This window comes from Panicum virgatum, chromosome 4K, assembly GCF_016808335.1.
Source record: "Panicum virgatum strain AP13 chromosome 4K, P.virgatum_v5, whole genome shotgun sequence".
In the NCBI taxonomy this organism is placed as follows: domain Eukaryota; kingdom Viridiplantae; phylum Streptophyta; class Magnoliopsida; order Poales; family Poaceae; genus Panicum; species Panicum virgatum.
The window spans coordinates 35,033,734-35,103,808 of NC_053139.1; the positions used below are offsets into that span (position 1 = coordinate 35,033,734).

Sequence of the window (70,075 nt, forward strand, 5' to 3'; positions counted from 1 at the left end):
AATATCTTTGAAGGCGTGCAGTTTGGCCAAGTGCAGCGCAGCGTCGAGCTTTGCCGTTTACATATATTTTCAACTTCTTCGAGTGTTGAGATTTACTTCCATAAATAGTGTGCTTCCGACATCGTATCCTTCCACTCTGGTACCTGCTGCTCGCTTCCTTTCGTGGAACGCCTATCGATCCTTGTCTGAATGTATTTCGTATGTATTTTTGTCTGAATGTGTTCCTCTTCTGCTTGTTCGCGATGCAGAGTATTGGAAACGGAGGAGGAAGCGCTCGTGCGTCCCCACGTGCCAGGCCGTTGGAGCAGTTTCCCACCCACCAGGGCCGCAACTATACCCCGCTTCCTCCACCTGCACACGCCTCGCTCCTCCCCGCCTCTCCCTCCGGCTCCGCGGGCGACTCGATCATCGCACTCGCATGGTGCCAAGTTTCCTTTTTTTTGAAAAGATGGAGGCAAGTTTTGTTTTCTTCTTCTTCTTCTTTTTTTGAAAATACGTTTTCTTCTTCTTTTTTTTTGTTTTTGAAAAGGAATGGAGCCAAGCCTTGCCGTCCTCCCCAGCAGCAACCCACGACTTGGGCAACAGCACGTAGGCGACGCGCGACTCGACGAGCGCGTATGATTGTTTCTCTATTTCGCTTAGAGTTCAAAAAAGATATCCAAACCACTCCTAATTAATTACTCGTACCGTGCTAATACAAGTGGCAAGAATACCAGTAATGATAATAAAAAAAACTAAAATAAGAAATATTTTGGCGAAAATTGATTAAGCGGAAGGAAGGGGGAGCTAAACTTGCAGGCGTGGAGGACCCCGACGGTAAATACGGTTAAACAAAGGGCGGATTTAAAAAAACACCGTATTAATTAATCGGCTAATCTCTCTCTGTCTCCCTTCCCCACCTCTTTCTCTCTCACCACCCTCCCCCCTCGCGGCGCGGCCTCGCTAGTCGCTCCGCACCTCGTTCCCTCCTCCCTCCCTCCCTCCGCCTCCCCCACCCTTCTCGCTCCGCCCCCCACGCGTCGACGGCCGCCGCGGGAGAATCCCGAGGCCGGGATCGGACCCCCGCCCGCTCGCCGGACTCGCCGCCTCGGCCCTCGCCTCCCTCGCTCTCCGCCTCCGCGCCCAGGTTGGTGGGCCGCGCCGCCCCCCCACCCACTCCTCGTCATTCTCTCGAGATGGGCGCGAACGCCTCGGTTCCTGGTCCCGCGCGTTTCCCTCTCGCCCGTCCTCCTTTTTTTCTTTCTCGTTTGCATCCGTTGCGGAGTTTCTCGGCCCGTGTAGCTTTTGTTGGTAATCTCTTCGTTTGATCTCTCCGTGCTGTTCCCTTTTTCATGGATGGATTTGAGGGTGAATGTGTCGGTGCTGCGTATGGGTGTAAATTGCGCGCTGTTCTAGCGATTCCAGGTTTTCGTGGAGTGGGATTGTGTCGCTGTTTGATTTCGTTGTCTTTCCTTTTTTCTATCTCTCGCTTTTATTTTTTCCTGGATTCGCTGACGAGATCACGAGCTGATTCCCCAATTCGCAGGTCTAATTCGCCCGGCGGCGTAGGAATCCCGTCCTAGATTCGATCGAGGGGCGGCAATGCCGGGCTCCGCATAGCCGGAAATCGGGCGCTGACAGGCACCGCGGCGCCGAGATGGGCCGTTCCGGCGGGCGGCGGCGGGACCGTATGCGATGGAGCAAGCTCTACACCTTTAACTGCTTCAAGGGCCACCACGGGGAAGCCGGCGCCGAGGGGCCATCCTCCGACGGCGCGGGCGCCCTCGGCGGGCCGGGGTTCTCGCGCGTCGTGCACTGCAACAACCCCACCCTGCAGAAGCCGCTCAAGTACCCCACCAACTACATCACCACCACCAAGTACAACATCATCACCTTCTTCCCCAAGGCCATCTTCGAGCAGTTCCGGCGCGTCGCCAACCTCTACTTCCTCCTCACCGCCATCCTCTCTCTCACCCCAGTGTGCCCCTTCTCAGCCGTCAGCATGATCGCGCCCCTAGCCTTTGTTGTCGGGCTCAGCATGCTCAAGGAGGGGTTGGAGGACTGGCGCCGATTCATCCAGGACATGAAGGTGAACAACCGCAAGGTCTCCGTGCACAAGGGCGATGGTGAATTCGTGTATCGGCACTGGGAGGAACTTTGCGTTGGCGATGTGGTCAAGGTCGAGAAGGACCAGTTCTTCCCTGCTGATTTGCTGATGCTGTCCTCGAGCTATGAAGATGGCATTTGCTATGTTGAGACGATGAACCTGGATGGCGAGACGAATCTCAAGGTGAAAAGGTCACTTGAGGCCACGCTGCCGTTGGAAGAAGATGAGTCATTTAAGGATTTCCAGGCAGTGATACGCTGCGAGGATCCCAACCCGAGCTTGTACACATTCACTGGCAACTTTGAGTATGAGAGGCAGGTGTATGCCCTTGATCCATTTCAGATACTTCTCAGGGACTCAAAGCTAAGGAACACATCCTTTATCTATGGAGTGGTCATCTTTACTGGCCATGACAGTAAAGTCATGCAGAATTCAACTGAGTCGCCATCCAAGAGGAGCAGGATTGAGAGGAAGATGGATTTAATCATATACATTCTGTTCACTGTGCTCGTCTTGATATCGCTCATCAGTTCAATCGGTTTTGCTGTGAGGATCAAGTTAGATTTGCCCCACTGGTGGTACTTGCAGCCACAGAACAGCAATAAATTGGATGATCCATCACGCCCTGCTCTTTCTGGGATATTCCATCTAATCACAGCACTCATTCTTTATGGGTATCTGATTCCAATCTCACTGTATGTCTCGATTGAACTCGTAAAGGTATTGCAAGCGCATTTCATTAACCAAGATATTCATATGTTCGATGAAGACACTGGTAATACTGCTCAGGCCCGCACATCAAACTTGAATGAGGAGCTTGGCCAGGTTCATACAGTCTTATCGGATAAAACTGGCACTTTGACCTGCAATCAGATGGACTTCTTGAAGTGTTCGATTGCTGGAGTTTCATATGGTGTGGGTTCAAGTGAAGTTGAAATTGCTGCTGCAAAGCAGATGGCATCAGGTGCTGATGAAAATGACATGCCTTTACAAGATATATGGGAGGAGAACAATGAGGATGAAATCGAGCTGGTAGAAGGAGTCAACTTTAGTGTTGGGAACAACCGAAAACCATCCATAAAAGGCTTCAGTTTTGAGGATGACCGTCTCATGCAAGGGAACTGGACCAAGGAGCCAAATTCTTCCACACTTCTACTCTTCTTCAGGATACTTGCTCTGTGTCACACAGCGATACCAGAGATAAATGAGGCAACTGGTTCTATTGCCTATGAAGCAGAATCACCTGATGAGGGTGCTTTTCTTGTGGCGGCCAGGGAATTTGGGTTTGAATTTTTCAAGCGAACACAATCAAGCGTCTTTGTCAGGGAGAAACACACTTCTTCACAGGGCACAATCGAGAGGTTACACACCAGTATTTGCTATTCTGTATGTGCTTATTGTTCCTGTTCCTTATTATTTATTTGTCATAATGTGTAAGTATAATTTTAGGGAGTTCAAGATTCTTAATCTATTGGAATTCAATAGCAAAAGAAAACGGATGACAGTAATTCTGAAGGATGAAGATGATCAAATTCTTCTTTTTTGCAAAGGAGCAGACAGGTAGGACTTCTGTACCTTTTTTTTTTCCTTTGGTGATGCTTATATACGAATTAATTTTAGCTAAGCCTCAGGCCATCTGCATTGATATTTTGATGTTTTATTTGTTAAAGTGATAGCTTAAAAGTCCATCTTAAGTAGTAAATAAAAAAACCCGACCTGCGGGGGGAAGACTGTCCCACGGCATTGCACTAAGAAAGAAATCTCAGCCAAAGCCAGCCGTGAAAAAACCCCGGACCCCAGCTTCACCCTATAGGGCCGCACCGTAACCTGTGCCGACCACGACCCACTGGGTTAGCGACCACTGCAACTACCCCCTGGTAGGAAGGCCCAAACCAACCACATGTGCCACAGGCCAGCGACCTGCCACTATTTTTCAGGTTGCCAGCATTTTTTTTTTTGGTGCTGCCACCAGGATTTGAGCCCTGGTTGGTGTCTTCCTCAACTGGGAAGCTTACCGCTACACTGCAGGAGTGTTGGCTCTTAAGTAGTAAACTGTACATTTGATTATTTACAAGGTTCTGTCAACATGTTTGGCTGTCTATATTTGCTACTTTTCACCTCAGCTTGACTATCATTTTCTTGTTCTTTGTTCCCAATTAAACAGCATCATATTTGATAGACTGGCCAAAAACGGAAGGATGTATGAAGTTGATACGACCAGGCATCTGAATGATTATGGTGAGGCAGGCCTGCGAACGTTAGCTTTATCATATAGGGTGCTTGAGGAATCAGAGTATTCTTTTTGGAATGCTGAGTTTGTTAAAGCAAAGACCTCTATTGGGCCTGATAGAGAGTTGCAACTTGAACGAGTCTCTGATTTGATTGAAAGAGAGTTGATCCTTGTCGGTGCAACTGCAGTAGAGGACAAATTACAAAAAGGGGTAAAAAAAATATCGATCGACATTTCACATGCTATTACTTGCATTGAGTTTTTCTAATTTCCGTGTTATGCCGTGTGCTGTATTCAGGTTCCTCAGTGCATAGATCGTTTGGCACAAGCAGGTCTCAAGATCTGGGTTCTGACAGGTGATAAGATGGAAACTGCAATTAACATCGGGTATGCTGCTGCCAAGTGGAAAATTTTCCAGCACAAACATATTAGTTGTGAATAATAGTTTATGATGTTTCCTTTTCTTTTTCAGATATGCATGCAGTTTGTTAAGGCAAGGCATGAAACAGATATGTTTGTCCATACCCACTGGTGATCAGGTGGCCCAAGATGCAAAGAAGGTATGTTTGCACAACTTTTTTTTTACTGCAGTTTTCTTTTTCACTGTACGCGGCTTTAATCTACATGGTTATTCTGTTTATGATGGGCTTTGATTTCATCTTTGACAACTGAGCAGGCTGCAAAGGAGAGTCTCCTGTCACAAATAGCCAATGGGTCACAAATGGTCAAACTCGAGAAAGATCCAGATGCAGCATTTGCTCTAGTTATTGATGGAAAAGCTCTGGCATTTGCTTTGGAGGACGACATGAAGCACATGTTCTTGAACCTGGCAATAGAGTGTGCTTCTGTCATATGTTGCCGTGTGTCTCCAAAGCAGAAAGCACTGGTAGCTTAATCTGTTGCCAACAGAATATCTGTGTTTGCTATATAAAACAATGTTGAGTTTGCTCTCCTTCACTTTGTAGGTGACTCGACTTGTCAAAGAAGGTGTAGGACAAACCACTTTAGCAATAGGTGATGGTGCAAATGATGTGGGCATGATTCAAGAAGCTGATATTGGAGTTGGTATAAGTGGGGTAGAGGGCATGCAGGTCAGTTGATCAGGTTATCTAGTGCAAGTGTTACTTTTAGATAACACCAAGGATTGGTGACTACGTATGACTAATGTTGGTTCTTTTGCTTTACCAGGCAGTGATGGCTAGTGATTTTTCAATTTCTCAATTTCGGTTTCTTGAGCGACTTCTTGTCGTCCATGGACATTGGTGCTACAAGAGAATTGCCCAAATGGTGCTTCCTGAAGCACTTTTATTTCTTACATTTCATTGCATTTTATTCCAAAATATTCCTGTATATTTTAAGTGTCTTTACCAAGTCTTCTTTTCATTGAATTGCAGATCTGCTACTTCTTTTACAAGAATATTGCCTTTGGGCTTACAATATTTTACTTTGAGGCGTTTGCTGGGTTTTCTGGGCAATCTGTATACGATGATTGGTTTATGTTGCTTTTCAATGTTGTTCTTACCTCGCTTCCTGTTATATCACTTGGAGTGTTTGAGCAAGATGTTTCTTCTGAAATCTGCTTACAGGTATATGATAGAACAGCTGACTTATTTTAACCATTGCTTTGGCATGTTTAGAATTGAAAAGAAAGCTTTGTCCTGGAATGTGGGGGTGCCGTTAAGACTAAAGAAACTAGTGAATTAGTGGAAACCCAAAAAATCACTTGCTAAACCTTGTTTCTTGAGAGCCACAGTCTAATAGAACCACAATCACTTGTGACTGGGTGATCAGAAGATTATTTTGCACTCAGATGTTTATCATGTGTTCCTTCTTGGGCTAGCTCGCATGGCGCACCGAGTATAAAAACACAATGATTTGATCTGGCTAAGAATATATAAGGAAACTAAAAAAAATCATGAATCTTCCTTCAATCAACAATAACTCGATTGTTCATGTTACTATGATTTGTATTGTTTTGGTTAGGCATATATCGACCTTTGGCTCTCCTTTCATGCCAACTATTTTTTGTATGAATCAAATGCTATTACTGTTAAGGGTATAAGTGTCATTGTACTAGTCTAGGGTTTGGGGTCTCCTCTTGTATATATAGCCCTTTGGGCATATCTCAATACAATTGACCAGTTCACTTCTCCTTCCCCTCTTCCATTCGTGACATGGAATCAGAGCAGGCCTCGATCTAAGTCCACCACCCTCGTCATCCCGCTGCGCTGCCCCTGGGAGCATCGATCTTGCTCCTGGGGGCGGCATCTCTGTCAAGCCCCAAACCCATTTTCCTTTCCAGTTTGAGTCACAGCAGCAGCAAGAGAGCAGTGTACCCATTTTTTTCCCCCGTCGGGCGCCGTCGTCCGCCCAGTTCAGCTCCGCCCCACCGTCGTCCCGTCGCCGCTTTGCCTCCTCCGCCGGCGCATCGTCTCCGCCCCGTCACGGCCCGTCCTGTTGCAGAGCCCGCCGTCCGCCCGTCGCGGCGGCCTCCGCCGTCGCGGATCCACCCGTTGCGGAGCCGCCGGCCGCCTGGCCAGCTGCCATCGTCGTGGATCCGGCCGTCCCCGCCCGTCGCGGCCCGTTGCGGCGTCCGTCCCCGCCGGCTCGTCCTCGCGTCTGCGCGCCTCCACCCGCTCCGCCCGCGCGTCCGCGGCCGTCCGTGCGCGCCGCGCGTCCGCGGCCCGCCTTCCTCTGTTCGCGTGCGCCGCTCATCGCTCGCGGCCGTCCGCGCCTCTTCACTTTGCCGCCTGTCGCGGCCATCCTCATCCCTGTCCGGCCGCCCTCCCGATGCCCCTGCGGCTTCCTGCCCATAGTCACAGGATTCGGAGTCGATGCCTCGTCCCTCGACCCGGGAACGTCGTTCCGATTCGAGGGTCGGGGTCGAAGAGGGTCAGTGTCCCATTCAAGGTTGGATCGTGTCCCGGTTTGAAAGGGGTCGCAGCCCCATTGCTATCAGATTTAATTGGGATAAGGAGGTTAAGGACAGTGGATTGGTGTGGTTTTTGTTAGACAATGAGCTGAGTACGTGTAGCACGGTCTAAATGTACTCTTTTATATGTTTCTTATATGCTTGTGCAGATTAATTTCTTCATTAGTAGCACATATAGTTTTTGTCTTTATCGACCCGAAGATATCGACCCCGATGAATTAGGGTCGCGTTCCACATAATAATTTATCGTTCCATAGATGTATACCCCTTCGTACCACAATTTTATAAAATGACGACCCTCGACCCTCGACCCCGTTCCTCGACCCGGTCGACCCAGGAACTTTGTGACTATGTTCCTGCCGCCATCCGTGCGCCTGTCTCTGCTGCTCTGCCCAGAGGCAGAGCTCTGTTCTACCGCTGCTCAGGTTTGGATAGAGGGCACTGGAAGACATTTTTTTTTTGGTGTTGGGCCACATGTTCATGGGTGCAGCTGCACTTGGGCCTACACTATAACCTCTGGCTGGGCTGTGAGGGCTGAGATGCTAATTTCAGTAGCCACACTGGTTCAAATTGGTGACTTATCTGCAGTTTTATCCATCTCATGCTGCTGAAATTTATCTTTTGATTGTGTTTACTGCTATCTGTCTGCTGCTAGGCTGCTTCCATCCATAGTTCGCTTTTGCTTGTTGCTTGCTGCTGCCTCTATCCATAGTATAATGTCATATTCATCCAAGTCAGTCTCAATCCAAGTCCAGATACATTTCTCGAGTTCATCAATGCCGTGCGTGTCCACATATTCAAGTTGTCAGTCAGCCATCTTCTTTGCTTTATGGTTAGTTGAGTCCTGTCGATTTGGCTAATCTTATCATCGTCATTGTGGTGCGACAATGCCCTCTTGATCCCTTTCGGAGCCGTCTTGCTCCACATCATTGATCAATGGCTGTCCATTTATCGTCATCACCTTCCTGTCTCGCCACTTGCCGTCTTGCAGTGGTGATTTCTATCTTTGGCTGGTTTGACACATTTCACTATTCTTGTCGAGTTTAAAGTCTCCAACGCAAAGTTCAAGTTTGAAGAGTTGACGTACTGGTTTGTGAAGACTCGGGCTATTTGCTGAAGTACGGTTGTGAAGGCAATACCCTCTTGTGGAGGAGCATTTTCTACATCGACAAGTTCAAGAGTTGCACGCTTTGATGCCGTCTTTGATTTTGGACTTCGGATGTATCAATTTCATATTTCTGTTTAAGTCTAGTAATTAGTATCAACTCTTCAAATGCAACGTCATTGCATTCACGTTGCATTTGAGAGGGGGTGTTAAGGGTATAAGTGTCATTGTACTAGTCTAGGGTTTGGGGTCTCCTCTTGTATATATAGCCCTTTGGGCATATCTCAATACAACTGACCAGTTCACTTCTCCTTCCCCTCTTCCATTCGTGACAATTACCATCAAAAGATAGTTTCAGAATTAGAAATGGTTTGGCGTAGTTTCAGAATTAGAAATGGTTTGGCGTGCATTGAATACTTCTCATTCTATATTCAGTAGAATTCTGTCCCAGTAGTTAGATTATCTGCTTCAGGTATTCATGCACTCAAATAAAGTGCACAACTAACTATATGGTGCCTTTGTGGATACTATTGTAAAAATAGCTTTGAAATACACAACAAATTGTAGCGAGTTAAATTATCTCAATTGTTGATGTTATGTCGGGGAACTTGACTGATGTTTTCAACATGTCTGAAACATCCCACATATTTAGTTTTTTATACAATTTAATGCAAATTTATGTGGTTTGATGTCTTCCTTCAAGTAGTTTATCTACCATAGCATCTACTCCTTTGATTGTTGTCAACATTGCTGCTTTCTAACTTCTTCATATATCTATACTGACATGGCATGACGTGCATTTTGCAGTTCCCAGCACTATATCAGCAAGGGCCAAAGAATCTTTTCTTTGATTGGTACCGGATCCTAGGATGGATGGCGAATGGCCTCTACTCATCTTTGGCCATATTCTTCCTCAACCTCTGCATATTCTATGATCAGGCAATTCGTGCTGGAGGGCAGACTGCGGACATGGCTGCAGTGGGAACTACCATGTTCACCTGCATCATCTGGGCTGTCAACATGCAGATTGCTCTAACAATGAGCCATTTCACATGGATTCAACATCTCTTTGTATGGGGCAGCATAACAACTTGGTATCTCTTCATCCTTGCCTACGGGATGACACTGAGGTCCCGTGACAACTATCAGATCTTGTTGGAAGTCCTTGGGCCAGCTCCTATATACTGGGCAGCAACGCTTCTGGTAACTGCTGCTTGCAACATCCCCTACCTGATTCACATATCCTACCAGAGATCATGCAATCCACTTGATCACCATGTGATTCAAGAGATCAAGTACCTAAAGAAAGATGTCGAAGACCAGACAATGTGGAAGAGGGAGCGGTCTAAGGCCAGGCAGAAGACGAAGATTGGTTTCACCGCTAGGGTCGATGCGAAGATCAAGCAGATCAAGGGGAAATTGCATAAGAAAGGTCAATCCGGCCCATCCCTAACGATTCATACAGTATCATAGGAAATCTTGGTCACCTGACAGTCTCGTCGACAGTAGTTGCCACTTCGTTTGCTCCTGCAAAGCAGTGGTTTTAGCTTCATTGAGCAATATAGCGAAATTCTTTTCTTTTTTCTATTTCTTTATTTCTTCCCTGGGATATTTTTTCTCTCTCTCCATTTGTGTAAGAAATGTTGGGGGTGTAATTGGTGGTGTTCACCCTAGTAGAAGCTCCAAAGCCAGCCGTGTAAAAAGTATAGCTCCGTTCAGTTGGGAAAACAACCTATTGAGATAGCTAACAACATATGTATATCTGCAATTTTGATTGTTGCCTATTCATGTATTGTAGTTGTTTGACATCCATGTTTACTGTGGACTGTGGCGCTGATAATAGTATTCTGTTCTTATAGTCTGCAGTCTATATAGAAGGTTATGCACTCTACTCGTGCTAGGCATGATGTTGCCTCACCTAGCCAAACTGTTGGTAGCAAGTATACAATACTATCTGAAAGTTGCCGAGTTTGGGTTTTCATAAGTGACTCGACACTTCCCATTTTGAAGTTCAAAGACAAAGAAGTTAATTGAAGTTATAGTGTGTGTTCAATTAATTGCCAAACTTTAATAAGTCTAAACTTCTCGCTATAGTCACTAATTGATTGTTCTTCACCACAGTTCAAGTCTACTTCTAGTAAATTGTATCATGATGTTATGTACAACTACTCAATGCATTAGGCCAATTTAAGTACAGGTTTTAGGAGCATCTCCATCAATAGTGCTCACTTACCCCGTACTTTTAATATAATGGGGTGTCCTTCCTTGTTCTTCTCATTTTATTCATCTGTCACCTGACCTACACCTCCCCCCCCCCCCTCTGGCCATTTGGTTATAGAAATACCGATAGGGGTAAAATGGTCCTTTCATGTGGTTGTTAATACCATTAACACTCAAAACTGACGGAAGGGTCGGGTAAGGGAAGAAACGAAGTTAAGTTGTTATATAGGGAACTTATGAAAAAAAGGGCCAAGTTAGGTTTAGGTAAATTTGGTAGGGTTGTATATGTAATTTTCTCAAAGAAAATTATGGAATTCCTAAGCACCTTCTGACACTGGCGGAGCTTGAACTCGAATTTCAAACAAATAAGGGGGGGCACTCTTTTGCTACAGTAATAAACCGTATCCATTTTGCTATTCACATAGTGGGAATTTTCATTGGCCAGGCCCCCTGGCCCCAATGAAGCTCCGCCCTTGCCTTCTGAGTAATTTCTCCTTCATCTGTCAATCATTTTTTGTTTAGTCGGCCTGTTTCCTCTAAAAGTTGATGTTTTGTTTTGTCGGCCCAGTTCGTCACTAGGCCGTCCGCGGAGGATGAAGCAGCTCGGCCCAACGCGTGCATAGGAGATGAAATGTGCAAGGTTTCCGCGGTTTTTTTTATTTCTATATTTTTTATTTCTATATTTTTTATTTCCGTTTTTTACAAAAATATATTTTCGATATGAAAATTTACAAAAATATACCCCGGCCGCCCAGCTGCCTTTGCTTTTGTTGAGAATGAGAACACAGAGAGCTGGTACTGGTTCCTTGAACGTGTGAAGATTCACGTTGTTGCTGGAAGGCCTGATGTTTGCCTCATCAGTGACAGACATGCTGGTCTTCTAGCAGCAATAAGGCAACTACATGAAGGAGTCGAGGACAGCCTCCTCTATGACTAGATGTTGTGAGTAGGTGGTGCATAAGGCATATGTGTGCAAACTTTTATGAGCGCTTCAAGAATAAGGAACTTATGAATTTGTTCAAGAGATTGTGTACTCAGAATCAGCAGCGGAAGTTTGATGCATTGTGGCAGGTGCTAGATAACTTGTGCGCCGAGCTGCTAAAGGAACAGGCCTCAACCTCCAGCCGGAGACGTTTCACACAGTGGATTAAGGATCCACCTAAGGAGAAGTGGTCAATTCTATACGACACTGGTGGTCGTCAATATGGGATCGAGACAACCAACCACGCAGAGTGTTACAATATGGTAATGCGTCATGTTCGTGGATTTCCTCTTGTTGGCATAGTTGAATTCATCATATACGGATGCACAAGGTACCTCAGAGAGCGGTACCAGGCAGCTGTTGTCTTACTTAATGATCCAGGTGTGATTTTTTTAATAGGGTCACTAACTACATGAAAGAAAAGATTGAAAAGGCTCAATATCACAGAGTGGTCTCCATGGGCACAAAGGATCAAAGGTTTGAGGTTTCATGCAAGGACAGGACATGGCAGGGTGTCCGCAGACAAAGGGTCGTTCAGGATTGCTTGATAACGCCGGAAGGCAAGGTTTTTTGCAGATGCAAGAAGCCACATCTTCTTCACTTACCATGCTCCCATGTCATTGCGGCATGTTCAGAATCTGGGTTGGATCCTGGGGTTTTTGTTTCACAATATTACAGAAAAGAAACCGATGTGCACACTTGGGGCCATGAGATATATGGCATAGGCAGTCTGGGATCATTCACTACACCAAATATCTCTCCAATGTACATTCCCAATCCAGATGCTATGAGAGGGGTAGGTCGACGGCGGACACTTCGTATCCGTAACGGAATGGATGAGTCTGAGACAGGAAAGAAGAAAAAAAGATGCAACCTGTGTGGAGCAGATGGTCACACTTACAAGAAGTGCCCTAAAATGCAAGAAGATAATGCTGGTGCTGAGGTTGGACCTTCTGGAAATCCCAACGATGGATTGCCTCCGGATTTTGGAGCCCGTCGCGTCTAGATTTTGTTATGTGTGCATATGTATTTGAACCAGATGTCTGGATATGTATTCCGATCTGTATGTGATAATTACATTTCGTTATGTATGAATATGTATTTGCACCAGATTGTAGCATGTAATATTACGAAGTTATTTGTGTAGTAACATTTCTTGGTTGTACTTTTAAATGTGTAGGTTGGTTAAATTATATTGCTCGCTTGGGTTTTGAAAGCTTTATTTGAATTGTTCTGTGTTTTGCTTGATGGTTTGTTACTGGTTGACCAGATGGGATTGCAGAGAAGAAAATCAAGATAAGAGCATCCGTAAAGGAGAAAGGCATCATCATCTGAAGGCAAGTTCCTTCGGTAGCAAAAGAAAAAGTTTCTGTAATTAATATTCCTTAGAGTTGTTCTGTACTTTTCAACTCTCCTTGAAGAATTATGAAAAGAAAAATCAAAGACTCCACTTGTACAAGATGAGAAGTGTTCATGCATTTAATAGAGTTTCCACTGTACGCTCCCTGATTATATATATGATGGCTGGAAGAACAATCCAAGAACACAGAAGAGAGTGGTAACTCAAAATTCATATCTCACTGGAAAAACTGGAAAGTGTACTGAAAATAGAAGGGTAGTTACGAATCATAAATTTTCGGTTTGCAATACAGTTTTGTAAACAATGCTACGATTACAAAGCAGAGGCCTAAGCCGTTCGTACTACTAGATACTTGAACAATGAAAAAGCATGGCATGTGCAACCCGATAACCTCGTGTTGTGAGTAAACCTAACATGCCTTAGGAAATGTAAAATGTCGGGATTACATGGTGATGCTTTACTGAGTGCACCGGGGATATTTTCCCTTCCTAATAGCTTCAGACCCTGCTTCCTTAGCACGGCGGGCCCTCTCTCGCTTCCTCTCCCTATCAGCTTCACGTTCTTCTGCCTTCTGACGTTCCACTTCTGCAATCCTCTCCTGAATCTCTTCCTGGTTTTTTTTGCGCTTCTCCTCCATCTGTTCTTCATGCAGCATTCGTTGCCACCTTTGTACAGCCCACCTTGCTTGATGCTCCACGTGGTCATTATCCTGCTGAGATTGCTCGGTGTCTAACCACTGCACGAAATCACATAGAGGCGGTGGAGTCTTTCCCCAAATCATGTTAGAAGTCATTACTAGATCTGAAAGTGACAAACTCTGATAGTGTTTTGTAGTATCTTTGCTCGGTCCTTGCCGTAATGCTTGGGCGGGTCGTACTCGTAATTCTCGCACATGAAGAATCTCTTGCCAAAGTCGTCCCCCAAAACCCTTAATTTCATTAGTTTGCACAAGGATCCGCAAAAACACATAGGCACCTGGACTACTTGGGGGACTGTTTCCGTCACCTTATTCCATGGAATGTACGTGGATCCTGAGGATGCCATGGTGTTGAGCCCTGGTAATCACAAGTAATCAATCAGATTGCTAATATACTATATCAACGCTAATCATTATCAATAACTAGACCTAAATGTACCACTAATCACTCCTAATAATAATTAAACTGATAGCTAAACTATTTTCTAATATTTTCTAAAATTTTTCTAACATTTTCTATAATTTTCTAACATTTTCTACAATTTTCTAATATTATCTTGCATTTTTTGATTTTCTAATACTTGTCTAATAATTTTCTAGTATTTTCTAATACTAAATCTAACACTAAATGTACTATATCAACGCTAATCACTATAAGTAACTGCACCTAAATGTACCACTAATCACTCCTAACAATAATTGAACTGATTGCTAATCTACTGTTAAAAAATAATTACAACATAATCTATTTATAAAATGTAGAAAATTTTAGTTACCTAAAGTCGCCGGCTTGAAAATCCGACAGGGCTTCACCGCTTTGCCTCTCCCTCACCTCTCCCTCTCTTTTCTTTTTTTCTGGATTTTTAGTAAGCCAAATGGGGGGTGAGGGGCAGCCAACACCTTATATAGGGGTGGGGGGCCGGTCGCCCAGCTGCCGGGCGGCCAGGGGGTCCGGCCGCCCGGCAGCCGGGCGACCGGCCCTAGGGACCTGTCTGCAATTATTTTTCATGTTTTTTTTCGGATAAGCCCCTGCCGCCCGGCTGCCGGGCGGCCCGGTCCCGGCCGCCCGGCAGCTGGGCGGCCGGGGTATATTTCTGTAAATTTTCATATCGAAAATATATTTTTATAAAAAACGGAAATAAAAAATATAAAAATAAAAAACCGCCAAGGTTTCCCATTATTTGTTACAACATCTGATATTTAAAATGGTATTCCGTGGGTGCTTTTTTTCAAATGGGTCCAAAATTGGTAACTTTTGTTTCTTGTTATTGTTATTCGGACGAGTACTTATTTTGTGATGTACATTTTTATGTACTACTATCATGCGATTCTCAGTCTTGCCTATCAGTTGTGATCGTGGATCTAAGCTCTCTCCAGTGTAGTACTGTGGTCGGAGATCGGAGCTTTCTCTCTTGTGTAGTAGTGTCTCGATCAGCCTAATCACTAGGCACGCATTACTAAATTTGGCCTAGGTATCAATCTAATCACCAAATATCGTGAAAATAGTAGGGTAAATTCAAATACTTTAGGGGTTAAAGTAATTATAATTTTAGGCATGTTTCATTTGGTGGAACTTTGCCTATTCAGATTTGAATCACTATCACTAACTCAGCATAGGTGCTCGTATATTTTTTGATTTATTTGAACAACTAATGGTGATATCCTATCGATGGTTGGGGACAATATGCTCATGTAAGACACGTCTAGTGGCTCTATCAGTCAATATTAAGATCTGCCAGTCAAGTCTATTTGATGTGCTCATATGAATACTTTGTGTGTTGTGCTCGTAGAGGTGAACATGGAATCGATTTCAAGAAAGTATGAGGGTTTTTATATAAAATCTCCACAGCAATGTTCACAGAGGTGCCTTGCGAGTTGAAAACCAAGGGGGTGCCTTGCGAGTTGAAAATCATGAGGGCTTTTTTGGAACACTGCTAGACGTCGTTGCTCCAGTCGACATGCGTCCAATTTTTTGCGCGCAGTGTAGAGGGAGCAGCAAATCAGGGTAGGTTTTAATATCAACCTGATTGTATAGATGTCTAAGCTTCTTTTTTGCATATTTAAACTATTTATATTTAACTTATAGAACTTCACACTTGTTTGTTAAATTTATGACTTGGTTTCTTAATTTTATTGTTGTGCACCGAATTTGTCGATTTTTTTTTTGAATTATCATATATATATAATACCAAATTATATATAAAAATTATTGCGGCATACCCAATAATAAAACGGAAATCCTACTCGAAGAGGGCTATCTATTTATTCTTATTGGGAGAGCCCTCCTAATCGCCGTCCATCATATGTTCTACATTCTACGGGCCATGCGCTTTTGACATTTTGCTTCTCTCTCTCCCATAACTTTTCCCCATCCAGCGATCCGAAGGAGACGAGGCCCGGATCCACGACAGAGGGAGGCGCGGCGTGGGCAGTGAAGGCGTGGCGCTGGCTGCGGATTCGGTGCGCCGCTGCCCGCCGGATGGATTCCACGCACGCTCCTCACCGGGGGAGTCCACGCGCCGCTCCTCGCTGGCAGGAGTCCACCCGCCCATCCCTGCCGACATTCTTCGACGCGCCGCACCACGTGCTTGGGGAAGCGAGGCACGATGAGTGGAGCCAATGAGCCATACCACGACGAGGCGAGCATACGCTCGGCGAGCGGATCCAGGGGAGGCGATACACCACGTGCGAGGGAGGTGATGTGCAGCGAGTGTAGTCGCCGCGCCGCCCCGTGCCGAGACAAGGTGATCCGCGGTGGTGTTGGATCTCGACTATTCCGCAGCAATCGAGGGGAGTCTCCTGTCTCCGGCAAGGCTGCACGCGAAGGCGCCGGACCTGGGCGATTTCAGTAACTTCATCTCACAGGTTGTAATCGATTAAGCCCATTTCATGCTTGTCTACATTTTTGACATGTTCATCTTCTTCTTTTTTTGCTTAGATGTTTATTTTATTCTGCATAGTTTCTCTAGGGTTTCCTGATTAACGTGGTCTCCGAATTTTTTGCTAACCCCCATCTAGCTTATACATGCTCAAATAGAATCTTATGTTACATTAGGATTTTTTGTAGCATCTGGCTGCATTATGTTGTAATCAGCACCTTGCACTCAACCCTTCAAGTGGTTTTAGGTTCAAAGTGGGTTTTCATGGTATTTGGCTTGTTATGTTTATTTTTTAGTTTTGTTCTGTATAAATTGTTTTTAAGTTACCAATGGTGTGCATATAGAGTTGCTTTTTGGCTAATCAAACTGGATTTGGGTTTGTTCTGCACACTGACCTCCGCTTTGTTAGGTGCAATTAGGCAGCAAACAAGTAATTTCGGTGCTTTTCTTATTCAGAACTATGTTTCTCTATTTTTTCCTCCAGTGTCAACAGTAACCATGCATAATACTTTTGATGTGTTTTATATCTGCATGATCTTTTTATATCATGTAAACAGAGAAACTTGTCAAGGTTAGGTGTATTTGTATTTTTGAAAAGTTAATCTGTCATTAATAGTAGTTGTGATCACAATGTTTCTGTGCCGAAAGTAACTTGTCAGAATTTATATCAACAACGAAGTATCTTATTAATATTCACATGCGAAAGAGAAGTAATCTGCAATGATTTAAACATTATAGGAAGTAACTTCTCGATTCAATAGAGAGGGTAGTTTTTTTTGTGGTTACTCAAATGACATGATAACTACAATATTTTTTTGAAAAAATAGGAAAACTTAAATTCCAGTTACCCACCATTCTTCTTAAAATGCAACCACATCTTTTTCAAATGATATGTAATGTAAAGTTTGCTTTTACTCATGACTGTTGTTTAGGTGCACCTAGCGCAGTTCCATGTTAGAAGCCCCCTTTTTCAACTCTTTGATTTTGGTCCGTACTGGAAAACAGTTTCTTCACAAATACTACTAATGCATCAGTTATTTTAGCTCATATAGATAGATATAGATTTTGCACTTGTAAAATAACAATTATATGCAGATAATCTTTTACCATGCTTACATTTTATTCATCATTTAATTATGTTAGCAATAGCCTTGTTCTGATTATTATCCGATGATTTTTTAGCAAAAATAGGATGTAGCTCATTCTTTTTTCTATGTTTTAAATAAATTAGCATGGAGCCTGTCACTATAAATCTAGTTTAGGAAGAAACTTATCATTTATTGATGAGTTAGAAAGTAACTTGTCTCCTGATTGCGCCAGATAGGAAGTAACTTTATCATTTATTGACATGAGTTAGAAAGTAACTTCCTCTGATTTGCGCCACATAGGAAGTAACTTTTATCATTTTTCAACATGAGATTGAAAGTAACTTGTCCATGATTTGCGAAGAAACTTATCATTGTCTTCACATGAGGCCAGCTGCGGCGAGGAGCCCGGAGCAGACACGCGGCCACTAACGCACAATGGAGGCTTCTCTCTGCACCACACCAGTAGGAAGGGACAGCGACAGGCTGAAGCGCGGAGTCAAAATGCAGTGGCGACGTTGAGCAGAGGTGCTGCACCACTCATCGGTAAGGGGCACACAGGGCCCTGTTTGGTTTTTTTAGCATAAGTAGCACACAAATTTTTGACCAATAATTAGGGTTACTAAATAAAGGCAATTTACAAAACTAACTCCATAACCCTGCGCTACTTCGCGAGACGAACCTAATGAGGCCTTTGACCGCACGATTAGAGGATGGTACTGTAGCATCACTGTAGCCAATCATCGATTAATTACTGTCATTAGATTCGTCGTGAAAAGTTACACCCATCCGTGAAAAGGTTTTGCAAATAAACTTCGTTTAGTACTCCATACATGTGAGATTCTTTTCTCGGAAATCGTGTGCTATGCTATGATAGGGAAATGGCCAGGGTAGCGGGAGGTGAAGCTCCGCTGACACATTGAGAAAGAGGCGATTCGAAGCAAGGACATGCTTTAATTCTGTGCAAGGGCTACTCGAGATCTCCAAAATGAGTCAGGTGATTTTCCGGTTTTTCTAATGAGGCGCAACGAATTAATTAATCCATCGCAACCATTCTTCTTCTACTCATGCCTATCATTTTATACTTAGTTTTTGGGCACATGATAGCAGTTTCATTTTGTCATCATACAAGTTATGATGTATCTAAACAATAGTACCCACACCCTGATCTGAAAAAAAATAGAAGAACAGACTTGGCACTATTTATATGAAATTAGGAAGTAGCTTATCCCTGATTTGCACATAATACAAAGTAACTTGGCACTATTTATGTGAATTAGAAAGTAATTTATCAATAATTCATATGTGAAATAAAGTAACTTGATCCTAATTTTGCATAACAAAGGAAGTAACTTTCTCAAAATATTGGTGTATAGAGGAAGTAAGTTAGCATTATTTATGTGAAACTAGGAAGTAACTTACCTCTGATTTGCACAAAATAGGAAGTAACTTTCTCACTATATATTGCATGTAGGAAGTAACTTGGAACTATCTACATGAATTAGAAAGTAATATTTCTATAGTTTACATGAGACACAAAGTAATGTCCCTATTTTCCACAATAAAGGAGGTAATTTGAAATAATCTGCATTACATAAGATGTTACTTGGTATGCGTGCTTAATTTTACACTAAGCTTGGTATGTCATGGATAATAATATGTTCTCATGTTCTTTTCTTAATACAGGTCTTTGCAATGTATGAGTGGGGCAACTTGAAAGGACCAAATGACCAGCAATTTTAGATCATGCTACAAATTGTAGTATATTGAAGAAGCTAACAACATGTGTACATAGCGTATGATGATGCTCTAGTTATTTCCCCCTAAATTTGCATCACATCAATTGAATTGTAAGCACCATTTTATGATAATTTTAAAAGGATCCGTACATGGATCTGCTTGCTCCTTCAAAGCTGATGCTTTCTTCTCTATGGGGTTGTGCATTCTATTGTTAGTTATTTTTGTTTTTGTTTTTATCTTGATTTATGCCTGCAAATGTTGCCGTCATGGGTACAATATTAGCACTGCAGCAGTAGCATCAGAATCAACAATTTTATGTTAGATTATTATATAATCAACATAGCAGCAGCAGTAGAGATGTGCGGGAGGAAGGCGCATCCTTTTCTGACACGAAACATGTGCGCAAGTCGTGCGACATGAGAGGTGGAATTATTTTCCATTTTTCAGCTAACGTGGCTGTATGAAAATGGAAAGTGAGGGAGCTCTCCACTTAACACTAAATGGAGAGGGCTCTCATTGTAGTTACCTCCATAATATAATAAAATTCTAGGTACACTACTAGTAGTGGGCTTTGCTGACATTATCATTGATTGGTCAAGGTCAGCAGGGTCAGTGGCCCACATGTCATCCTCTTGGTCCTCTCCTCTCTCACTGGTCGGTGGGACCCGCTTGTCAGTTAAGGTTAAAAAGGAAAGATGAAGGGCGCGCATCCAACGAGGCCAGCCAACCCAACGCGTCGTAAGTCAGTAACCCAGCCGAACCACCGAAGCTATCATTTCTGCCCTGTACCCCTCCGGCTCGGCTCCACCCTCGCCGCCATCTCCCACCTCTCTCCCCCCAAGCCCTCCCGCTCCCACCGAAGCGCCGCCGCTAGGGTTTGCTCCGCCAGCCGTGAACCCTAAACCCTACTGCTCTGCTCCGTTCCTACAGCGCAGGCCACTACTCAGCAATCTAGCTGCTACGCTTAGCTCCCCGCCTCGATCGAGAGCTAGGGTTTCACTCGCCCCCAATCTCGGGTGGTTTCGGGCCGGCGGCGACGCGGCATGGCGGGGTACGGGGAGGAGAACCAGGACGGCATGAACGGGTACGAGGAGGAGGAGGAAGAGGAAGAGGAAGAGGAAGAGGTGGAGGAGGTCTACGAGGAAGAGGAGGAGGAAGGGGACGGGGAGGCGGACGACGGGGCTGCGGTGGCGGCGGAGCCTGCTGAGATGAGAAGCGAGGGTGGAGGTCGAGGCCTAGCGGAGGTCGTTGGGGATGCTGACGCCGGTGGCGAGGAAGGGAGGGATGCGGATTCTGGGGGCGGCGACGCCTCGGGGTGAGTTCCTTGGGCTCTAGGTTTATTGTTTGGTTCGGTCAGTTGGATTGGACAAGGTGTGGCTGATAGTTTTGGTTTGGTGCATCCTTGTATGCGCTTTTGCAGGAAGATTTTCGTAGGGGGTGTAGCCTGGGAGACCACCGAAGGTAGCAAGCAATTCTTTTGGGGATCTGTCTGTTTTAGTTTGTATCAAGTGAAATGTTGCAGCCACGTATAATCTATTGTGGGAAGAAAATATAGTACAAAGTAAAGAATAGTTAGTAGATACTTTGTCAGTAAAAGGAAAATTACACTGTAACATATTGCCCTGAAAAGCTGTAGGCGTTTTGACGTTACTTATTAACTTTTCAATTGAGTTGCATGATTCATTGATATGGTATGATTTTGCTTGGGTAAGCTAATGTATATGGCAAAATCTCTATATGTTGGGAGCTATAACTGCCTTCTCATACTGCGGGAAGCATGCCTATACTTTGTTTCGTGTTGGTATTCTTACTGAAATAGTAATACATAAACAGTGGAATTTGATGATTTGAGAATACTCAGTTACGAACTTCAGAAACATAATACGGCTAATGTATGTTTAGGAGTTATAAAAAATTGCTGCACAATTTTTCTCTAATCATTAATCGGTTCTAAGATGCTGTTCAAGGCCTTGTCTGCTTAATATTTTTCATTCTGATCAGCTACATATTGTCATGCAGTATGCATTTTAATGCATGTAGCCATCATAAACAGCTATTACTTTCTGCTTTATTTTCTTGTAATTATTCGCTGACATCTAATTGCTAAGAATTTGTAGTCTGCCCAATGATTAATAGTTTGTGACTGATGAGTTTGCATTGATGTGCTGAAATGCATATGGTTTGAACTGTAGATCAGGAGATGTCTTTTATTTGAACAATTGAATGGCAATTAAGTGGAGGCATGCCTAGAGATTTACTATTTATTTTCGTTTTTTTTTGTTGATTCTAAGGTTGAGTTGGCTTGTCCGGTGCTGTATTAATAGTTATTTCTCAATTTTGTATTCTGATCATAGGATCGTCATGGTGTTAATGTTAAACTTTTAAGTGTGCAATATTGCATGGTCAATGATCTGTAGCCTTTAACTATATTTGGTTATCATCCGAACCTGTCCCATAGCTGTCTGTGAGCCTTTTATTAAGCATGTCACTCATTCAAACCTTCTTATGGTTTTCTGGGGCCTAATATCTACAGGAGCTAAACCATCATTATAATATAGATTGCTGATCTTGTGACATGGATTTGAGAAATTTATGTTCTCTTTATATTTTTTTTTTGCCTCAGAGTGGAACTCATTTTTTCTGCTTGTATTTCTTACGCTCTATTTATTTGTATGCAGAAACGTTCACTATGCATTTTCAGAAGTATGGTGCAATAACTGATTCCGTTATCATGAAGGACAAGCATACGAAGATGCCTCGTGGATTTGGATTTATCACATTTTCTGATCCATCTGTGATTGATAGGGTTCTAGAGGATGAACATGTCATAGATGGAAGAACGGTGAGGCATCTATGTTCAACATCCAAAAGTCGTGAACTTAACTTTGGACTATGTTCTCACTTGTGTTTTATATTTATCAAGGTTGAAGTCAAAAGGACTGTTCCAAAAGAGGAGATGTCAACAAAAGATGGTCCTAAGACAAAAAAGATCTTTGTGGGTGGTATCCCGCCATCTCTTACTGAAGGTTGTTAGAGACTGAAGCATTTTTTCTTTTGACAAAAAAAGCTATCTGACCAGTGTGTCACATAGTCATAATATTCACAAATATTAAGCCATAATAACTTAATTCCCAAGCATTTCAAATTGTTGGGTCTTGAAACTATTTGTTTTAAATGCAAAACATGACTGATATGATCTTTCCAGATAAATTGAAGGAGCACTTCTCCTCATATGGGAAGGTGGTTGAGCATCAGATTATGCTTGACCATAGCACTGGGCGATCACGAGGCTTTGGATTTGTCACGTTTGAAAGTGAAGATGCTGTTGAAAGGGTTATGTCACAGGGGAGAATGCACGATCTTGGAGGGAAACAGGTCAATTTCTTCACCTTGCAATGGGTTGTCCCTGATACTAAATATCATTGACTTGTTAGCAGCTTTTAGGTTTAATTGGCAAGTGCTAATTTGCGTGTTGTTTATAACTTTACTATTACTATTTACTATTTGTGTTTTTCATTTAATTCAGTTAGTAATCTTGGCATATGGTTTTCTGTCTGTACAATGTGTAACTGATGTGTTTGGATTTTGAACATCGTTCATTATTTTTTAAGTACATGGTTAACCATATGACAAAGTACAGAGTTTTAACTGCAACATGCAGTGTGAATGTTGTTGGTCTGATACTTCTTTTTGGGAGTATATTGTCTATGGGTTCTATCATTCTATGTACAAGGGCGTGTACTGTTATTCTGGCACCTTTTGGCATTATGAGATATTACTATTCATTTTAAGGAGGTTACTGAAAATGCATTATCCTGGATTCTATAGCAATCAGCACTAAACAGTTTAAGCACACGATTTTGGTTCAAATATTTGAACAAAAAAGTTCTGCTTCTGTTGTGCTCTTGCATAACCCCTTTTCCAATAGTATACTCCTTTCAATATAGCAGAAAGAGCAAACTTTGTGCCTTGAGACAGCAGTTTTCTCTTCCAGGGGTTTAGGGTTTAGGGCATTAGGATTCAGGGTATAGTATGTTGTTGTAGGACATACATATGTTATATGTCGTTGTAGGACATATATATGGTAAGTTATATGTTGTGGTAAATTTTTGTATGCCAACACTTTAAACAGTTGGTGAGCTTGCGCCATCTGAGATACAAGATTGGCCCAAAGCACATATTTGTTTGATGATAGTAATAAAAAATAATAATTAATAATTAATACAGCCGGAAATTAAATGAATCAGGCCTTGTATGGCAACAAGTTAGAAGTTTACCTGCATGATGTCATTGCCAGGATCACTTGACCTGTCTGCATCATATGCCAGGATCACTTGGTATCACTTAACATTGTTCACAATAAAAACTTAAAAATATTCCTGGTTCAGGTTGTCTGTGATACTTTCTGCATGCAACAACTCCTTAGTACTAGAGCTAAGCTAATTAAGTTGCATTGTTTTCTTTTGGTTAGAAGCTACATAAGTCTTATAGTATTTTCTGTTATATTTAAAGTATCATTGCAGCAGGAATTTGCTCGAAAACTGTTTCGTTTACTTCACCAACTGCTTTGTAATTTCGCAGGTCGAAATAAAGAAAGCTGAGCCAAAGAAACCTGGCGGGGGTGATTCAAGCTCAAATGGGAGATACAGTCGTGGGGGTGGTGGTCACCGTGATTCTTACCGTGGTAGTGGCGGCGGCGGCGGCGGCTCTGGGAGCAGTGGTGGTGGTGGCTATGGATATGGAGGTGGCTACCGATCAGCTGCAGCCTATTATGGCAGCACAGCTTATGGTGCATATGGCAGAGGATATGGATACGGCAATACTGCTGGCTATGGGTCTGGTTATGGCTCAGTTTATGGTGGTTCCATGTATGGTGGTCCATATGGTGCATACGGGGCATATGGTGGTGCCTATGGAGGTGGTGCATATGGTGCACCAGGAGGCTATGGAGGTGCAGGAGGATATGGTGGATACGGTGGGGCTGGAGGCATGGGTGGTGGTGGTGGTGGTAGCACTGGCGGTCGGGGCTCGAGGTACCACCCTTATGGAAAATGATCATCGATTCATAGTGGTTTTCTAGGATCAGATAATAAAGAGTCCTATATACCTTACCTCATTTGTGCTACCGAGACAATGGAACATTCCATTCACTTCGCCTGAGTCAGCGGCATCAGACCATTTTTTTTCCTGGAACTTAGCGTTGCACTGTGTCTGGCAAGAAAGATTGTAGGCTATAGTCGCTGAAACCAGAACTACCCCCTGAGCTTTCTGTAGAAGCTGCAGCTAAAACTCTTGTTGTATTCTTGTAGACTGCTTATGAACCTTAGAACCCTTGAACCAAACTTTGTGATAGTAGAAATATGTTGTGATGGAACATATGTATGTCGATGTAACATTCACTCGCTGATCGGCTGACTGTTGCTCTCCTTATATGTTGAGAGAAGCTTCGGAAAAAGGATTGGACTAATGCTTCAAAAGTTCTAATTGGATAATCTGTTATGTTATTGCATTTCTGATTATACATGTGATGTGGGTAGTGATGCAGGTTTGATTCTCTCCATACTGTTGTTGGTATGAACTCTTATGTCATTGCATTTCTGATATGAAAGTTACAAAATTTTGACTCAAGACAAACAATAGCAGAATTAGGAATTGCGTTAATTTTCTCCTGTGTTCCAAGTAGACCTTTCCTTTCTGAACAAACAGAGTCATGTAATTTGATTATGCTGAAGTACTAGAGATTTGATGACACTGTCACCGACCATGGGCCACCGTATTTCTAATACGATCTATTACGGTTTAACAAAGTAGTATGATGGTAAATGTTACTGCGCAGGTACTGTAGGGGTTGTAGGAGTATAAAGGTTTAGTTGGATTGTGAAGGAATTACCACCCCTGCCAGTCTGCGAGCGACGAGAGATGCCGGTCCCTGTTGCAGCTGTAGAGTTGTTTTTAGCGATTAGGGCGGCCATTGTCATGCTCATGCACATACACGCGCTGACTGGCATGATAGTGATGGTCAGTTTTAATCCCATCCCATCTACCTAACCGCGTGTAGAACTGGCACATCTGACGACATGTTTTGCCCTCCCTTCCCGAAGACATTTTCGATTCTCGCACGAAACTCACAGTGGGGCAGAATGATAGGGGAATCTATTCCCTGCATATGCGGGGCGAACGACGCGTCGCACAAGCGCACTCGCCCCCTGCCTCCTCCGGCTCCGGCGGCCTCCGCCGCCGCCCTCCGCCGCCACCGACACTAACCACTCCCACCGCCCCGCCGCCCTTCCATTGCCGGCGTCAACGCCTTCTCTTTGCCCCCGCCGCCGGCCACCGCCCACTGGATGTCTGGCTCCGGCCAGCCGGCGGCGCTCCCGTGCCGCCTCGCCCTCCGCCGACCAACCCGCCTCCACCGCCGGGCCGCCGCCGCCTCCGCCCCCCTCCTCTAGGTCCGGTGGACCTTGGAACCCCGGTAACACAAAACCTAAAAGCTGCCGCCACCCCAGCCGCCGGCGACCTCGCCGGCAGCCGCTCCCCCACCAACCGCCCTTCCCCGGCCGCCGCTCCTCCCCCTTGTACTCCCGTAGCTCGTCGGCAGCGGTGTCGAGAGGAGGAAGAAGAACAATCCCCGCCCTGTGCGACGCAATGCGTCGGTGCCGCATACACGGTAAATAGATTTCACGGAATGATCCTCGCGGATGCGCGACAAAAGTCGCCAAGTTTTAAAGTGTCGGCGACGCAAAAGCAACCAACCCACAAGTAGGCCTTGTTCGGCTGGCTGGCTGGCTGGATGGCTGGCTGATTTGGCATGAGAGAAAAACACTACTGGCTAGTTGGCTGGCTGGCTGATTTGGCGTGAAAGAAAAATACTGTTGTGGCTGGCTGAATCTCCCGGCCGAACAAGGCGGCTGCCTGAATCTCCCAGCCGAACAAGCCGGTAAATTCGTCTGATTGTTCCGGGGTGAGATTCGTGGGCACGCAGGCAGAGAGGGCGGCAGATCGCCGTCGCAAAGTCCAAACGCAAGACGTCGTCCCCGCCTGCTCGGTCCAGACGCCAGGCTCGCGCCATGGTGTCGACATCGTCGCTCCACGCTCGGAGGCCGGAAGCCCCCCCGGGTCCCGCGACACCGCCCCCGGGTCGCCGAATCCCACCGCGTACCCCCGAGACCGGACCCACTGCCCGAGCTGGCCCACCGCTCGCCGCGTGGGAGCGGATCGGACCGCGACCGCGCGGGGGTGACGACATCCTCCGATCCTCGCCGCGCGGCGGGGCCCGCCCCGCCGCCGTGCGCCCGACGTGGAGCGGTGGGGGGCGCCTGTCTTCCCGCCTGCCTACGGCGGCGGGGGCTCGCTCTCCCATCCTCCCCTCCCTCTCCGCCTCCGCTCGCGCGTATAAAATGTGGAGTGAGATCGCGCGAGCACGCGGACTGTTCGAGAAGGGGCTGCTTGTTTCCGCGTCAGCAGCAGAAGAAATTGCGCGGCGGCGATGCCGTTCTTCGAGGTGCGCGCCACCTGCTCCCCTCCCCCTCCACTCTCATCCTCTCGGAGCTCGTGGCGCCGCCCCGAGCTCGCCGCGTGTGCTCCGCCGGCGCCGCGGCCTCCTGGGCTCGGCATTTTGCGTTCCTCGCTTTTCTTCTTAATGCAAATCCGTTCCTCCCCCCACCCCTTTTTCCTCAGTTTCTCCCCCGCTGCTCACGTCGCTGGATTGCGAATCCGATTCCCGTGTTCTGGTTGAGAATTCATTCGGGCCTTGCGCCGCTGTGATTGCAGGGAATGATGGAATCCTCGTACGCGCCTTACCTCCGCACGCACCTCCAGCAGATAGCAGGTAAGCAGAGCAAGAATTCGTCTCTCTCTCGGTGTGATTTTGATTTTTGACGCGGCATGTATGGACGGCTTGGTGATGGCAGCGTCGTTGTCCACGGCGAGCTGCGCCCCGCCTGGCGCCGAGGAGGAGGAGTGCCGGGACGAGGCCGCGGCGCTGGGGCTCAAGATGGTGGCCATCGCGGCCATCCTCGTCTCCGGCGCGACGGGCGTCGCGATCCCGCTCGCTGGCCGCCGCTGGCGCGGGCGGGGCGTCGGTGGGGCGGCGCCGGCGTCGTCCTCCTCCACCGGCGGCCTGTTCGTGCTCGCCAAGGCATTCGCGGCGGGGGTGATCCTGGCCACGGGGTTCGTGCACATGCTGGACGACGCCAACGACGCGCTCGCGGACCCCTGCCTCCCGGCCGAGCCCTGGCGCCGGTTCCCGTTCCCGGGGTTCGTCGCCATGCTCGCCGCGCTCGGGACGCTCGTCGTCGACTTCGTCGGCACGCACATGTACGAGCGAAAGCACCGCAGCGAGGAGGAGCAGGCCGCCGCAGCCGCCAATGGCAGCTCGCGGGAGGAGATCGCGGCGGCGCTGCTCGAGGACGGCGCGCTCGCGGCGAGGGGCGACGTCGACGGGAGGGACGGGGGAGGCCGCAAGGAGGACGCCATGCACATCGTGGGCATGCGCGCGCACGCCGCCGCTCACAGGCACAGCCACGCGCACGGGCGTGGCTCTTGCCATGGAGGAGGGTCGTATGACAGCCACGGCCATGGCCATGGACACGATGAAGAGCCGTCTCAGGCTCGCCACGTTGTTGTCTCACAGGTACGATCCCGATTCCCGAGCCTGCATCCTACGAACAAAATTTATCCAAGTTATCGTTGCTCCTCGGGTGGCATGATGAAGTGGTGATTCTTGCTTCAAGCTTTACTAGAGTGGCATTTCCCCTAGCGATGTTGCAAAGAGTAGTTACATTACTGGAAGCTATATTTATGCATGTCTTCATGCTCAGATCGATTGTTTTTTCTTGGCGCACTATATGAATATTTTCGAGGGGTTCTTGTTACTGTTACAAATGAAGAGCAGAGATATGAAATGCGTGATATCTTGTAGTATGGTGAGGATGCTAGAAGGCAAGGCGTCAATCTTGTAGTATGGTGGGTACTGATATGCTCTATTACTGACCAGGTTCTCGAGCTTGGGATTGTGTCGCACTCGGTGATCATTGGCCTATCGTTGGGCGTTTCACAGAGCCCCTGTACCATCAGACCTCTGGTTGCTGCCCTCTCCTTCCACCAATTCTTCGAGGGCTTTGCATTGGGTGGCTGCATTTCTGAGGTTAATACCTACTTCCTTTTGTGATTTGTGCCAACAATTATTCCTTGAAGACAAGTGGACGTGCTCGTGATTTGTGACTTGCTTTTCATTGTCCGACAAAATTCAGGCTCAGTTCAAGAGTTCCTCTGCACTCCTGATGGCCATTTTCTTCGCCATCACAACACCTGCCGGGATCACTGCGGGGGCAGGTGTCGCGTCGTTCTACAACCCCAACAGTCCAAGGGCGCTGGTGGTGGAGGGCATCCTGGATTCCATGTCGGCCGGTATACTGATCTACATGGCCTTGGTGGACCTCATTGCTGCTGATTTCCTCAGCAAGAGGATGAGCTGCAACCCAAGGCTGCAATTTGGTTCCTACATTGCGCTGTTCCTTGGTGCCATGGCCATGGCATCTCTTGCCATCTGGGCTTAGTCAGCCGGATGGAAGTGAAGCAAATGCTTGAGAGGACCTGCTTAATTGAATTCCAAAACAGCAGGTGCTCTCTAGCTGCTTGTTAGTTGTAATTCTTAGTGAAAATAGGGGGCAATTCTCTTCATTTTCCTTTTTTTTTCTTTTTCTATATTCTTTTGTTTGTTCACTTCATGATGATGGGCCATACAAGTCAGTCCCTGTTTTGATCCTGCAAAACAAAGTCCCTCTTTGGGATAGATTGTGATGGATAGAGGAAGAATAATGAATACAGTTCAGGGAACAAATGGTTCTTGAGTTCCCATCAGGATCCGCAGATGTATACTAGACAGAAAATACTTATCAGGGCTATGTCTTGCAAGAATATTTCTTAAGTATGAAAGAGTGTGGATGTTGGAAATTGAAGTGTTGGAGCACTGTTTTTGTTTTTTTTTCTTTCTGGCAAATTGCCCATAGTTAGACGTATAGCTTCAGGATCAGGTTTGGTTCTGAAATGAGAATGACTGAATTTGTGTTTCTCTGTGTCACTGCTGCACATTTTCTCATTATTTTGAGAAAACAGAACATGTATTAATAATCTTTCTCGGCTTGCATGCAGGTCTGGTGAATATGGGTGTTGCATCCTCATCACTTTTTGGTTGTCAGTGACTGGCTAGAATCCACTTGCCATTTTCAGATATCAATTCATGTAAGTTGAAACTTCCTTAGAAATCATATTTATAAGTTTTTAAAATCTTGAAACGTTCATCATCAGTAGATGAGTTTGTATTACGATTTCATACGAAATTTCAATTCCAAACTCAATCCCATTTGGGAGATACACACATGACAATAAATGGACGCACATATCTGACTACTTGTCATGTTGTGCATATGTGCACGAGATTTGTCATTTTTGCATCTCCCAATGTGTGAGTGATTTGGGACTTGAAATTTTGTGTGGACCCATAACACAGCCTCACCTATGGATGGTGATTTGTTTTTAAGTTTTTTTACTTATAAATATATTTTCTAAGAAAGTTTTCAAGTTTGTAGCACTAGCCAGTTTTCACTGGATGCAGTGCAGATATGCACCTAGTCATGTATACATCAACAAAGACTAGCTAAAAATGACAACAAAAACAGATGTATTCTTGTTTCTTCCAGCTGCTTTTAGTGTGCTGCTCTTGGACTTGTGAAGTTCGTTCTAGAACAAGTCGAAGAGGCATGCAGTTCAAGCAGTGGTGATAATGTTATGGTGGCTGTTGGGCTGAGGATTGATGAGGAAGAGAGAGAGACAGCTAGGGCTGCTGGGGCGCTGGGAACGCCGGCCGCGGGGCTGTGCCCACGGCCCGCAAGAGAGAAGGGATTTCCTTCTAATCTCTTTCTTGATTAGATCGATACATCTCCTCTCATTATATAGAGAAGTATACTTAACCCCTAAGCAAGCGACTAAATAACCCTAATGGGCTAAGGCCCAATAAGCCCTTGACTCCTCTAACACTACACCCCACCTGGACATGCAGCTCGTCCTCGAGCTGCAACCTAACAATGACTCCACTAGACGCAAACAGAACACCTAAGAACCAGCCTTTTACATCTTGGTTTATTTTAAATAAACTGCGACTCTTTATTTTTTTAGTCCTGAAGATACGGCGAACACCCTCCGCGTGCTAGATCTGCACGTATGTCGCCGTCTGGATCCCACGGAGACCAACGGAACGAGAGGGGTGCACGGGTATGGCCACTTGGAATTAATCGGGACCGCGACCAACGGAGACGTCCTCGCGGCGACCGGTAGCAAAAAGCGGTGGCGCTAGGCAGTGCGTCCCCGCCTGTGACAAAGAGGAAACCGCCTCCTCTATCGCCGCTGCCGCAAAGTTGGAGTTCGCCAATCGCGGAAACAACACCTTGCTCACGCATGAAGACAGCAGCATATCAGCGCGATTGCTGGTGGCTGTCCGACGGGGCGAGGATGCGCTCCCCTTTGCCAAGGTTAACCGCCATCAAGGCTGCCTCGTGCATCTTCCGGCGCATCTCCTGCAGCCATCTCCGCGCCAGGAGGCGGCGTGCTGCAGCCTACAGCCGCACCGCCGCCTGGATGAATGAAGCCACTAGGTCCTGCTGCTCCTTGCGCATCACGCAGACGAGCCGTCGCGCCAAGAACTTGCGCGTTGCTACTTGTAGGCGCACGACAGCCTCTCTCTTTCACTCAAGTTGTATCATCTCCTGGAGAGCGGCTTGTATCTTTGGGAGTCGCACATCTGCAACGGAACCTGGCACGGGGCTGGGGGCGGTGGACGACGTGAAGGCGGCCGTGGCCATGGTGGCGGCGGCCATCAAGGAAGGGTTCCCCAGCGAAGTAGATCCATACTCTGGCATCCCATAGGGCATGGATGCGGTGGGGCTGGGCGTTGGCGGCGGCGACAGCCGCGACTCTATGGAGGACATGCGCGTCTCCATGCGGGTCTCTAGGCTGCCGACCAGCTTGGTCATCATGGCGGCAAGTTCTTCCATGGTCGTCGGCAGGGGTGGTGACGCTGTCTGGATCGTGTCATCGCCTGGCATGAATGTCCAGGAATCCTGTGAGGCCGGAAGGGAGACCCAGTACCATTACCTGCTGCACTCACGTTGCACGGGGAAGTCTGATGACTGTTTGATTAGTTGCGACCTGCAAACCTGCTGCAGAAACCTGTCTCTACATTCGGAGGGAACTCAAGCATAAATTGATTGCCAGGTAAAACGGCTCTTATTGTTTCTTTCCTCGCACCAGACAAAGTGCAGATGATGAGGATTACGCAGCTCTCCTGCGTGTTCGAAGAAAAAAAGTGTAGATGAGGATGAAATAGGCAGATTTTCTTCTGATTTGTGCTCTCCCAGGTAGATGACGATGACTTGTCGCGGCCTCTTGCTTCGGATCCGCTTGTTTTGGCATCGCTAGGCGTCTGGGGTCGGCCCTGCGGAGTCGGAGCTGCTGGCTGCTATGCAACCATGCTCGGCAACGATAACCCAGAGTTGTTGTGTACTCTGCTGCGTCGCGTGGGTAGGATAACCTTCGAGTGTCTTGTTTGGTTATCCGTTCTTGTACATTTAAATGCCTTCTTCTTAATTAAAAGGCAGAGCTCTTGCTATTGTTTCAAAAAATATATATATTGATATATACAGACATACTACTTAGCCATCACGTTTATTACCTGGTCACATATCCTGTACTTCATACTTTAGCTGCAGAATCAAACGGCATGCTTACTCTTACATATCCTGTACCTAATAGGCAATGGCTTCCGACGGATAGAGACAGAATAGGGAGAAGCTCCAATGGAATATGGACTCCAACGACTCTGAAGGCCCAGACGCCCAGTGACAGCATGATACGACTGCCACTCGATCAGTGGGTGCCCGGCAGACGAATCCGTTTCGCCGTCTGCTCTACCAATTGTGGCAACTTTGTCAGACAGCGAGAGGGTCTCTCTGGAGTGTTTCAGTGGTTGCCCGTGGTCCGTGGAGGAATCTGCGCTCCCGGTGTCCTGGCAAGCACGGGCGCACGGCCGCATTGCACGGTGGTGTGTCAGTATCACTCGGCAGGGAATACGGGAGCCAGCCATCATGGACATCAAGGACTTGGGTGTGCAGTGTGCTCGAGCAGCAGAGAGATGGATTCGATTCTGAAAGCTTTTGACGTGGCCATGGCATTTAACTGGAAGAGCTAGCAGATGAAGCATAGCTCCGCCTTCATGAGCAGCACTCAGAATTGGATGAGAAAACACATTGCCTTGCTTCATTCAAGTTTATCATCATAATTTGTATTCTTTGTTGTCAAAGGGGTGCTATCATGAAATGGTTGCTCCTGCAAGTTGCCAGAGGTGATGATGACCGTATATCTTCAAGTGGATGTGGCTTTGCAGAGTACTCTACAAACGGCACGTGAGGAAGGGTCATTGGCAATCTTTCCTGGTACAAGATCCCTCCTTGAAGACCAAATCCTGCAAGGCCCGGTAGAGGGGATCCAGGAAATAAAGATAGGGGCGCGAGTCGCGAAGATGAGGTCGTCTTCTACCTCTAGCCTCCTCCATTCTTCATCCATGGTGTCTAGGGAGGCTGAGGGGAATCGATGGACTCCCCAGTTAGTATGAGGCTCGAGCCCCCTAGCTACCTCTTGGATCCGCCAGTAAGGCCCGGAAAGTATGTTGTGTTCTTCAGATGAAAGTCATGTGCTGCATTTTCAGGTACCGGCTTTCACTCGTGCTCCATGGTGACGCTACGGAACTGTTTGATCAAATGGGGCTTGCGAGTGCGCTTGAGGGAGATTCCTCTCAGTGCATTGTCAGGTACCACATGTACGATGTGTTCTTCACTTTTCCTACGCATCAGCAACTAAAGTCTGACAGGATACACATGATTTGCCCTAAATGTTTTCTTATTTTTTTTCCAGAAGCCACTGGACCTTTTATCAGGTTTGCATTGCAGTCAAATAGGTAATGAATCTCCATGGAAGAAGACAGATGAGGGAGAGGCAGTAGCACTGAGCTCTCAACTCTCAAGGCATGACTCGGGAGGAGGCAGTGACAACAAAACGACATGACTTATTGACGTGGCTGCCACCCTGGACAGAAGGAAGAATCCGGCGCGCCGTGGTCTGCGGGTTGTTGGCAACTTGTTGGTGAGACTATCAGGGCAAACATTGGGCCTGCAGGCGTGTCAGATGCTACGCGTGAATCGGAAGAATATTCTCCGCCCTGTGCCCACAGCAACAGTGGCAGCGTCTGTTTGCTTTGCCTCCCGGGGAGTAGTAGGAAACGTGGCCCGTGGAGGTAGAGGTGGAAATGTGAACGTGTATACCCCCAATTATTCGATACCATATCTGTTAAAATATAAGTATTTATATCCTTATGTGTTTTATTCTAATATATGTAACTAGAACGGTATATTGGACTCCATTTTCCCATTATTTTTCTCTGCCGAATTTCAGATTTTACTTGAAAATATCCAATAGTATCTAAAAGTTATCTCTACAACGAGTAGCGGAGGATGGATAAAAATTAAGGTATGGCGAAGACGATGAACATCAGCTTCAATGCGTGTCCACGAAAGCAAATTAGTAGAAATAAATAGAGATAGCTTGAGGATTAAGAGTATTAGACAACTGTGAAAAAAAAAGGTTGCCATACATTGCCATGCTGCCACTGTCTACAACTAAGCAATACTCTCCCTATTCCAAATTATGTGTCATTTTAATTTTAGTTTTATCGTAAGTCAAGCATCTATAACTTTGATCAAGCTTATAAAAGACTTTGCAAATTTTCAATACCCACACTATCAATATCTTTCTTGTGGTTGATTTAATGAAACTAATTTGATATTGTAGATATTGTTACTTTTTTCTATAAATTCAGTTAACTTTGATAGAAAAAGTTCAATTTACTCCTCTCAACTATAGCTAAAGTCTGGATAACCCCCTAAAATATAACTTGGTTCAATTTACCCCCTAAACTATAGTAGAGGGTAATTTGAACCAAACTTGGTTCAGATGAAAAAAGATAAATTATAGTAGGGGGTAATTTGAACCAAATGGTATAGTTTAGGGGGTAAAATGAACCAAAAATAGTTTAGGTGGTTATCCAGACTTTGGCTATAGTTGAGGGGAGTAATTTAGACTTTTTCCAAAAATAAACCTAAATGGCAAATAATTTGATAAAACATCATTGAAACTATACAAAAGTTTTCTCTAGAAATAATGGTAGTGATTACTAGACATAAATACTTTAGTTCAATTATTTCTTAAGGAAACTATTTTTGTGTCATTTTTATAATAATTTATAGATAAATATTATTGTATTTATTTATAATTTTATTTTTTTATATTTAAAATTATCAAACTATTTATTGATAAGTATTCTATTTATACACATACTTGAATCCCTACTTTTATAATTATTTTTAGTTATAACAGAATCGATAAAGCAAATAGGCACATGCTATCTTGTAAACCTATTAAATATCCGAACACAAATATGAATTTGTGCTACCCATTTTGTATTAGCATTCGAGTATTTGAATTTATATCAGATCAAAATGTATTAAAATGTTATCAAAATCTAATTCATGTGAGTCCAATCCGATTTCATCCATACTAAAAGTTCCAAACAAGATGTGGTCCAAAGGAAAGGGAGTTTTTATTTTATTTTATGTTGAGGCTGATTCAAACCTAGGACACTTGCGGGACATAAGTGGAGAGAATCCACTACCCCTTAATATTTATATAATATAAAGTCAAAAGTGAACGATCATTTTTTAATATAAAAGAAAGAAGATATTAATTGTGGAAGCTAGCTCAATGGTGACCTGAAAAGGGAAAAATAAAAGGAAAGAAAAAAAAGGAAAAAAAAAACCTTCAAAGACACAGAGTTGACCTTTGAGCACCGCTAATCTGCTACTGTTTTTCCTTTTTGTTTTAGCCAGAGATTGACCTCGAGATTAGCAACCGGTCATCAGAAATTGCTAAACCTCTTACAAACACTATTCTGTAATAATAAAGAAAGGTGTGAACCCATAAAACTTTGACGCACAAAAAAAAGATACTGTACTAAACAAATCGCCCTGCTGCGTGCCTGCATCTCACGATTCGCGGGAACGTCGACGCGTAACGCCACCACGGCGTCAGCCTCAGCCTCAAATGGAGCTTAGCTTGACTGATCCTCCCGAGTCAATGACGCGGCTGTTTAGTCAGACAGTTGGGCGCTGGATCCGACAGCACGTATAATTTATATATAGTATAAAGTCAAAAGTGAACGGTCATTTTTAATATAAAAGAAAGAAGATATTAATTGTGGAAGCTACGTCAATGGAGACCTGAAAAGGGAAAAATAAAAGGAAAAAAAATTCAAAGACACAGAGTTGACCTTTGAGCACCGCTAATCTGCTAGTACTTTTTTTTCCTTTTTGTTTTTGCCTGAGATTGACCTCGAGAGTAGCAACCGGTCATTAGAAATTGCTAATAACCTCTTTTCTGTAATAAATAAAGAAAGGTGTGAACCCATAAAACTTTGACACACACAAAAAAGATACTGTACTAAACAAATCGCCCTGCTGCGTGCCTGCATCTCACGATTCGTGACCCACGCGGGGACGTCGACGCGTAACGCCACCACGGCGTCAACCTCAGCCTCAAATGGAGCTTAGCTTGACTGATCCTCCCGAGTCAATGACGCGGCTGTTTAGTCAGTCAGTTGGGCGCTGGATCCGACGGCACGTACAATTAATTACTAATAATTAACTAACTAAACTCTCCGGGCCAGGACTTGGCACAGAAAAATATCGTTTGCAAAGACCCCATCCGCCCACAGAGAGAGCGAGCCAGATGCCCAGATCTAGCCCTCGCTTGTCCGGACGAATGATTCGTCGCCACGCCGGCAGCCCAACCAAAGCTTGTTGCCTTGAACGGAACGGCGGCCGGGCCGGCGTCGTCGTCATGGCCTTAAGTTGGACGGATTACCTCAGCAGCGCGTCGCCGGAAGCCGCGGCGAAGCTGGCGGCGTTGTCATGTACTCATGTGATTGACACGGCTAGAAAATCTCTCATTAGTCGGTCAGGAACTCCCGGTTTGTACCGGTTTTCCGACCGGTACCGCTCCTCCGGTACTAAGTGCACGCGCACTTAGTATTGGTCAGCTGGCCTGGTACTAAACGGCTTGTTTAGTACCGGTTGGTACTGCTGGCCACGCCAGCAGCTAGGCCGAGCAGTTTAGTACCGATTGGTAATACTAACCGGTACTAAAAGATATTTTTGTCCAAAAAAAATCAGGTTGCTTCTCCGGCTCCTCATCCCTTTCTCTCTCTTGTTTTTCTTTCTACCATCCTTGCTCTTTCTTTCTTCTCTGTTTTTCAAGAACAGATCGACCTTTGTTCTTTGTTCTTGAAGAATAGAGAAAAAAAATAAAAAGTGACGGTGGGAAGAAAACTAAGAGTAGAAAGGAAGAAATGAGGAGCCGAAAAAGCTTCACTTAGGTTACAACATTCAAGCTAAGATTACAAATATCAAAAGTAATAAGAAAAATTATACAACACAAGAGATTCAACTTGAAAAATTCAACATTGATCTGAAAATGAAAAAAAAAATCATGGGCCAACGGTGGTGCAGGCCATAAGCCCTCACCCGCCGCCTGCGGGGAGCTGGCGCCGGGGCGTCCGCCATCGTTGCCAGCCGCGCTCGCGCGTAGCTCGCCCCCGTCGGCGTGCCTCCGCCGCCCCGCCTAGAGCCGCGCTCCGCGGCCAGGCCGCGCTGCCCGCGCGCTTCTGCCGTCGGGGTCGGGTCGCTCCGCCGCCGAGGCCGGCTGCATCTGCCCGCGGCGCACATCCGCCACTGGGGCTGGGCCACACCCACGCGCGCATCTCCGCCGCCGGGGCCGGGCCGCACCCCCGCGCCTCTGTTGCCGGGGTCGGGCGGCGCCACCCCTGCGCCTCCGCTTCCGGGGCCGGGCCGCAACCCCCCGCGCATCTTCGCCGCCAAGCTGTGGCCGGCCGGGGGGGGGGGGGGGGGGCACGCGCCGGGGAGCTGCCCCTGCACGAGAGAGGAGAGAAGGGATGAGGGGGAAAACGGAGAAGGGAAGGGGGAAAAGATAAGGCCGCTGCTGGCCGCTCGTCCATCGCGAGACTTTTTCTGCTGGGTCACGTTAGTACCGGACGAAGGCTCCGTCCGGTACTAATAGAATACTTTTTGTACCGGGTGGTGTTTCTATCCGGTATTAATTTTTTGGAGTGCTATTTAGTACCGGCTGGAGCCACCAGCCAGTACTAGATGGTTACATCTCGACGTCAATGATGTCTTTTATTACTGATTCGTAGTTCTAGCCGGTACAAAATGGTCCCTGTAGACACTGTGCTGCAGAACCGGTACTAAATGCTTTCGTTAGTACCAGGCGAAAGACAACCGGTACTAACGCACAGGGACGAATTTGCTGTTTTCTGATAGTGTGATTTGGGCTGATGGTGATCAGCTTAATTAGTATCCCCACTAATTAAAAATAAAATCTCTCCCTGATGTCAGAATAGCTGGCGACAGATGAATCTCTCAGCCTCTGCGGGCACCAAGTGTGAACAGTGCCTGCCGCTGCCGTTGACATGATTATATTGACTGACGAAGTGGTCAAGCCTATAAATTTTGACACTAATTTAGTTAAAGATAAAAAAATATAGCCCACCTAACTAATGTTATTACAGTTTAAACAAGTAGATAGCAAATACAGAAAAGATCAAAGAAAACTCCTCTTACACACATTAGAAATAAGATTACTCCGCCGCCGGCTGACCGCAGGCTGACCTTCTCAATAGCACTTCCTCCTTGATAATACTGAAACATTATGAGGCTGCAAGCTTTTTCTCTTCTTTTTTCTTCTTTTCTCTTCTTTATGTTTTCATCACTAGATGAGGGTATATTACACAACAGCTTCTTTTCTCTTCTTTATGTTTTCTTATAAAATAAATGTAGCAGCATCAATAATATCGGTGGATGGGCGACCTGATTCGAGCGTGGACAGATGTACGGCCGCTCAAGTTGACAAAAGAACCCATGGGAGCAAGGACCGCCCGAGGCCGAGGTTGTTATGCTAACCTCCCATCACGGGCTCACACCACAAGACACAAGGTCCCAACCGGTCGGTGCCTCTCTTCATTTCTCACACAGCACTTGTCTCCTGATTGGTCGCATGTGTCCCGGCTGGTAGGTAATGTGTGTGTGCGCTGTAGGGATGTGTGGCCAGTGGCCACCCAGGTTGCTGGCACCACTCAATGGGACACTCTGACCGACCATTTCTACAATTCATGGGGTTCTATGTGTGGTGTGGAGCAGGGAATAATGCACTGGCTCAGGCCATGCAGAGCATCATCATCTTTTTTTTTTTGCAACGACATGAAAAACTTTCCTGAGTTTTCGGTGTCAAAGGAACATTAATGTTGGATCCTACCTTGTTGCCGAAACATTAGATTGCTTGCAGTACATCAATGTATAGTACTTTACAGATAACTACGACTAGGGTGATGGGCTATGCATATGCTCGTACCAGACACTATTAGAGCTGATGTTTCTGCAACCCAGATTGCAATGGGAACATGCCTCTAACCAAACCTCGAGACCCAGTACCAACTACCAACTGCTTAGTTTCTAGTGAGGTGTGTTATTAGGCCGTCCACAGTGTGAGTGATGCTCAAAACTATTCACTGGTGCCACGTCACAGAGAAGCTAGAACTGCTTTTAGGTTGCAATGTTCAAGCACCACTCAGGTCGTGTTTAGTTCCTCTTAAAGTTCCAAAAAATTTCCAGCGCTACAGTAATTTTGGCCGTTTGACCACTAATTAGAAGTTTTAAGTGTGAATAACTGACAAAACTCATTCCATAACCTCCGGGTGTAATTTCGAGACGAATCTTTTAAGCCTAATTAGGCCATGATTGGACAATGTCGTGCTACAGTAAATAATATCTAATGATGGATTAATTAGGCTCGTTAGATTCGTCTCGCGATTTAGAACCCATCCGTGTAAATAGTTTTATAAATAGATTTCATTTAGTACTTCTAAATGGCAAGATTCCGTTTCCAAAATTTTTAGAAAACAAAACTAAACACAGCCTCATGGCATCACTCCTGGGTCCCACAAACTGAACAAAAGAATCTGCGTATGGCTTCTTTTCATCTACCTGCTCACTGCCTTACCTGTGCGGCAAAGGGAATCAAGGACACAGATTTACTTTTCCCTTTGTTTAATCAATGGAGCATCGGTGAACCTACAGGCACCGCTGCTAGAATTTTTTGGCACAGGCATCACTAGCTGCAGCGTAGACAGCGATGCTTATATCTTCTCTTTCATGTTCAAGCATCACTCTGGACCAACGCTGTGGAGGGCCTTAGCACCAACTGTTCAGCACGTAGTGATCGTGCCACACCGCATGACCCCAACTGCAATCTCTTAGCAGCACGCAGCACTAATTATTCAGTTTGTGTTCGTGTTGCGTACCAGCTGCAATCTTGACCCCGGGCGGTTGGAGGATGCAGCATTGCTGCATATAACAGATTCGTAATTTGTTGTTTTAATCTTGGTGGCACCTAGATTGGGTGTACACAATAATTGATACTAGGGAAACAAAGTAGTGCCTGAGGAGTGATGAAGCATTTTCCTCCCCTGTTTCCTTGCAACAAAATGTCTTATCTTAGTATGTATGTTTGACTTTTTGAAATGTTTCTACATAGAAAATCAATCTAAAATCATCTAGACATTGGTTAAAATGCTCAGTAAGTGTTGGAGTAATGGGCTTGGCCCATTTATTCTAAAGCATTAAAAGAATTTAAAGCCCACTATTAATGCTAGGGAATCAATGTTTAATTCCGTACCGGGAATTGAGGAGGATCTCAACCGACTTAAAAGGTGGACTTCTTGTACACCACTTGTGAAGCCGGTAAGAGGAGGACGGTGAACCACACGCGCGCGCGCTCGCTCGCCTCGCCGAGCCGGGCCGGGCCGGGCCGGGCCGGGCCGGGCCGTGGCCGAGGCCGAGGCCGAGGCGCGGCGCGGCGCGGCGCGGCGATTAAACGTGCAATTAAATCTGTAATTAATGGCCATAACCGCATCACCTAAATGACTCTGATGGTGTCCAGGTTCAACGAACCTGAGCACCTGAGTCACTATATAAGGAGTGCCATTCCCCTCATCCATCCTGCACCAGAGCACTGAGGCAACTCGGCTCCTCTCTTCTCCCTCTCCAGTTGCAACAACTGAGTTCCCCAACGCTAATTTCTGCGCGCACAGAATTAGCGTGAGCAGGCCTCCGAAACCTTGCTCGCCTTGAGATCCTGCACGGGATAGGCGGGCAATCAGGTTTTTGGGTAACGCTTTAGCGTGACTGCTCAAAAATACTAAGGCTTTGCCCGATTGTACGACTACTTCCTGGTGGACGAGCCGAACGACTACGTCGACTACATTCTGGTGGCCGAACGACTACGTCGACTACATCTTGGTGACCGTTCGTGGGATTGCACTGCGAACTTCTTCCTGCACCGATTTAGTTCGACTACTTCGACTGAGGCCAACCGAGTAGATGTCTACTCCAGTTGGTAACAGCGCAGCCAATGCCTCCGGCAACGGCCCCGCTTTAGGGTACTCCCTGAAACTTTGGTTATTTATATTGTTTATGCTTATATGTGTGATAAGTATAAACATGTTCACATGTTTTATTTTACTCCTTAAAGTCATAGAAATATTGCTAGTTTATACATTTAATTTTGGAATTAAAATATACCGAAAATTGCCTAGATTTCTAACAATCCAAAAACCTGATTATGTTAATAGGCTTTCGGTATCTAGCTTTGCTGCATCAATCAAACCATCACCTTTTGATGGTTCAAATTACAAACGTTGGCAAGAGCGGCTTATACTGTGGTTAACATTATCGAGAGTGATCCATGTGAAAGAGGGTAAGCCTGAACAATTCTCTCCAGAGGAAGGGAGTGCGTTCGATGAGGCTGATATCCTCTTTCGAGGCTTGATCATTAGTGTTCTCGGTGATAACCTGGTGGATTCTTATATCCGGCTGCCAACTGGCAAAGCTTTGTGGGATGCTCTTGAGGCTCAATATGGAGTATCTGACGCCGGGAGTGAGTTGTATATCATGGAGCAGTTCCTTGAGTACAGGATGGTCGAAGACCGTTCTGTAGTGGAACAGGCTCATGAAATACATACTCTGGCAAAAGATCTCAAAAATTGCAGCAAAGAGTCCCCATGTGTGTTACCCAATAAGTTTGTGGCTGGAGGTATAATCTCTAAGCTGCCACCTTCTTGGAGGGACTTTGCTACTTCTCTAAAACATAAGAGACAGGAGTTCACAATAGATGGACTCATAGGGACTCTTGATGTTGAGGAGAAGGCGAGAGCAAAGGACATACGTGGGAAAGGAGTTGTTGGTGCTTCAAGTGCCAATCTTGTTCAGAAGAACAACTCCAACAAGAACAAGAAAAAGCCACCGCAGAACCAACCAAAGACTAAGAAGACAACCACTTTTAAGAAGAAGAAGAAGACGGGAGCTTGCTATGTGTGCGCTAGTACGGATCACTTTGCTGCAAAGTGTCCGAACCGCAAAGGCAACAACTCCGCCAACATGGTTATTAGCGAGCCTGGAGGAACTTCGGGGTACGGTAATTTATTACCTACTGTTCTTTCAGTCTTTGGTTCACCCGAGTGGTGGGTTGATACTGGTGCTAATATTCATGTTTGTGCTGATGCTTCTTTGTTCTCTTCTTACCAGACCGGCGGGACTTCCTCCTTGCTGATGGGGAACGGATCACATGCGCGTGTTCTTGGTGTTGGTACGGTAAATCTGAAGTTTACTTCGGGGAAGACCGTGCAGCTGAAGAACGTGCAGCATGTCCCCACCATCAAGAAGAATTTAGTCAGCGGCTCTCTACTGTGTAGAGATGGTTTCAAATTAGTCTTTGAGTCCAATAAATGTATCTTGTCTAAGTTTGGTACTTTTGTTGGAAAAGATTATGAAAGCGGAGGTTTGTTCCGTCTTTCTTTGTCAGATGTTTGTAATAAAATTGCATACAATGTTATTAACGTTGATGAAACAAATGTTTGGCATTCGAGGCTTTGTCACGTTAATTTTGGTTGTATGATGCGCTTAGCTAATTTGAGCTTAATTCCAAAGTTCACTTTTGTCAAAAATTCTAAGTGTCATGTATGTGTTGAATCAAAACAAACTCGTAAGCCTCATAAGATCGCGGAGGCAAGGAGCTTGGCACCCTTAGAATTAATTCATTCCGATTTGTGCGAAATGAATGGAGTGTTGACAAAAGGTGGTAAAAAATATTTTATGACTTTGATTGATGATAGTACTAGATTTTGTTACATCTATTTGTTGAAGTCAAAAGATGAAGCTTTACACTACTTTAAAATCTATAAAGCTGAAGTAGAAAACCAACTTGAGAGAAAGATCAAAAGGGTTAGGTCAGATCGTGGTGGCGAGTATTTCTCAAACTTATTTACTTTATTCTGCGAGGAACATGGTATTATTCATGAGAGGACGCCTCCCTATTCACCTCAGTCAAATGGGGTTGCCGAAAGAAAGAACCGCACTCTAACGGATTTGGTTAACGCCATGTTAGATACAGCGGGACTTTCCAAGGAATGGTGGGGTGAGGCTATATTGACTGCATGTCATGTCCTAAACCGTGTTCCTACAAAGAATAAAGAGATAACTCCTTTCGAGGAATGGGAGAAGAAAAGGCCAACACTGTCATACTTACGTACATGGGGTTGTTTGGCAAAAGTGAGTGTGCCAATAACCAAGAAACGTAAGCTTGGACCTAAAACTGTGGATTGTATCTTTCTAGGTTATGCTATTCACAGCATTGGATATAGATTTTTAATAGTGAAATCTGGAGTACCTGACATGCATGTTGGTACTATAATGGAGTCCAGAGATGCTACATTTTTTGAAAACATTTTTCCCATGAGAGATGAAACAAGTTCATCTAGGCAAGAGTTCATCAAGGATGATGGCTCTGCTGAGCCGATAGAACACAATGAACATACACTTGTAGAAAATTCTGAGGAGGATAACAATGATGCTCCGAGAAAGAGCAAGAGACAAAGGACTGTAAAGTCTTTTGGTGATGATTTCATTGTATACCTCATAGATGATACACCCAGAACCATTGAAGAGGCATATTCATCTCCTGATGCTGACTATTGGAAGGAAGCAGTAAGGAGTGAGATGGATTCTATTATGTCTAATGGAACCTGGGAGGTCGTTGAACGTCCTTATGGATGTAAACCGGTTGGATGCAAGTGGGTGTTCAAGAAAAAGCTTAGGCCAGATGGTACTATTGAAAAGTACAAGGCTAGGCTTGTGGCCAAGGGTTATACACAAAAAGAAGGAGAAGATTTCTTTGACACTTATTCACCAGTTGCCCGATTGACCACAATTCGAGTGTTACTTTCCTTGGCAGCCTCTTATGGTCTTCTCGTTCATCAGATGGACGTTAAGACGGCTTTCCTCAATGGAGAGTTAGAAGAGGAGATCTATATGGATCAGCCGGATGGGTTTGTATCAAAGGGTCAAGAAGGAATGGTTTGTAAGTTGTTAAAATCTTTATATGGTCTCAAGCAAGCGCCTAAGCAGTGGCATGAAAAGTTTGATAGAACTTTGACCTCTGCCGGCTTTGTTGTGAACGAAGCTGACAGATGTGTGTACTATCGCTATGGTGGGGCTGAAGGAGTGATTTTGTGCTTGTATGTGGATGACATACTGATCTTTGGCACTAGCCTTAATGTGATTAAGGAAGTCAAAGAGTTTTTATCTCAAAATTTTGAGATGAAGGATCTGGGAGAAGCTGATGTTATCCTTAATATAAAGCTGGTAAAAGAGATCAATGGTGGGGTGATTCTTACACAGTCTCACTATGTGGAGAAGGTGTTAAGTCGCTTTGGTTATAGTGACTATAAACCTGTCTCAACACCATATGATGCCAGTTTAATTCTTAGAAAGAACAAAAGGATAATGCGAGATCAGCTGAGATATTCTCAGATCATTGGTTCATTAATGTATTTAGCGAGCGCTACAAGACCTGATATCTCGTTTGCTGTAAGCAAACTGAGCCGGTTTGTTTCAAACCCGGGAGATGATCATTGGAAGGGTCTTGAAAGAGTAATGCGCTATCTGAAGGGGACAATGAACTATGGAATTCACTACACCGGGTACCCAAGGGTACTAGAAGGGTATAGTGATTCAAATTGGATTTCTGATGCTGATGAGATAAAGGCCACAAGTGGATATGTGTTTACACTTGGTGGTGGAGCTGTTTCCTGGAAGTCTTGCAAGCAGACCATCTTAACGAGGTCAACTATGGAAGCAGAACTCACAGCATTAGATACCGCCACTGTTGAGGCTGAGTGGCTTCGTGAGCTCCTTATGGACTTGCCGATAGTTGAAAAACCGTTACCGGCAATCCTAATGAACTGTGACAATCAAACGGTAATTGTCAAGGTGAATAGTTCAAAGGATAACATGAAGTCATCTAGACATGTGAAAAGGCGGTTGAAATCTGTCAGAAAATTGAGAAACTCCGGAGTTATAGCCCTGGACTATGTTCAGACGGCTAAAAATCTGGCAGATCAGTTTACAAAGGGTCTTTCACGAAATGTGATAGACAATGCATCTATGGAATTGGGCTTGAGACCCACGTGAGTCATTCTATAGTGGAAACCTGTCCTATGTGATCGGAGATCCCGTGAATTAGGATGGTGAAACAAACTAAAGTCTGACTGTGAGAAGAGAACCTTTGTGAAAAGGGCTCATTCCGTGTATAAGGTGCATTTCTCTTCTAATCTGTATGGCAGGTTGGTCTATACCTTAATGTGTGCCAGGTGGTTTCTTTTAAACAAATGAGTTGTTTTCTTGAAACAAAGATGTTGTCCTACAGAACATCTGAAAGGAACACACCTATATGAGTTTGACCACTGGTCATGGTCTATGAGAATTGGGTATTCTCTAGAAACTCATGAAGGGCCTGGAGTATGACTTATAAGCTCCAAACCGCGGGGATGCTTTTGCAGCCTAGTACCAGTGTAGGGCTCTGGTCAAACTTGTTTGCACAAAACTGGCAATTCAAGGCATAGTCCATTGCACAGTTGTGAATAAGTGTAGGCTTTGTCCTAGATGGAAGTTCAACTTAACAGTCTCTGTCGAATACTGGTATATCAATGAGAGAATGAGGGTATTTCTAGTGTGGCTTAAATTTCTTGGTGGGGATTGTTGGAGTAATGGGCTTGGCCCATTTATTCTAAAGCATTAAAAGAATTTAAAGCCCACTATTAATGCTAGGGAATCAATGTTCAATTCCGTACCGGGAATTGAGGAGGATCTCAACCGACTTAAAAGGTGGACTTCTTGTACACCACTTGTGAAGCCGGTAAGAGGAGGACGGTGAACCACACGCGCGCGCGCGCTCGCTCGCCTCGCCGAGCCGGGCCGGGCCGGGCCGGGCCGGGCCGGGCCGTGGCCGTGGCCGTGGCCGTGGCCGAGGCCGAGGCCGAGGCCGAGGCGCGGCGCGGCGGGCCGGACGGGCGGTGCGGTGCGGCGCGGCGCGGCGCGGTGTGATGTGATGGCTATTTTGCCGTTGACAGCAATTAATCGTGCGATTAAACGTGCAATTAAATCTGTAATTAATGGCCATAACCGCATCACCTAAATGACTCTGATGGTGTCCAGGTTCAACGAACCTGAGCACCTGAGTCACTATATAAGGAGTGCCATTCCCCTCATCCATCCTGCATCAGAGCACTGAGGCAACTCGGCTCCTCTCTTCTCCCTCTCCAGTTGCAACAACTGAGTTCCCCAACGCTAATTTCTGCGCGCACAGAATTAGCGTGAGCAGGCCTCCGAAACCTTGCTCGCCTTGAGATCCTGCACGGGATAGGCGGGCAATCAGGTTTTTGGGTAACGCTTTAGCGTGACTGCTCAAAAATACTAAGGCTTTGCCCGATTGTACGACTACTTCCTGGTGGACGAGCCGAACGACTACGTCGACTACATTCTGGTGGCCGAACGACTACGTCGACTACATCTTGGTGACCGTTCGTGGGATTGCACTGCGAACTTCTTCCTGCACCGATTTAGTTCGACTACTTCGACTGAGGCCAACCGAGTAGATGTCTACTCCAGTTGGTAACAGCGCAGCCAATGCCTCCGGCAACGGCCCCGCTTTAGGGTACTCCCTGAAACTTTGGTTATTTATATTGTTTATGCTTATATGTGTGATAAGTATAAACATGTTCACATGTTTTATTTTACTCCTTAAAGTCATAGAAATATTGCTAGTTTATACATTTAATTTTGGAATTAAAATATACCGAAAATTGCCTAGATTTCTAACAGTAAGTACACATAGTTTGTGTTTATGCTTATAGTAACCAAATAAGTTGAAGTCTAGCACCAAAATATATCGAGAAAGAGTAAAATTTTTGATGAGGGTAAGATAACAAATATATCAATTACATGAGGTTCGTATTTTTAGAACTCCAAGATCACAAATGCATACCTAGATTGCAGATGTAGAAATTTCATTGGCAAAACTTATAGCGTCATAAAATTCTTGGAAATTTCTAAAAAGCTTCTTTACTTTTAGAAAAAAAAAGAACAGAAGGGGAGAGAGAGAGAGAGAGAGAGAGAGAGAGAGAGAGAGAGAGAGAGAGAGATGGGTCGTGATGTTCTAATAATCAGATGTGCACCAGCCCTTCACTAGATAAGAGTCTTCACGTGAGTTTAGTTAAACTCTTGCATGAAGACCATTTGAGTGCATCTTTTAAATAGGGGCCAAAGGCTAGAAGGTTCTCCCTATAATTTTCTAATTTCAAAATCGTATATGAAAATTTTCTCATAATAGAATCCTTATGAAAAGCACCACTAACATTTGAAATGGATCTAGCTTTCGGCTTTCCTGCATTGGAACCATCCAACCAATTGATCGCATCATTTGAAAATTGACATGTTTGTCCTACTGTTGCATCCAGGTACTTTGCAGTGGCGGAGCTTAGTGGAGACCAAAGGGGGCCATGGCCCCCATGGCTCAACGCAATCTCCACTAAATGAAAAGTAATTTGCTACTGTTCATAAATATTTAGTGTTTAAGCTCTGTCAGTGTAAGACAGGGCATCTTCTTCCGTAGACGTACGTACACAAGGCAGTCGGTTATTTACCACTATTACATAGGGACATCTTCCACATTTGGAGTACTTACCTCAGCTCGTCAAATCAGCAGGGCCAACATGCTCGAAAGCACGTAGGATAGCACGACGCCGCCAATGCGGAAGGCGCAGTGGTACTCGGTTGTCACCACGGCAAGGAGCCCAGCAGACACGGCAGCAGCGGCCACACATTTGGGAATCTGACACTGGCGGAGCTTAGTGCATTTGAAAGGGGGCTATGACCCCCCTGACTTCTGAAAATCTGCACTACATGAATAGTAAACCAGCTACTGTTCATTGATTTTCAAGACAAAGTACCATAGCTGCCCCCCTCCTATTTACTCACTCAAGCTCCGCCACTGGTACTTTGCAAATCCTCATAAGAGCACCACTAAGAAAAAAGATGTTTGAATTCACTCAGACACACCTATCTTTCAATCAAATGAAATCTTTTTTTTTACGAAATCCTCATAAGAGTGCCACTAAGCAGTGGCGGAGCTACGTTGGGGCCATAGAGGGCCATGGCCCCCTTAGCATGCAAACTTTCCATTACTTAAACAGTACTTTAATACTGTTCATTGCTTTAGCGGCTAAATTAACAAAGGCCGGCCCCTCATAATTCTTTGGTCAGGCTCCGCCAGTGCCACTAAGAATTAAAGTCAAGACTCTTTGTGCGGCCACCCACTGGAGTGAATTCACACATTAACCATACTTATTCGGCATCATAAATCCCTTCTAGATAAAAAGACAACCTAAAACATCACCTTCCTGATTAACCATGTTGTTCCAATAATCATACATATATCCCTTCACATGATGAATCTTCCCACATATTTAACAATAGCATCTACACAATGTAGTATGTACACGTATACTTCCTTGTAGTTTAGATTTCAAAAATCGTAGATGACACTATGCTTGGTGTATGCTCCTCACAGAAAAGCACCGCTACATAGGAAACTGAACCCCGTTTCATGCTTCGATAATATATCTTTCACACGATGAGTTGATGACAGTTTGTAAACACCTCTTTTTTGTATTTTTATAATTAAAAACCATAGACAACACATTTCTTAGTGTGTAGTCCTCACAGAAAAGCAACGCTAACATTTGAAACTGAACCCTCTTTAATGCACGACTTGTCGGAACCCTCCAACCAGGTCATTGCTTTCCTCGAAGCCAAAGCATCCTAGCGTAGCATCTTGGTACTTTGCGTGTATTTGATGTTTTGATCTCATCAAAAACAACCTTTTTATTTCACGAAATTATCACGAAAGCACCCTTAACAATCAAAACCAAGTGTCTTCCTTCACTCAAACACCCACCAGAGTGGATTCCCACATCACTAAAACTTATGGCATCATAAACCTATCTAGATAAAATAAAAACTAACCCAAACCTCACCTTCTAGATTTTTTTAGAATTGGGAATATATATTAAACATATTCCAGCTTCTGTATCGATTGATACATATAGCTGTTCAATACCACAACCCACACAGCAACAAGCGTCCGGGCAAGACAAAACAGAGTAGCGGAAATAAAAGAGACTAAAAAATGCTTAGACATAGGCAATCCGATTAATGTAAGACCATCCATTCGAAGCGAAGATTTCCATGGCAGAATACTCAAGTGCGCGACACCCCTCTAACACCAGCGGTCTTTCCTCTTTTTTTTTGCAGCAGCGCCCAAAACCGGATCCAATAAGTTCCTCTGAACAGCACCTGCAGAGACGAAGAAACTCGCGCACAGTTAAAAATAATATCATTTCGCGTTAGCCAGATCGCCCATAAAATTGCACATGCTCCCACTAAAGCCTGATATTTACGCTGTTTTCTCAGTCCATTTAACCAGTAAGTGAACATATGATTCACATTTAACGGCATAGGTAAATTAAAAACAACACTTATCAGTCTCCATAAGAATTTAGCGTTGTGGCAATCGAAAAAAAGTATTGTATTGTTTCATCAAGATTACAGTAACAACATTTTAAACTCCCTTTCCATCGCCGTCTAGCTAAATTATCCTTAGTGAGAGTAACCCCTTTAATCAAGTACCACATAAAAATCTTAATCTTAAGAGGCAATTTAAGTTTCCAGATAATATGATTATGAGGTATTATATTAGTGGTTGTTATTGCCCTATACATAGATTGCACTGAAAAAACCCATTCTGATGCAGAGACCACACAAAAGTGTCACTTTGATCTTGTAGCTGAATATCCATTACTCTAGCCACCAGTTGGTGCCACAAGAGTAAGTTGTTAGCCACTAGAGATCTACGAAAAGAGACATTTAGTAGAGTCGAGCTTAGAACATGGCTGACTAACGCAAATTTTTTTCTGGCAATGTTATACAGGGTCGGGTATTGATTTTTAAGAGGTTCATTATCAAGCCAGGAATCTCCCCAGAATCTGATCTGAGACCCATTACCCAGCTTAAATTTACCCCATTTCAGGAACTCAGATTTGACACTCATGAGACCCGACCAAAAATGTGAATCTCCAGGCAAGTGTTCAACCTGAGTAAGAGATCTATACCGAAGGTATTTCCTCCTAAGCAGAGTTTTCCATATCCCTTGTTCATTTATTAGCTTAAAAAGCCATTTGCTTAGCAAACATTTATTTTGTGCATCTAGATTCAAGATTCCCAAATCCCATTGGTCTTTTGAGCAGCAAAGGACACTCCATCTTGTCAGTCTATACTTTTTTTATGTTCGTTACTTTGCCAAAAAAAAACCTAGATCTATAGAAATCTAGCTTTTTAGAACCTCACGAGGAACTTCAAAGAACGAAAACATAAACAATGGTAAGCTGCTAAGCACAGAGTTAATAAGGACTAGCTTTCTACCAGCAGAAATCAACTTCCCTTTCCATCCGCTTAACCTCTTTTGGAATCTTTCATCAACACCCTTCCAATCTGAATTTTAAAGTCTTCTGTAATGCATAGGTATTCCTAGGTATCGAAACGGAAACATACCTTGGCTGCAGCCAAAAATTTGTTCATATTCCATTCGGACAGCCTGGGCCTCCCCAAAGCAGAATAATTCGCTTTTATGAAAATTAATATTGAGGCCAGAGAGTTGTTCAAAATGAGCCATATCATTTTGATAATTAGATATGCACCTCCTTTCCCCAAATGACAAATCTTCTCACAACTTTAATGTTAACATCTTGTCTGATGACAGTGTATGCACGCCTTTTTTTTTGTAAGTTCTGATTTCGAAACCCTAAGTGACACTTTTCTTAGTGTAGAAGACTCACAGAAAAGCATCGCTAACATTCGAAACGGAACCCGCTTTCACGCACCGCTTGCTGGAACACTCCAACTAGCTCATTGCCCTCTTTGAAAAGGACAAAATATCATCGTGTGGCATATACGTACTTCACAATTTGTATGAAAACAACCATTTCTTCACATAATCCTTATGACAACACTAACAAGCAAAATCAGGACTCACATTTTGCACAGCCAAATGCAAGACTAAATCCACACATCATCGCAACTTATGGCAACCCAAACATCACCTTCTAGATGAATCGTGTAATTCTATAATGAGATATGCACCAGCCCTCCACAAGATGATTCTTCTCACAACTTCAATGTTAACGCATTGCACAATGACATGCCATATACACATCCATTCCTTGTAATTTTCTGAGAGAGGTTGGAACCGTATTGATACTTTTCTTAGCATATAGTTCTCGTAGTAGCAAAGCACCCTCTGGCATTGGAAACAAAAACCGGTTTTGTGAACTGTTTTGCATAACCCTTTAACAAATTGATTGCCTCATTCGTAAAAGATAACGCGTCCCACATCTGTCATTCAGTCACAAGCAATATTTCCTTTCATAGAATCTTCGCCAAGAGTACAGCTAACAACTGAAACTTAATTTTCCCTCTGTACAACCATGGCAATAGTGTAAATGTACATATGTATAGGTTTATATATCTGTCGTGCTGTATTAAGTGGAAAAGTACTGCTCATCTACTATGAACATCAAATTCATAAACAATGAAATAACATACACAGCTCAAAAACAAAAGAAATAGAATCCGTATAATCAAATCCATTCATTAGCCTCGTATAAAACTCTGAATAAAATCCTCAAGAAAATCCTTTGAGAAAAAAGAAAAAAAAAACAAGAGCAATCCAAAATCCCACCTTCCATTTGTCCGTTTCCTCCGTGGCCATGTGCGCGAAACGCCCCCACCTCACTCCCCTCTCCTCTTTAAATAAACCCCACTCTGGCAGCCCCCTTCTTCCCCACCACCACCCCCAGGCCACCACCTCCTCTCCCATCCCCGTCTCCTCCCCTTCCTCTCGCTCCTCGCCAGAACCCCGCACCCCCATCCCCATCAAGGCGGCGCGATGCTGGAGGAGGCGATCCCCGCGCTGTGGAGCGCCGTCCACGGGTTCTTCACCCCCGCCGTGCTCTTCGTCGTCCTCAACATCGTCATCGGCACCATCGCCGTCACCTCCAAGGTCGCCGCGCCGGCGGCCGCCGACGCCGCCGAGGAGGAGGAGGGCGCCGCTGCTGCGCCGGGCGCCGGAGGGGAGCAGTACCGGAAGCTGTCCCGCGTGCCCTCCATGGCGTTCGGCCGGCTCCGGTCCTTCAACCTCTCCCGCTTCGCCGCGCCCGCGCCGGAGCCCGCCGTGGCCGGGGCGGTGGATCTGGGGTACGAGCAGCCCCCCGCGCTGGCTGCTGAGCAGGAGGAGCCCGTCGTGGTCCAGCGCGTGGTCGAGCCGGAGCCCGAGCCCGAGCCCGAGCTGGAACCGGAACCGGAGCCGGAGCCGGAGCGCGAGCACGAGGACGCGGACGCGCACACGGCGGCGCACGTGGAGCGGAGCCGGTCGGAGGCGGCGGCGCAGGCGGAGCTGCCGCGCCTCCCCGCGCGCCTGCGCAAGTCAGCCAGCGACCGGTCGGCGTTCGCGCACTTCGAGGCCGAGGAGGTGGAGGAGGCCGTGCGGGCGGTGGAGGCGCGGCGCCCCGCGACGACCAGGGAGGGGGCGCGCGCGCGCCGCGCCCCCGCGGCGGAGCCGGAGCCGGAGCCGGAGCCCGAGGAGGAGGCCGGCGCCGGCGGCGAGGTGGACGCGCTGGCGGACGCCTTCATCAACAAGTTCCACCACCAGCTCAAGCTGCAGCGCATCGAGTCCTTCATCCGCCACCGGGAGACCGTCCGCCGCGGCCAGGCGGCCGGCGGCGTCGTCGTCTAGGCAGGTGGCAGCCCGAGCCGACCGATGGCGCCGGGCTAGATGCAAGAAGACAGCGAGCTGCGAGAGTGAGAGAAGGCAGAGGAAGAAGATGAAGACAAGGCATGCGAGGGAAGGATTGGAAAGAGGAGGGGATGGTACCTCCGTTCCTTGTTCTTGCTCCCCCGATCCGATTTGGGTTTTTTTCTTTTTCGCGTTTCCTGGTTGCTAGCTAGCACATCGTAGCTCCATGAGATGAGTTTTGGATAGAGCCCCGCGGCAATGTGGCATCCTCACCGCCATCGCATCCTGTGAATGAACCGATAAAGGAAGAACAAGCAACCCGTAGCTAAGTTGCTGTGTAAATTATTGTCTGCGAGTTCTTCAGGCTTTGCTGAATGTGGATAGCGATTGCGACGCTTGCGGCTGAGCATGGCGATTCCGCGGCACCAACCCTGGCTGGCTCCCTGCTGTGTCTGGAACAGAGGAGTGCTAGTGCCAGAGCAAGGGCGCCGTTCCCCTGCTCTGGAAACTGTTCCATAGCACGAACTCGGATCAAGACCGGATTAAGATATGAGCAATGCCCAGTCACCGGGCCGTGATCTCTATCCTAGTGCTGCAGCATGGGAGGTAAACAATGGTGGTTAGCAAAGCCGGTAGCGGCACTGTTTGATTGGGTTGCGTGGCGCCAGTGGGGACTAAAGATAAGCAAGACACCGGCGATCCCCCTGCGAGAACAGATTCGCCGGGAAGTATCCGGGCGCGGACAGGCGTCGCCCTGGCCGGCTCCGGGTGCCGGAGCGCCGCCGAAGCTGTTGTTTACTGCGCCGCATCTGGAGCTGTCCCTCCCCGGCTTTCTTTACTCCCGCGCGCACATGGCCACCGGCCGCACGGGCTGGCTTGGCCGCACTCCCCTGTCCACCGGATTCAACGCCGGTGGTGACACGACGCCTGCTCCTGCTCCCGCCCCCGGTTGCGCACTTCATCATCGATCGGGAACAGAGCCGGGCGGCGATTGCGCCGCCGTATAAAATTTTGGGGGGGGGGGGGGGGGGTCTCGCCGTCCGGTGGCGCTCTGGTCATCACCTTCCTGGCCGTTTCCTTCAGAAACTCCAGGTTCCAGGTTCCAGGTCCAGCAACTGCAAAGGCCTGGAGTGGAGACCGGAGAGCAATTCACCGGGAGTCCGAGGCCGATCGGTTCACCTCCTGCTTTCGTCAGAATGAGAAAAGGCGTCTTGTTGCCGCGCGGCCCGGGTGGGGTGGTGGTTCTCGCGTGGCATTCCATGGCCGTGTTCGTGAAGATGTGGCCGCTGATCTTTGTGTCGCCTGCCCTTGCAATGTGCGGTGCACATGCGAGCGGTGGCATCGGATTCTTCTTCCCTGTTTGTTGCGAGAGCGCGAAACGGAGTCGGATGGGAGGGGCCTCTTTTGACTAGGACATGATAAAGCGGCGCCTTTTCACGACACGCCGGTCGCCGGATTGGGATCTAGGAGTAGATGATGAATGTTCCTCCTCATCCTAGTAGGATCGAAAGGGTGCCGGAAGACGGTAATTCTTCCAGCGTCGAGAGGGAGATATTTGTCCATGTGGAAGTGGAAGGATGGCCCCATGGCTTCCACTTTGCAGGTGATAAGACCCGGCTAATCATTTCCTAATTCTGCGTCCATCTCCTTGTTAGGAAAAGTTGATGATGTTTGTGGTGTACTCCTACAGTGTACAGCTAAAAAAAAAAGATGGAAACTGTCCACCGTGGATCTTTGGCCGTGCACCATCATTGTATTGGATCCACGTCATCATGCCCACAGCCAAGATTGGCGCCGGCGAATGACGAATATCCGACGGAGTCGTCAAGATTGATCATTGGCATCATTGTACTTGAAAAATACATTTGAGCAACTTTTTTTTGAAAATTATTCGAGCAACTTCATGTTGGAATTTGAGAACAACGCATCTAAATTTGTTGCTTGAGGTATTTTGGAAAACCAAACAAAACCCACATGGACTCTCGAGCGCCTTTGCTCGGCACAATTCAAATTGAATTTAAAATCTTCAGGCTGTGTTTAGTTCGCGAAAAAATTTGGATTTTGGTATTGTAGCATATTTTGCTGTTATTTAACAATTAATGTCCAATCATAGACTAATTAGGTTTAAAAGATTCATCTCGTATGAAACAGTTAGACTATATAATTAGTTATTGTTTTCAATTGTATTTAATACTCCATGCATGTGTCTAAAAATTCAATGTGACGGGTAGTGTAGAAAATTTTTAGAGAATTAAACATGGCCTGAATCAACAAACCCCGAGGAATAGTATAGCATTTCTTTTCTTTTCATTAGAAAACACCGTACCATAAGATCCTCCAAGTACAGCTTGTCTTTCAAAGAAAGGTAAGTACATTAGAAGTGAATAATAAAATGGTTTTGAATCATACGGACCTTTCCATAATATGAAATGTCCTTTTTAGCTTGCTAATGCGCTGGTGCCGGCGGTCGTTGTCACCTCACCTGCAGGTTCCGAGTTCACAAAGATTTTCGGAATAGCGAATCATCCATTGAAAAGGTGCTGCTGCTTTCCGTCTACGATCGCTGCAAAATTTAAGTAGCAACCCGCTCTGCCACTAAGGTTGTGTTTGGATGTCGACAATGAATTGAGTTTAAAATTAAATCAGACTGATATTGGAAATGAGTTACACTACCAGAGTGGCTGTTTGGATGGAGATAAATCTATGAAATGGAATACAACAAAGCCCAGCCCATCCATCGTGCTATCCATGCCCTCCTCGCGTGTGAATGTGTGATACAAGCTCACCACCAGCTCACCTTCGTTGCCCTCTTCACCAACTTGGGCTGCCGTCGGAGGGGCAGCGCGGCGGGAGGAGAAGCAACGGCCGACAGTTGGAGGGGCAGCGCGTAGCACGCTATCAGAGGGGCCGCGCAGCGCGATGCTAGAGAGAGATTCGCCTGAATACAGAGAGGGAAGGGGAGGAAATGCGGGACAGTGTGCTATGGTGTGTCCAATGTCAATCGGTATTGGAGGAAGATTCCGATGTCAATTCTAAAATCATCCAAACAACAAATACTGGGTCTCTAAAATACCACTTCGAAAACCGCTCACGTCATCCCCACTCGGGCGACAGGGCGGCTCCCTCAAACCTAGCTGCCGCACCTCCCGCCTCCCCTTCCTCCGGCCGCGCCGCCGTCGGAGCGTGCTGCCGAAAGCTCATGCGACCTACGGTGAAGGCGGCGGCGGGGCCTTCCCCCTCTCTCCGGCGGCTTGGGGTGGGTGCGGCCGCCTCGGCGCCCCGGACCTCCTTCGTCAACGGCGGGCGTTTGTGCGGAGGCAGCGGGGCCACCAGATCCGGCATCGCCCCTGCCGGATACGGTGGCGACGCGACGGGGGCGCGTGACGGCGTGTGCAGATGTGGGCACGGATCGTGGCCAATGTAGGCGGCCGTGGCCGACACGGGTCGCGGCCGGCGGGCGGCGGGCAGTGCGGCGGGGCGGGGCTGGCCGCAGTGGGCTGTGGCCGTGGTTGGCCGGGGCTGGGGCCATAGCCATGGCTGGCCGGGGCTGCCGCGGTCAGCGGTGGCTGTGGCTGCGATCGAGAGTCTCTGCCTTGACCAGATGTAGGCCTTGGCGGCCTAGAGATGGTGGGGGTATGGGACGTGCTACACGTGGGCGACGGGTGCTGAGGTGAAGAGGTGGTGCTTCCTTACTGGTCCGGCGCCGCTATGGTGGTGGGGCTGGGGGCTGCAGGTGCTTGCTGGGTGTCGAGGTGGTGTTTCGGGCTGTGCCGGGCCTCTTCCGGTAGAGGCGTTGCGGAGGTGAGGGGAGCAGGCTACTGGCTTGGCCGAGTGCGTGCGACAGGCATGGTGCTGAGCCGAGTGAAATCCTTCACTGACGCTGGTGTTGGTGGCAATGGTGGTATCGCCCCTGCGGCGTCGCTCTCCCTACTCGGGGCACCATTGTGAGGCACCATGTACCAATCGCACGGGGTTCTTTAGGGTGAAAACCTTTTTCATCTTTGGAAGTGTGGCGACGGCGTCTTGGCGTCGTGACCTTCTTGGAGGCGTTGCGTCTGGAGGCTTGTCTTGGCTCGTGGCAGTGGAGGTGGTGGGTGGTTGGTGGAGTTGCCTGTGTGCAGCGGTAGAGGATGTGCGCACAATCCGTGTTAGTGGGGAGATGCAGAGGATCCATGGGTACAGGAGGTCTTGAGCTGGCGCGCAAGGTGCAGTGGTGTTCTTGGCGACGGTTGGGCGTAGATGTTGCTCTCATAGTAGTTTCAGATATATGAGTCTTTGACAGAGAAGTGTGAGGCGGTGGGTGAGACGAGGTCCCCACGCAGAGTGGCCAAGATCAGTGGTTTTCATTGTTGTTGATGGGAGTGTTCTGTTGAAGCTACACTGAAGCAGGGGGTCGACGAACGTGTGCGTGAGGTTTGAAGGGGACAGTCTCATGGTGGAAGAGTTAAGGTAGCCATTCGAACTTGCAGCGGGCTGCGGCTTTTGACGTGGCACAACGTTGGCGACGAGGCACGATTTCCGACGGCTGGCTTTTAGCTCATCTCTCAGGTTGTGGTAGTGCAGTGTTGTGTGGTGTGCGTTTGTTCGGGTGGTGGTGTACTCTTGGGCGCGTTATGTACGAATGCTTCTTCTTCTTCTTAGGAAAAAGTCCATTTTTAACCATCCAACCATCACCCGAGTTCGATTTTGGCCATCAAACTTCAAAATCGGGCATTCTTGACCATCAAACTATCAAAACCGTTTATATTTGGCTATCTGGCTGTTTTGAAAGGTGGTTTTGCTGATGTGGATGACACGTGGATGACACGTGCTAGTGGAGCCCATGTGTTCATAAAATTTTTTTCTGCGCAAACCAAACACGGCCTGAAAAGGAGACCGGCCACTCCGTGCGCAGCAACAGCTTGTCGAGTCGAAGTGCATGGACACGGGCACGTGCCAACCGAGCCCCCCACGCAGACAAACCTCTCACTTCTCGGGCCGGTGAACTGTTTTGGTAAAAAAGAACAAATAAAAATGAGCAACTCTTCTCCGCCCAGTACATACCGTGGTGTGTGGTTGGTCTGAAGCAGCAGGACTGGACGGGAGAAGATCTCGTTTCTGTACTGCGAAACTATTCTATTATTGGGATCTCTAATCAGCTTGTTTTGTTTTTATGCAGTAGTACAGTTGAACACTTCGCTGTCTTTCTGTTGGGTAATCCCTCCCTCTAGTACGCTGTCAGTCCAAAACAGCGATTTTCGCAGCAGTATTTTTTTTATTTGGAGAACCTTCTCGTGGCAACTCCTTCACTGTACTTAGTTTTCTTTTCTGTCAGCTGGTGACCTGGTGTGTTAGTTGAATCAATGCTGAGTAGTATCTGGGACGTGTAAATGCAAAACATTGTCCAAGTCACGTAATTCTTGCCCATCTGAAGCCGCGGAAGCAAACAAAAGCACGAGGCAGGGCGTGGCCGTTCGGGAACGCCGCGCGGCGGTGTCGGCGCGGCACGCACGAGGCGGCAAGAAAAAAAACAAACAAGAAAGCGCCGGCCTCCAGCCAGAGGCCTCCACCATCGGGTTCCGAGCCCGAGCCCGATCACGGGCGGGGCGACCGGGCGAGCTGCGCGCACGAGCTGCACAAGCACTTGCATGCGCTTCGGTTTCGGTGGGAGCAGGAGAACAGCAGGGTTGCTTGTCCGGCCTCTGGTCGAGCGCCTCATTCCCATCCGCGCGTGTAGGCCCCGCATTTCTGTACAAACCTTATCCCCTCGCCCTCTCGTTCTCATCCACTCATCCGTCCGCCTCTGTCTCTCCCTGCCCCAAGCTCGAGAAGGACATCTGTCCTGTCCTTCTCTCCCTGCCCCAAGCTCGAGAAGGACATCTGCCCGTGTCCTCACCCGGTGGTCCGCACCTAACCAGTAATACTACTGCGTATTCCTTCATCTCAAATATTAATGCAAGAGATAACATAGTAATGCACGGATTTATCTTGGTTCCGGCCGCGGGGCCGTACGTCCAACAAGGGGGTGTGCGAGGGCACTATATTATCTTGCACCGGGCGTGCCTATAGTAGGGGTACAAGCGAGGCGAGGGAGGGAGGGAAGCTCCCAGGTCTCTGCTAGAGGAGGAGTTGATTGAGGCGTGTGCCAATATCGGAGGCTCAGTGGTGCTGAGTGTTGCGTTCTATCGAATGGGTCTGACCGCGACCCCCTTAAAGGAAGCCCGCCTTCTTCTTTAATAGGCACAAGGAGGGACGGTGTACATGCGCAGTGGATCGTGGAAATCGTCGTCTTATCCCCGAATCGCGGGGGTGCAGTGGTCGAGCATTATGGGAAGTACACTGTGGGGCATGGCGTCGGGCGTGGCAGTCGTCCTGGGCATCGTCCTCGGCCTTGCGGAGATTGCGTCGGCGTCCTGACAGCCCCAGCAAGCGGCGTGGTCGTCGCTGTAGGGTGTACCGTCTTCTAGGTGTGGCGTGGCGGCGTTCCGTGGGCCCTGCAGGCCAGGGTCTTGCATATATATGTGTGCCAGCGGTAGTGGGGCACGTGGCGGTCCCGGCCCCCCTGGGTGGAGTGCTAGTGCGTGCGCTAAGGGGGCCTGGGAGTCACGTGGAGGTCCCGGACCCCTCGAGGCGGGAGGTCCGGGCCTCCCGCTGCTAGTGCTGAGCATCCCTCCTTGGGGGACACGTGGTGACGCCGGATCCCTTCCCGAGTAGGGGACGGGTCCGGGGCCGTTGGCGTGGTGAGGTGGAGTCCGGACAGCAGGAGTTGGCAAAATAGTAATGGGAACTGTGCCGAGCACGTCTCGTACCGCGTCGCAGGTTCCCACAGTATTGCCACAGCGTCCGGGATGGCGGAGCAGTGACCGGAGTTGGCGGACGGGACTCCGGTCACAGCCACTGTGGGGAATGGCGGCCTGACGCCGTCTGACCTGGGCGCTGTGGAGGAGTGGTTGGCATTTAATGCCTCCGTACGACAGGCGGGTGAGCGGAAGGGCCGTTTGTCCTTTTCGTTGATGGGTGGCCTCGAGCGAGACGGAGACGATTCGCCCCGCTCGAGGGTAGGTTCGCTACCCTCGAGTGAGGCGGAGACAATTCGCCTCCCCGAGGGTAGGCTCGCTACCCTCGAGCGAGGCGGAGATGCGGGGCGCGGTCGAGGGTCGCGATGGGAGCCCTCGAGCGAGACGGAGATCACCCCGCGGGTCCGAGGGGGTGCAGATGGGCCGCGTGCTGGGCTTCTTTGAGTCATTTCCTTTCTTCCAGATTGGAAGGAGGCCGTAGGCCTTCGTGGGCTCAGTTGCCTAATATGTGTTTGTGTTTTTAGGGTGATTTTAGTACCCCGATCAGGGTGCCCCTAATCGTGGTCCCCGACAATAGCCCCCGAGGCTTTGGTCGAGTCAGGGGATTCGGCCAAAGGGTATTTCGGCGATTTTACCCCTTGACGTGATCGATCGGTGCTGCGCTCCCGCCTGGCGCACCCGGGTGCCGGCCCGGCAGATGTGACAACTCGTCGGTCGGGGCAGTGCGCCTGCGGAGAGAGTACTCCGAGGCGCGCGCCCCTTTTTGTTTTGTTCCGGGGACGAGACGCGTCAGCGTGCTGAGCGGGCCAGGGTCACGATGGCGCCTGCTGCTCTGCAGCCGGTGCTTTTGCCGCATTGTCTCGCGCTCAAGGTCTCGTCCCCGCTTTCCCTGGTCGCCTTGCGACGCGCCGTTTGAGGGCAGTCGGCCAGCGCCGATGCTGCGCCGCTCAGCGTCTAAGGGCTCAGCTTTGCTTTGTTCCGTCATGTCTTAGCACGGTAACCGAGGGTATCTTTTGCCCGTGGGGAGCCACGCCGTCACGGGCGGTCGAAGCCTTCGCCCTTCGACAGGCTTGAAGCTTGGCACCCGACGCAGCTATAAATAGGGATCGTGGGACTCCCTTTCCGCTCCAACTTCCCTGCTCTTACTTCTAGCATCGCCTAAGTCTCGTAATGTTTTCCTTTGGCTGTCACGACCAGCCCCCAGATGGGGTGGCCTGGCTTTTTTAGGCTTTGATGCTAGAAGAATGCTTGTGAGCGGCGGGGAAAAGCTGGAGAGGGCGTGCGCACCATCCTTTAGCTTCAGTGGGATTAGCATAAGAGCATTGGGCCCGTGGGGTCCTACTTCTGCGATGTCCCTTAGCCTGAAAGTGGGTTGAGACGCCTGACCATGGCGTTGGTGCCAGGTTTGGTGGCCGTTCTTCGCATCGTCCCTCCTGGCGACAATGTCGCTCTCGGGGAGATGGTGTGGAGGGTGCTGTCCACCAGCTTGACCCCCCGCAAGGTCTTCGGTGGAGGAGATGCGAGAAGAAAGCTTGCGAGGAGGGCATCCCGCTGGACCCGTGCGGTCTGGGGGCTGCTCCTCGCAATCCCGAGCAGCCTGGCCGTCGCGCCGGCCAAGGACTCGGTGCTCTACATCGGCGCTCACTCCTCCCCAAGACAGGGAAAATTGCCACGCAGGTGGCAATGCGCTTGTACTTTTCGACGGCTTTAAGCCGGTAACCCTTTGTAATCTTTGTTCGCAAATATCAATGAAGTCTCCTTCTCCTTCGCGGAGAGGACGACCGAAAGTGTATGGGTGGGCAACACCCCTACAGGGAATTTTGGTCCTCGAATGTGTGAAGTTTCCTCCGTGGGAGCGCATCAGCGCACCCGCGGGTGTAGCCCCCGAGACATTGGAGAAGTGTTTGCACTCGTCCAAGGGCTATAAACGCCGTCCTGCTTGGTTGCTTCACTAAGGTGGCCGTCCAGCATCTTTTTCAGCCGGCATCGGCACTCCTTTCAGTCGGCCTCGGCGTTTTTCGTGCTGGCTCAGCGACCCAGTGTCCGGCTGAACCATCTGGCAGGCGCGCGTCAAGAGTGGGGGTTTTGGTTAAACACGTGGAACTTCATAATCGACGGTCGTCGATCCATTCGAGGGTGCGGCCTGAGCCGCGGTGTGCGAGGAGCCCCCGAGCCCCGGCCTGCGTAAAGGCGTTCGGGGAACCCTTGACTTTTATTACGGCCCTCGTCGCCCTTCCGCAGGGAGGAGGGGTGAAGCGCACCATGCTACCCATGCCCGGGCCGCGAGCTATGGCTGCTTCAGTGAGTTGTTATCGGGTAGTTCAAGTGGACGTCCATGCCCCGTTCGATAAGGGTTGGCTCGTGGTTTGTGGACACGTCACATAAAGCGCTCGCAAAGGTTCGCTAGGCGGGGCTCGGACCCATTCGATAGGGTCCGAGGGCTCGATGCTCTCCCTCGATGGGATCCCCTGCTAGGCACCCTCGACTGGCCTTGAACACTGCGTAGGACGTCTCGAACTCCGCGTTCGAGGGTAGCTTGTACGGCACATCCATGCAGTCCCTGACTCTGGCGATCTGGGGTGCCTGTCGAACCCTCGACGGGCCAGGCTTCGAACCCCTGATCAGTAAGGCCTCGGAATAAGGTTCCCTCGAGGGTGAAGAGCCCCCGAAAGGAATATTCCGTCACGGTTCGCAAGCGGCGCGGAGTCGCTGGTCGTGTGCGCGGGTCTTCCACTGGTCGTGGGCGACATGGCCCGGTACGTGCGGTGCAGTGCGGGCGCGCCTTTTCAGGCGACTACCTCGGGTAGACGAAGTGGCGTGGGCGGCGGCTGACGGATGGCGTGACGTCCAGAGGGCCGCAGCGGAGCAGAAGGCTCAGGAAGCCGAGGCGCAAACCGCCAAGCTGCAGCGCACTAGGACGGCGCTCAAGCAGAAGGAAGCCGAGCTCCAGCGCAAGGAGGCCGAGCTCCATGGCAAGGAGGCCGAGCTCCAGCGCGAGAAAGCGACCGTCGCCACGCTCACCGGGACCCTCGAGGAGATGGGCAAAGCCCTCGAGGAAAAGGAGGTGGCCATCCGGAATGCGGAGGCCGCCCTCAAGGAGAAGGAGAACCCCTTGTCCTCGCTCGAGGAAGCTGCCCGAATCCAGCAGGAGGAGGCGCAGAAGAATATCGCGGGTGTGTGCTCGAAATTTCGCTGTCGTTGGATTCTAATTTTTCGCAGCTTATCTTGGTTCCTTTGATCAGAGCTGAGGCAGAGAGTGGCAGACGAGACTGCGGCGAAGGAGGCGGTCAACACCGCGCTCATGGTGGCGCAGGCGGAGTACACTGACCTGAAGCGGACCGCTGTGAGCGTGTGCCAGGAGCTCGAGGGGGAGGGCGCCGTGTCTGGTAGCTCGATGATCAGCCGCCTGCGAGCGCTAGGTGGCCGGATCGCCGAGCACGCCAAGAGCACCTTCCGCCTCGGTGTCCTGCGAGCCCTCGCCGTGGCCTCGACGCACTATATCATGGACCTCCAGAGGGTGTCGTCGGGGTACGTCATCCCAACCGACGCCGATGCGGATGCTGCATCGACTATCATGGATGACGCCGACACTGCCGCCGAGGAGTTCGCCACCGACCTGGCCGCGAAGCTGGAAGCCGACATCCCCCCATAACCGAATTCGATGCCGCTGAAGACCCGCAAAGGGGGATGATAACCTATAGGTAGTCTGGGCCTCGGAGTCCATGTAATGAGTTAGTACTTTATCGTAATAGTACTTCTGGATTAAGTAATTCGTACTTATGAATTGACAGTGTTGCCCATCGAGGCCTTGTGCGTTCGAGCCCTCGTTTTCTCTACTCTATTTCCGTGTTCTTGCATGCGACTTTGGTAAACTTCTGCGAGGAATTTCGCGTTCATAAGCGACTTAGGCGTGAGGTGGTGAGGGGGGTGCCGTATCCCGGAGGCATAGGCTGCCCCACGACTCGGCCGACCTCATACCGTAGTTGTTTATGCCTCGCGTCCGTTTTTCCCAAGTATGCGAGAAACATAGATATGAAAATTTTTCAACAAAAAAACGTTGGCAATTTTTTGGGGACGTTCGGGGGTTCTCCCCATAGTAGCCCCCGAGGGAGGCTTGGCTTTGCCGAGGGTAAAGCCAGGCGTACCTCAGTGTTCGTGCGCGTCAAACGATATACGAATGGCGCTGACAACATCCACGACTCCGCGTACTGCCTCCGCCCCTCCGCCAATGGCGCCGCCCCGTACCCCCGGCCGCCTCCATCGCTGCGAGCGGGGCGCTGCTGAATGACGATAAGGAGGAGGCCATGGCGGAGGAGGCGGTCGTTGCCCTCGTCGCGCACCGCGAGCGCTGCAAGCTCAATCTACTCCACTACTAGTCCCTAGTATACGCGCCCTCGCGCCCGCCGCCGCATCCCCACTGCCGTCGCTACAGCTCGACCTCCGTCCAACGCTCGCTAAATCTCGCGCCTGCCATGCTGACGGCCGCCGACCCCTCCACCGCGCTCCCCCTCACCTTCAACGGTTCGACCTCGAGGACTTCAAGGTATATATGCCCCCTACTGCTCCTCATCCTCCTCCCACCAATTTCGCTTCGATCTGGCCGTCTCCGCCGTGACAAACTCTCACCCGTGTTGTGTGTGTGTGTGGGGGGGGGGTGCTTCTCCTTCGACGTGCTGTTCGGGGACCTAGTGGATGAGCTGCTCCCGGAGTATCGCGGGGAGGATGACTCCGCGGCCGCGCCACCCCTGCCCGCCGCCGACGAGTTGCTCGGCCTGTTCAAGCACTCGTGCAAGGAGCTCGTCGGCCTACGCAGGCAGGTCCGTTGCGTCGCACCCCCCTTCTGTCGGTGGTGCTGAATGCTAGCTGCATCTACGTTCCACATGCCTGCCTGCTTGACTGAATCGAGTGGGGTGGTTGGTTCCTGGGGATGTTGTTGTGTGCTCTGATGGTGTGGTGTTTTTTGTTTTTTGTTGACAGATTGACATGCGACTCCAGAATTTGAAGGAGTAGGTGGCCGTTCTGGACGTTTAGCATTGCAAGATGCGGACGAGTAGGTCAGCGCTCGAGCCGAACTACTCGCTCATCCTAGCAAACTTCGCGCAGTTCCTCTACCTCGCGCAGAATGGCTACGACCGGTAGGTCCCCTCAGCTATGCCTACCAAATTATTCAGTTCAGTTTAGCATTATTGTGTTTTAATTTTTAGCATTTCTTGTGCTATGCTTTTTACTCTTCTAGCTCCTGCTGTTCACAAAACTATCCTAGGATGAACCTACTTTTTGCAATTATTGTACACGAGCTTGGTGGCTTGACTAAGCAAGTACAAAACTACAAATAGGATGTCTGTAACCCACAAACCTTTCTACTAGCATTATCAGAAGCATTTTAACGAATTGTTGTAGGCATTTAAATACTATTCAGATAGCATTTTAAATGTTCACTTCAAGCACTTTTATAAGTCTCATGTGATAGACTCTCTTTTTGTCTGGAACCAAGTCTTTTATATCATTACAATCATAGGCCAAATAGATATAGGTTTCAATGGATGAACAAACATAAGCCTTTTCTGAATCAAAAGTGTCTTGCTCATTTCTCAATATATTTTTGGAGCAGGGTGACTTGGTTGACTTGCAAATCCTGCACTTATTGGTGTTTGCTTATGCATTCATCCCCTTAACTATAGCATATTTTCTCTTTTTTCATACCGATCAACTTTTGATCTTGGTGGTTGTTTATGTTTGGTGATGTAGTTGTACCACAGCAACGACAGTTAGATTATTTTGGGTATCAGCGTCTATAGTTTGAGATGCCACCAACATGATGTGCCTACAGGTGCATCTGATTATTTACTGAACATCATTAGGCAGTTAGAAAATAATAATAGCTATGAGAATAGACAAATAAATGTACTATAATCAAGCAATATTGTGGCAAGGTCAAGGCAAAACAATGCAAATCATTGGGCAATTTTTACATCATTCTTTCTTCTCTAATTCCTCTTCTCTGTTCTTACATTGCAGGTTCCAAAATTATCCAGCAGGATAGATCAAGTACAAAGCATGAAGCAGATATGATGTGCAGTATGAACAAGGTCAAGTAAATAATTACATATGTAGTGAGAGCAAGTACATTTATTGCATTTTTTGGCCTAAATGTGTACTTCATTAGATAATAACATTGTTCTAGATTGGGCATATTATGCATTTATTTTAGGCAATAATATGATTTTTGAATTAAGAAATAATATGATCATGAGTAGGTCATATAGAGACTAGCACTGTTTTATTACCAGAGGTATTCAACCTTGCTGATATTTACTCCTAATACTAACTGCATTTGTTATTCTTTCACTAATCTATGTTTCCTTTCCTCATTTCAGCGACACAAAACAGTGTTTAGGACCTGAAACTTGATGTGCCTTTTTTCTGCCTGTAAGTTTCCTCGGCGAATTGGCACTATAATATGCTTGTCAGCTGTAAGGTTCCTACCATTATATCTTTTGGTACGTCCCTTATAGAGTTTTCAATTTTGATCATAAAGACAACTTTTTTTTTCTCAGAGCTTGGTGTTTAGTGGCCTGGAAGTTCATCAGATTGTCATCGGCAGTAGTTTAGTTGCAGTAGTAGTTGTAGTAGCTCCAATTTTTTGTTTGGTCAGTACAATAGTGGAGGCAATCAGGCAATAAGATGTATGCTTGTGGTTGGAACTTTGTTATTGTTTAAAATTTAGATGGGTAAAAATGTATTTGTATATGTTCTAATTTGCTTACTGATTTTCAAAGCTTTGCTTAAGAGATCCTAAAAGTTTTTTTTATTGCACTTGTTGAAACATCTAGAAGCAAGCAAATTAGGAGGGGCAGTAGTGTGGGCTGCTTCTCGGTGAAAATTTTAGTTTTGATTGGTGCTAGCATTTTCTCTGGTCTACCTACTTTTTTGCCAAAATCGGAAAGATTAGCCTTATATATTTTGCTTTTATCAAAAACGGGGTGGCCGTATGGCCAGCCTATATTAAGACCGGCCGTATGTTAGCTGTACCCATTTATTATACCTCGGCTCAGCTGGTTAGGTTTTCATAGTGGAACGTTCAAGTCCAGACTCGGCACGCGTGCTTGTATTTTTCTGATTCTGGGTGCTGTGTCCAAAACGATTTTGCCTGTCTTAAGATTGGTGGGATTTGCGCACGTCCTCATGGGATTAGTAATATTTTTCTGATTCTGGGTGCTGTGTCCAAAACGATTTTGCCTGTCTTAAGATTGGTGGGATTTGCGCACGTCCTCATGGGATTAATAATTTAGTATATGTGCGTGGACACGAGCACTGTGAATCGGAAAAGAAGGAGGTATTGTTCAGAAAAAAGCAAAAAAAAAGAAATATCATAGATCTATGGCAACATATGCTATGCAAACCACCTTCGTATGCAAACTATGAAAACTCCAATTTGTATCACCGGATCAAGATCCCGGAGGGGAGGGCGCGCCTGGGAAGTGGAAGGGAGGATTTGCAAAAGTGTGATCATCTAATCAAGGTGGGCGGTTAATTGTAAAATTACCCCCCTTCTTCTGCCCCTTGGATCTTGATCCGGTGGTTGAGATTGGAGTTTCTATAGTTTGCATACGAAGGTAGTTTGCATAGCATACGTATACTAGATCTATGGCCCTAAAATTAGGCTGCGACTATATGTCGCTCGGGCTACAAAAATTAAAACCTTCGCCTGAAGCTGGTAATGGGCTCTCTGCGGACTTATTTGACCTAATAGCAATTTAACTTTCTAGGTAGGTGACAGTTTATACCAAGAGCGCATGTAGTAGATAAGGCAGCATGTTTCGTGCTTTCACCTGACACCTAGTGGAGCAATAAATGATCCTGCCATCTTTTTCTTATTTTTTTTTCTATCGTGTGTTTCACTATTTTAGACATGCACACTGACATTGAATGCAAATATATCCACTAAATAGCCAGATGTACACTATTTTATTTTTTCTTATCTATTTTATTTGGATAATCTCTGATGCTTCAAAATGCATTTGTACATTGTTTTTACTTATTTTTGCTTCATATGTTTATCTATTTTTTCTATAAACTTGTTCCTCTCATTCTTTTCTCCTTTTTCCTATTTCTTTCCTTGCACTTTTGTCTAGTCCTTTGTATCTATTTATTAATCGTTCTTTCTTTTCTATTATGAGCCTAATCTATATTTAATTTTTTATCCTTTATAATTAAGATCAACCAAGTTTGTTTCAAATGTTAATAGATGTATACTTACCTATTGTTATTGTATAAATATTTGTTCACATTTACGATTGAGTCATGCTAACCGTATATTAATTTATTTGTATTGTAGACTTATAGATTGGGGTATGAAATAATTTATTTTCTTTATATGCTAACTTTTTTAGCGTGTATATATACTTAGAAAAATAACTTTTTATGATGTAGATGCATTTGTCTTCATGTAAAATTATTTATCTACGTGTAAATAATTTGTTCGTAACACCAAATTATCTGTTCGCTTTGTCAATTAAATTATTCCATCGTGTTGACTCATTTGTTCGTGATATTTCCTTTTTATTATTTATTCTATACAATCAAATGTTCGCAATGTGTAATATTTTATTCATTGTATATTATTATTTGTTCGCTATGTTTAACTCTTTGTTGGTGGAAAATAAATATTTATTCGTGTTGTTAAAATATTTATTTGTAGTAGCCGAAATTAATTATTGAGTATTACAAAAATATTTTTTAAAAAATATCATGTAAATATAGGCAAGTGTGATCTTATTTTAAAGATCTTGTCATAAGAAAGTTAATGATACAATTTAAATTTAATTTGGATACACGGTTCAAGATTTATAATTTTTTTAAGTTCTAAATTTTCTTGCATTTGGGATGACATCACCAGTTTTGTCTTTTTTGCATGTATGCACTGGTTGTTCTCTATCTTGAATGATTAGAGCGGATCAAATCTGCATCGGAGATTATTGGGATGGTAGCCCATTAACTAAATGTGAAAAATATTTCTTGGGGTGATGGATATGGGAACCATCGTCTTGCCGTGTGTTTGGTTGCGGGACTAGTAGGATGGGTTGGTTCCATCTCTCATTTTGGGGATAGAGCCAACCCGTTTTTTGTTTGGTTTCATCTCTAGTTTTGAGTATAGAACCAACCCATTTCTTGTTTGGTTGAAGAAACAAAAAACAGGGGATGGATGCCATTTTTAACCCGTTAGCACAGTAATCTTGGGTCCCACATGTCATTCTCATGGACTCCTTCCTCTTCCCACAGAGACAGAAGCAGGGGCGCTTCTCCTCCATGGCCTCCTCACCTCGGCGCTCGGAACGGGGAGAGAGGCCCCTGCTCGCCGGAGAGGAGGGGCGCGCGCCGCCGGAGGCCGCCCCACGCGCCCCGGCCCGATTTGAGACACCAAACACAAGCACAGCAAACGAGCAAAGCGAAGCGACCACGAAGCAGACTTGATCCGAGAGCAAAGCTTGCTCCATTCCTCCCAACCCACCACTCGCATCAGCAGGCCGCCGACCTCCGACCGGCCAGGAGAAGCTCACAGGAGATGGCGCATCAGGAGGCGATGCCGCTGCTGACGCCGTTCAAGGCGGGGCAGCTCGAGCTCGCCCACCGGGTGGTGCTCGCGCCGCTCACGCGGTGCCGCTCCTACGGCAACGTGCCGCAGCCGCACGCCGCCGTGTACTACTCGCAGCGCGCCACCAGGGGCGGCCTCCTCATCACGGAGGCCACGGGCGTGTCCGCCACCGCGCAGGGGTACCCGGAGACCCCCGGCATCTGGACGCCGGAGCAGGTCGAGGCGTGGAGGCCCATCGTGCCCCGCCGCCCCGCCTGCCCGCCCGCCGCCGAATCGCCACGCGCTCGCCCGCCGCCCCGCCTCCGGCCGCCCCACGCGCTCGACCGCCGCCGAATGTGGGCGCTCGCCAGTCGCGTGCTCGCATGCTCGCGCCACCGTGGGCCGACGCCGCCGTCCCGCGAGTTGCCGAGAAGATGAGGAGGCGGATCGGCCGCGACAGGGATGGAGAGGACGGGCGCGCGCGGCCGCGACAGGGACGGAGGAGCCGAATCGGCTGCGACGGGGCCGGGTCGAGCGGACGACGGAGACTTCACGGGAAGAGCACTCAGCCACAGAGGAAATCGGGGTTGGCTCCGTCCGCCCGATTTCAACGGACGGAGCCGACCCGCGTATTGACCGAATATTCCCATTTGGGTTCGCTCCAACCCTTGCTCCTCCCCATCCAAACATCCTAAAAAATTGGTTCGACCCATCCGGGTTGGATTTCTTCCACCAACCAAACACACGGTTAGCGTATAACCGCTCCCCTAAAATTTTACTACCTTGGATTCAGGCCACTTGGATCAAAATGTATCTTGTATCCTGATTTTTCCGGTTCTATTGCATCAGGGGCTCGTTGGGCTGGTCCACGAAGGGAACAGGCCGTTACTGCCCCATTTCATCGGACGGCCCGTTCAATTTCCTCCGGATCCCAA

General features: G+C 47.2%; 4 protein-coding genes across 10 annotated transcripts; all 4 read left to right on the forward strand.

The window, feature by feature from the left end:
- Positions 1-933: 933 nt before the first annotated feature.
- LOC120703700 (probable phospholipid-transporting ATPase 4) lies at positions 934-10,171 on the forward strand. The gene is made up of 11 exons (XM_039987854.1): positions 934-1,126; positions 1,526-3,447; positions 3,536-3,646; positions 4,251-4,527; positions 4,615-4,703; positions 4,789-4,876; positions 4,993-5,202; positions 5,282-5,407; positions 5,505-5,603; positions 5,711-5,902; positions 9,161-10,171. Exons 2-11 carry the CDS (start codon positions 1,637-1,639, stop codon positions 9,824-9,826), a joined length of 3,669 nt encoding a protein of 1,222 aa, XP_039843788.1. The 5' UTR covers positions 934-1,126; positions 1,526-1,636; the 3' UTR covers positions 9,827-10,171.
- A 9,875-nt stretch (positions 10,172-20,046) lies between these two features.
- On the forward strand, positions 20,047-24,820 carry LOC120703701 (heterogeneous nuclear ribonucleoprotein 1-like). The gene is made up of 6 exons (XM_039987855.1): positions 20,047-20,631; positions 20,737-20,777; positions 21,995-22,158; positions 22,240-22,342; positions 22,522-22,691; positions 23,898-24,820. The coding sequence occupies exons 1-6, from the start codon at positions 20,360-20,362 to the stop codon at positions 24,369-24,371; spliced, it is 1,224 nt and encodes a 407-aa protein (XP_039843789.1). The 5' UTR covers positions 20,047-20,359; the 3' UTR covers positions 24,372-24,820.
- Positions 24,821-26,615: 1,795 nt separating this feature from the next.
- On the forward strand, positions 26,616-33,774 carry LOC120703702 (zinc transporter 10-like). Of its 7 annotated transcripts, none has more exons than XR_005687163.1 (9): positions 26,616-26,817; positions 27,087-27,144; positions 27,227-27,948; positions 28,312-28,461; positions 28,568-28,937; positions 29,469-29,558; positions 31,730-31,892; positions 32,124-33,177; positions 33,282-33,774. XR_005687163.1 is itself a non-coding variant. In XM_039987856.1 (5 exons), exons 1-5 carry the CDS (start codon positions 26,803-26,805, stop codon positions 28,871-28,873), a joined length of 1,251 nt encoding a protein of 416 aa, XP_039843790.1. In that variant the 5' UTR covers positions 26,616-26,802; the 3' UTR covers positions 28,874-29,275. The 7 variants fall into 7 exon arrangements, 1 of the variants encoding a protein (XP_039843790.1); XR_005687164.1 differs by lacking the exon at positions 31,730-31,892 and having other exon boundaries at positions 32,124-32,894; positions 33,076-33,177; XR_005687159.1 differs by lacking the exon at positions 31,730-31,892 and having other exon boundaries at positions 32,124-33,186.
- An 18,072-nt stretch (positions 33,775-51,846) lies between these two features.
- LOC120703703 (protein TsetseEP-like) lies at positions 51,847-53,165 on the forward strand. The gene has a single exon (XM_039987857.1). It carries the CDS (start codon positions 51,945-51,947, stop codon positions 52,788-52,790), a length of 846 nt encoding a protein of 281 aa, XP_039843791.1. The 5' UTR covers positions 51,847-51,944; the 3' UTR covers positions 52,791-53,165.
- Positions 53,166-70,075: the final 16,910 nt, after the last annotated feature.

What these genes read in the sequence shown, in the direction of transcription:
- LOC120703702 (XM_039987856.1), top strand. An exon ending in GCACCTCCAGCAGATAGCAG is followed by an intron (nt 27,145 to 27,226) that starts GTAAGCAGAGCA and finishes TGGTGATGGCAG; the next exon opens with CGTCGTTGTCCACGGCGAGC. An exon ending in TGGGTGGCTGCATTTCTGAG is followed by an intron (nt 28,462 to 28,567) that starts GTTAATACCTAC and finishes GACAAAATTCAG; the next exon opens with GCTCAGTTCAAGAGTTCCTC.
- LOC120703701 (XM_039987855.1), top strand. Translation starts at nt 20,360, where the DNA reads ATGGCGGGGTACGGGGAGGAGAACCAGGACGGCATGAACGGGTACGAG. An exon ending in CCCGCCATCTCTTACTGAAG is followed by an intron (nt 22,343 to 22,521) that starts GTTGTTAGAGAC and finishes TGATCTTTCCAG; the next exon opens with ATAAATTGAAGGAGCACTTC. An exon ending in ACGATCTTGGAGGGAAACAG is followed by an intron (nt 22,692 to 23,897) that starts GTCAATTTCTTC and finishes GTAATTTCGCAG; the next exon opens with GTCGAAATAAAGAAAGCTGA.
- LOC120703703 (XM_039987857.1), top strand. Translation starts at nt 51,945, where the DNA reads ATGCTGGAGGAGGCGATCCCCGCGCTGTGGAGCGCCGTCCACGGGTTC.
- LOC120703700 (XM_039987854.1), top strand. Translation starts at nt 1,637, where the DNA reads ATGGGCCGTTCCGGCGGGCGGCGGCGGGACCGTATGCGATGGAGCAAG. An exon ending in GAAACTGCAATTAACATCGG is followed by an intron (nt 4,704 to 4,788) that starts GTATGCTGCTGC and finishes TTTCTTTTTCAG; the next exon opens with ATATGCATGCAGTTTGTTAA. An exon ending in ACAAGAGAATTGCCCAAATG is followed by an intron (nt 5,604 to 5,710) that starts GTGCTTCCTGAA and finishes ATTGAATTGCAG; the next exon opens with ATCTGCTACTTCTTTTACAA.